Source organism: Rhinolophus hipposideros (genome assembly GCF_964194185.1).
Source record: "Rhinolophus hipposideros genome assembly, chromosome: 18".
In the NCBI taxonomy this organism is placed as follows: domain Eukaryota; kingdom Metazoa; phylum Chordata; class Mammalia; order Chiroptera; family Rhinolophidae; genus Rhinolophus; species Rhinolophus hipposideros.
In genome coordinates, this window is record NC_138064.1 from 8,483,058 (window position 1) to 8,555,146 (window position 72,089).

At 40.6% G+C, this 72,089-nt stretch overlaps 1 protein-coding gene across 2 annotated transcripts; it reads left to right on the plus strand.

The window, feature by feature from the left end:
- The first annotated feature begins 14,981 nt into the window (after positions 1-14,981).
- HERPUD2 (HERPUD family member 2) lies at positions 14,982-42,057 on the plus strand. 2 transcript variants are annotated; one of them, XM_081079657.1, is made up of 9 exons: positions 14,982-15,107; positions 15,300-15,701; positions 28,376-28,453; positions 31,439-31,552; positions 34,078-34,232; positions 36,071-36,193; positions 38,980-39,303; positions 39,992-40,106; positions 40,561-42,057. In XM_081079657.1, the coding sequence occupies exons 2-9, from the start codon at positions 15,555-15,557 to the stop codon at positions 40,720-40,722; spliced, it is 1,218 nt and encodes a 405-aa protein (XP_080935783.1). In that variant the 5' UTR covers positions 14,982-15,107; positions 15,300-15,554; the 3' UTR covers positions 40,723-42,057. The 2 variants fall into 2 exon arrangements, with proteins under 2 accessions (XP_080935783.1, XP_080935784.1); XM_081079658.1 differs by lacking the exon at positions 28,376-28,453 and having other exon boundaries at positions 40,561-41,423.
- Positions 42,058-72,089: the final 30,032 nt, after the last annotated feature.

The following is a 72,089-nucleotide window of genomic DNA, read 5'->3' on the forward strand; positions in this document are numbered from 1 at the left end:
TACCAGAACACAGTGACATCTTTTAGAGGTAAAGCTACCAGCAAGGTTGCTTTCTACCTTTCCAAATGGAGAACATTCTATATTCCTGTCCAATGGTAACTTTGTTTTTCTGGTTTTACTTGAATTACTGTAGGACTCTGAAGTTGACAGCTATGAAAATAGCCAAGATGTCACCAATGAAGAATTTTTGGTTTTGATTAAAACATTGAAATAGGAAATGAAGAGATGTTAAGGGAAAAGAGCTTTCCCCCTCCTCTCCTTGGCAAGTGCCCAGTTATCAAAGAACACAAGAAAATATTGCATTCATGAGCAGAATTGCTTCTAAATTCCAGAATATAAATGCTGCATTCTGTAAATAAAGCCTTGCTCCTCTTCTGTTTTCAATGGAAACTTCCATCATCATAGCGAGTAGAATGAAGCAGTGGAGACACCCGGTGGCTAAGATGTTTAACCACAGAAACAGTGCATTTCACGGTGTATTTGTTTCCTGTTTTGCTATGAAGTATGTTTCCTCTTGAAAATACGGCATTAAGTACCTCTAAGAAGAAATTTAATAATGCGATGGTAAATATGAGATCCATAACTTGAATACCACTCTGAAATTTGGTCTTCAGGTAAAAGACTGAAGAATTTGGGAGAAAGCCACTTTTAAAAATAAAAGATAACCATTCAATTCTTCCCGAATTCGTTTTTCTTTTTTAATTTTAGGTTTTTTTTTCTTTTTTAGACATGATAGTATGTTCCTTTTTGTCAGTATCAATTTTGACTTAAAAAAAGATTCTTTATAGAGATTAAAACTTAAAATATACAATTAACTTAAAGCCTGAAAATGTCTCCGACTTCACCCAAATTGGCAATAAACATAATACATTAATATTTCAAAATTCAAGGGCTCCTGAAGAGAACTGGTTTTCTTGTAAAATGTATATTTTATTTAAAAAATAAAAAAGGCCCAAACTGAAAATAATGCCAACAAGTCTTGCTGCTGAATCAAAGGACACACGAGCTTTTAAAAATTAAAAATAACGTTTTTCCTTATCAAAAATAGCAAAACAAATTCATGTAGAAAATGTTGAAAATATAGGCAGACAAAAAGAAGTAAAATCTTCACCACAATTCCACTATTAATACCTTGGTTTATATATTAATATTTTCAGAAATTGTTTTTATATATAGGTTATATAATTTTTAAGTGAAAAGGGATACTTTACTGAACATGGTTTTTGCAATTTGTTTTTCACTTTGTGTCATGAATGACTTCTACTTCCGTACATATTTATCTATGCATAACTCTTTAAAAGCTGCATAATATTACAATTATGGTTATGCTGTCCTTTGTTTAACCAAACCCTTTATTCTGGATTTTCAGTTTTCATTTGTTGCTCTTATAAACAATGACTTAAAATCATCCCTGCATCTTTTTTAAATTTAGGAAGACCTATGTAAAGTGAATAACAGAGTAAGTATGTGTTGTTATGTTTTACAACAGTTTCGTAATTGTGAAATACAACATAGAGAAAAGTACATTCAACTGTACATATATACTTTAGCAAACAGTTACAAAGTAAACAACAGTGTAGCCACCACACAACTCAGCTGTAGAATATCACTGGCCCCCCCAGAATATATGCCCGACCCTTCTGGATTCCAGTCCTCTTGTAAAATTTTGATGTGCATTATCAAATTGCCCCCCCCGGGCACCCCCAGTAATAAGGTATTCATTGATACTCCTGCAAGCAGTAATCAGTTGTCCATCTGAGAGAATGACCAGGAAGTCACTGCAATCTGTTGGTCTGTGGACTTAGTTAAAAATCAGATCGAATCACACAGAATGGCACATTGGCACATTGGCAGTGCTAACATTGTACCTTGGATTCCTATACAGTATTTGAAAATAAATTCAGTTTTGAATTTCAGTTTGCTGTGCCTGTGATATTTCAGTACTAGGCACCTGGGGAAACCCCACCTATCCAAGCAGGAGTTAACACAAGTGGGTTAAGCCTATTTGGGTCTCATTAGTACAGGAATGGGCTGTAGTTCATAAACGTTTTCTCAGTTTCTTGTCCTTTCCCTTGGTTTGAACACTTCTCAGTGTCAGACTGATCAGAGCTGGGCTTTGATGTGGGTTTAAGAGGAAAGGGGCCCATGAGCCAAAGGCAGCCCAGCTGACTTGTATTGGTATGGGGTTTGGGTCTCCAAACTAGATGTATGAATGTATAAGATATACGATATATGTGAATTGTGTAGATATAGATCTCAGACACTTAGAATTCATTTCCCTTCATCAGCCCATATATACCAATTAAAAAGGAAGTTAGTCTTTTTCCTATAGAAATAAATAGTCTGATATCTCTGATTGGCTTGACAATGAGGGTTGGCTTTGGTAATTAATTTGAAGGACAGATATATGTCATGAAATAAGTGAAATTTGTAGCTCTGAGATCTTTATGAAAATATGTTTGAGCCTTTGGTAGTGGCAAAGGTGTACTGAAATTAACAAATTTGCAGTTTCCCTTTTCTCAGTCTAGTGGGTAAACCAAGTTGCTTCCGAGAAGAGAAAGATGGCACAATGAATAATGACCTGATGTCTTGTTATAGGCTTTTATGACAATACCCTGGATGTTAAGAAAGTGAGTGACTCCACCAACCGGCTCGCCAAAAGTGATGTAGTAGTTTTATTTAAAAATGCCACTATTTGTAAAATGCCAGGAACAATATCCTTTTGTAACTCTTTAAACTCATGATGAAAAACTTTACATGTCAACTTAAAAATGCATGAAGGGGTTTCAGTTTTAAAAAATTATTTTGGAGGTATCAGGACAAAAATGTTTGAACAATACTATTTTAGTCACCAAGACCCATCTACAGCCAGTTGAGAAGGACGTTTCTATGAGATTTGGCCTTTCTTCTTCCTTCTCCTTACCCTGCTCCTCCTTTCTCTTCCCTTTCTTTTTTCCCTTTCTCCTCCCTTTGTTCTTCTCCTCCTCCTTCTCTTCTTTATCTTTCTCCTCTTTCATTATCCTCCTCATCAAACAACTCCCATTTATTGAGCACTTACTGTTAACATATGCCAGGCACTGTACTAAGCAGCCTGCATGCATCATCTCTTAATCCTCACCGTACTCCATGAGGTAGAAATTACTATCCCCATTTTATAGTCAAAGATATTAACACTCCCTGAGGTTAAGTCACTTGCCCAAGATTATATAGCTAATGAGCGATCGAGCCCTGTTTGTGCACAGGTTGGTCTGATTCCAGAGCCTACGCTCTTAGCCCCTGCTGTTCTGTTCACCAGTGGGATTTGGGCAAAAGCCTCATGGCAATAAAGAGCATGCATGGCTAGCCTTGACTTCTGCATGTGTACATTCTCTGGGGGTCTGAGTGAATGGACAGAATTCAAGTGTTCAATATCCTGGGTCCCAGCCATCTCTTACATTCTCTTCACCAAAGACAAGACGAGTAATCGAAAAGGGGGAAATGAATTCCTGTGGAAGGCAAGTATTTGAAGGTGCTCACGTGTCCCCCCTCCTCTGCAAATTCTTCTTTTCTCATTCTTTTATGGTTGTCCCCAATTAAAACCTAACCAACTCTAGGAAGGGTAGTGATTTGAATCCTGGAATTTTCGTATTCTTTCCATCTCCTGCTTAGTAGCTTTTGATAGGAAACAGGTTAGAAAGAACATGGACAGTGGTGGCTGTGTCTGCTAGAAAGGAGAAAGAAGGATACAGAAAAGGGGAGATAACCGAGCAAGAAAGTAAAACTTCTTCACAATCTTAAATCAGGTCAAGTCTACATTTACACTTATAAATGTGAAGAGGTCTAGAAACAATATAGTAAACTGCATATAATGTGTATATTTTGTTTGTCTACCAATAGCCCTTCTAAGGAAATCACCTCTCTTCAAGTCCATGGCTCCTAGCAGGGCTGTCAGTCACCTGCCTGGCTCTTCGCACTCAGGGTCAGCATGTGACCAAGATGAGCCAATCAGAGTATTGTAACTTCACGGACATAATAATTGCTCCAGGGCAGGCATCAGAGTTAGGCAAGGGTAATCAGAATCCTTGAATGAGATCTGACATAAAGAAGCCATAAGCCTTAAAGATGTAGGCTTGAGATCTCCAGTGGCCATTTTTCCTACTATAGAAAAAGCCCCCCAAGGAATGATACCAATATATCATTGGGAAATAAGCAAAGAATGGGAAAAGAACTGAATCTAGCCATGCCTTCTTGATAGCTTATTATCACATGCAACAAAATGAACTAAATGACATTTTTGGCAAATTTCAAAATGTTGGATGACCACACATTTTATATTAACAGCTGGAATAAAGCAAGTTAAAACAAATAATGCCAAATTCTTACTCTCATTTCAAACTTATTTTCCATTGATCTAAAAATATAATGGCCAATGTATATCAAGAGTGACAAACTATTCAAGTCCTTTGACTAGTAACCATTCTCCTGGGAATATGTTGCAAGAATATGGGCAAAGCCTACCAAGATGTTTATATAAGCATTATTTTTAATAATGAAAAACTGTGAACTCATATATCTAATACTTGAGAAATAAAATTATGGCATGTTGATATAGTATTATATTTTGAAACTCTAGCACTGATAAATATCAGTATGTAGAAATAAAAAAGTAGTCAAATAGAAATAAAAAGAATTGACAAAAACACTTTTAAGTGAAAAAGGAATTTCGAAAATTGTGTATGCATACTATTGTTATGTTATACAACTACATATACACATGAATTCATTACAAATATGCATACGTATATAATGAAAATTGGAAGACATCATAAAAAATAATAGTTGCTAACTTAGTATGGTGAGGTTATAAAAATTAGACTATAATGTCTTATAAAGTTAAAAAGTAAGTTTTAAATAAAAGAAAATCATAGCTGATAAAAAAAATCCTACGAAATAGCAATTTAAAAATTGTTTTTGTTGATAATACGTCAAAATGAAACCATGTGTCCAAAATGGAAGTTTCCATGGGGATTTTGAAAAAACTGGAGAGGACCAAAGATCATCTCACACATTTCACACATCTGAGAAAAAGTACCAGTTTATGCTGAGCTTTCTTTTCCTTCTTTGAGCTTATCTACTTTCGTAGGTTCCTTGGTATCCTCGCAAGTGTAGATGGTTTGTAATGAGAGTGCCTCAAAATTTTCCTTTCCTGAAATGTTACTATGTAAGCTGCAATTTGGAGCAAAAGTGAATTAAAAATGGTTCTGTTAATGAAAGAAAGACTTTCATAGACACAAAATAAAAAGCTATAAGTGTTAAAAAATAGCTATAAGCATATAGTAATTATAGCAGATTCCACTCATATGTGTAATAATAAATAATAGATTAAAATACTGAGTTTGGCTGAGGAGTTAGCAGGAAAATGCCTGTGGTATGGCCACTCATTAAATGACAGAGGAAAAAGTATAAAAGAGAAGAATCAAGTACTGTGCTGAAATTCCTGAGGTTGTTTTTCTGGATAAATAACAAGGAAATCTATAGTTAATTGGGGATTTTGCTTTTAGCTACATGAGATTCCTAGCAGATGTCTGAAGAGAGATGTCCCCTCATCACTTCTGAACTTTGTCCCTGTGATGATTCTGTAGTCTTTTTGCTAACCTTGTGGTATATCTGCTCAATATGGGCCAGATTTCTACCCTGAGGTTCTCCCAGACACTCTACCGTCTATTATTGAACACCTGAAAGAGTACATAGATGGTAACACAAAAACCCTATAGAAACGGAGCTAGACGTGGTGTTAAATAGAAACAAATAGGAACTAAAATTCGTGGGCTTTTGTATCAACAGCTCTATCACTTATTAATTGGGCGACCCTGGACACATTATTTAATTTCTCTTCTCTGCAAAATACGTATTATCATTTAGTAGATAATATTTTTTTTGTTTTTATACAGCAGGGATTGTGCTGGGCAATACTGATAAAAATATGGTTAAGGCATAATATTTAGCCTCAGGGAGTTCAGTAATGAGGAAGACAGACTTATCAAGAGGCAATCATCTCATGGTAAATGCAATAGATCTCACTTGGAACCATTGCAAAAACATCTAAGGAATGGGGCAGGGTGAGTCTGAAAGTGGGGGCTTAGGGTTTATCGTGAAGGGACACAGAGAGATCTCTACATAAAAGCACTTAGCATACTCCACATTTGTAATAGGCCCTCTGCTAATGTTAAGTTGCTTTGTCCTCATTCTGGAGTGATCTTAGTTACAAATTCTTGCAACAGAACTAAGCATTTTGCACTGGGCAACATCAAAGTTGTGAAACATAAACCCCTTCGGGGAGATAAAAATCCTGCATTCTTTAAGAATGAGTATGACAAAGACTACTCAAGAAGCTGTCCTGTGACTCTCGAAAGCCTGGAATTTAACTTTTCTTAGTCAAAGCTAACTTGCTATTTCAGACTCAACCTAGTTTATAAACCCTAGGGATTCATGAAGAGTAATACACAAAGAAAAAAAAAAAAACTAAGAAGGGGAAAATAATGTGAACTCAGCTAAGATATTTCTCAAGAACTTTGGCCTTTTCTCTTGTCCAGTTATGTAACTATTGTAAATTTTTTATATGTGTTTTAGGAAATATTTCTCAAGGTAAGATAAAAAGTACAAAATTTTTGGAGTGCAAAATGCTTTGGATGGATGGATGGATGGATGGATGGATGGATGGATGAACGAATGAAATGGGTTTCTAGTGTACAGTATTTGAAGTACTTGGCTTAACTGGCATTTCTTCATACCTTACCCTTGCCAGTCGGACCTATCAACTACGTATTTTGCTGATCCCAGATCTGGCCTCAGAATCTTAGCACAATTAGTTAGGAAGACACTACCAACATAAAGAAACTGCTGTAGTTCTAGAAGGGAAGGGGTGGGTTGGTAGAGAGTGTAATGAAGGATGAGCTGTCTTTAAGAATGGCAAAGTGAAAAACAGGCATTAACAAGGTCGACATGCATGCCCAGTAGTGTGAGGTCATCTTAGCTCCTTAGCACAGCTGGGGACTCTCTCTCATGGCAGAACTAAACGTGTCAGCTGGGCTTGAGGAAAGGCAGTGGATGGGGTTTTAATGAGCATATGATCTGGGGGAAATGTGAGGAAAACTTGGAAAAGGCTGAGGGAAGGAGGAATCCTGTCAAATTATTGTTTGCCTTTTGCGAATTGCCCCCAGCCCACTTTATCTCGGCAGATCACATAGTTTCCCTCCCCTTCCTGCTCTGCTTTGGCTGAGACATCAACTGGCTGGGTTACAGAGGGCCTGGGGGCAGGCACTTCCCTACACTCCAATTTGTCTCAGAGTCCTTTATGGGCTTGTCTTACTTTCTCCAGTTAAACTGCAAACTCCTTGAAGACAAGTACACCTTACCATTCTCTGCATCCTTTATGGTACTGAGTGGCACAAATATCGTTCATGTATATGCTGGACATTGTTTTTGCAGTTGAGCTAAGACTGCATGTGCCTCTGCATAGAATGGTCTCTGATTCAAAGCATACTCGTACATTGCATCCTATAAAACAGATCCCCATCTTTTCAGGGCGCTGTTTCCCAACTGGGGCATTTGTCTCAGTGGCAGCACCTCCTTCATCCACTCCTGGCCTACAAATGAGAGTGACCGCAGAGCTTTAGAGGCATGTGGGTGCTCCCCTCACTAACAGATTTCTCAATGCCTTAGGAAGTGACTGTCCTCCGGACCTTCTCATGGAATGTTGCAGGGGGTGGGTGGGTGTGTGGGTAACATACAACACAACTGAACCTTTCTATCTGCCCTTGGATTCCTTTACCTACATCACGCCAGGAAAGCTCTCGTATCTTAGCTGCATTAAATGCAGGGCACGTTGAAATCCAGGTTTCAGTCAATCACCCAATAAATGGTGAGAGCCACCATCGGCTTCATGAACCAACACATTAAATCCGGAATCTCTAGTAAGTGCACTCATATTGATTAATTTGGCCTCATCTAGTATCATATTTCATCCTCCTGCATCTGACACTCTCAGAATATACTCCCATGCATGTTCCCGATTTCTGCTGACACATAGTAAGAGTTTTGCAATTACTTTGGTATGTAAACTATTTCTTCCTGGGTCCTAGTGTGTACTTGTCCCTGTGAAAATGCTGAGATTTAACCCTAGTTCTAGGTCTAGTGGCAATAGGGGGTGCTTCTGGTGGGTCTTGAGAATAAAGATCCCCTTTTAAGGAATGTGCCCCCGGTGAGGTTATCACAGAATTTTTAAGCAAAGGAAGGCCTACTCTCCAGGCCAGCTACTTTCACTAATAGACAAGGCCTAGAGTGACTTGGAGTTTCAAGATTGTCAGCGTCATCTGGGTCCAACCAGATGCCCCTTTTCCAATTTTCAGGATGCCATTCAGTATCCTAACTTCCATAGGACAATTTGACGGGACTATGAATTCAATTATTGCTATAATTGAGCGACTCTTAACATTTTGCTCTTGATTTTCAATAATATTACCCTTGTGTCTGCAAGAACTAAATAATTCTTTTATAGCTGGCATGGAAGAGTTCTGGTCTTAGGCTGTGACACAAGTTAAGAGTTGAGAGTTAGGCTGTGACTCAAGACATGAGCTTGTCATTTTCTTTCTCCAAGTGCTAATGTGCACTCAGAAGAATCTATCTCCTTTGTCCTGCAGACATCTTAGCTGCCATAATTGTCAGGTGCAGCAACCACTCAGGCAATGCCCTACTTCGGTTGCATGTCATCCCAGCCAACCGCAGATGATAGTCTGATTAATTGTACTGCCCTCATCTCATTTCCCCTTGGGGAGGAGCTCAGCCAAAAGGCCCGGCCAAAGCAATTTTAAAATTCTTTGTGTGTCTATCTCCTGGCACCCCTACTGATACCAATTCTGTATCAGTCGGGATCCAATCAGGAGACAGAAATCAAACAATAAGGAGATGGCTAGTATAAGGAGCGAAGAGAATTTTAAAGAATATGGGAAAACCAGATATTCATCTATTGCCATTGGGCTGAGATCGACCCTCATTGAAGAAGCCCAGTGACTATGGCTCATTTGACATCAGAGACAGCTGCTGAGTGTGCAAAGCTGACTAAGGGCTGCGAGAGGAAGCTGGTCATGGAGGGTGTTTTACTGGCAGTCCTCCACTTGAGGGGCTCTCTGGAGAAGGTGTTCATGGAAGTTGCTACACACGACTGGCCACTGGCCACTGGCCGCTGGAAATGGGAGCTGCAGAGGCCACATGTGCTGTACCAGCATGCCTAAATAAAGGAGCACGCGACACGACTCAAAGAAATCCCTTCATCCTCCAGTGTCCTTCCAGTGCCTCCACTGACAAAGATTAAGTTTATGACAGCTGGGAAAGGAGAAATATTTACAGAATTGTTCTCTATTATCACAAAGCAGTCAATGAAGTGTTTTTGGACCCTTGAGGCAATAACTTGGCTCAATAACACATGTCCTTTAACTGGAAAAACCTTAGAGTGAGGACTGGATTTTATTGGGGCTCTGAAAGTTGTTACAAATGGCCCCTGCAAGGAGCTGATAAAAACCCTGGCCTCTCCCTCTAGGTAAATGCACATGTGTACATATGTACAGTCTTGTAGATGATTCAGAATAAGTCTCTGAACCCAGATTCAGAAACCCTGGATTGCGCCAATGACTATTCTCCAGAATCAATATAGTGATTATTCTTTATTCATTTGAATGTAGAGTAGCAAATTTAATATCCACAAACTCAACTAAACTGTATTTGCTTTTAGCAACAAAGATAAACATTTGAGAAATATAGCCAGTAGTGTTAGACAGTTCTATTTTGGGGGGGAGGAAATGGGTGAAAGATCTCTGGCAGAGAGAGGCTGAATTCCAGCGGGGGTCTCTCCTATCACCTGCTGTGCTTTGGCAAGGTACATTACGGTAGCTGGCTTCCAACGTGACATTGAGGGTCCTTACTGCCCGGTGTTCATGCTCATATGCTCTCTCCTCCCACATTGATTCAGGGCGGGGTTTTGTGACCAATAGAGCACGGTGTAGGTGACAGTGTATGATTTCCGAGACTAAGTCATGAATGGCATTACCGCTTTTGTGTTGGCCTCTTGGATTCCTCATTCTGGGGTAATCCGGCGGCCATGTTGTGAGAAACTCAAGCAGTCCTGTGGAGAGACCCATATAGGGAGGAACTGAGACTTCACATCAATCACCAGCTCAAACTGGCAGCCTTCTGGGTGAACCACCTTGGAAGTAGATCCTCCAGTCCCAATCAAGCCGTCAGATAACTGAATGCCATCTGAAACCCTGAATGCAATTTCATGAGAGACTCAAACCAGAACCACCAGCTAAGCTGCTTCCAATATTCTGATCCACAGTTTTGGGTAATTTGTTTTTCAGCAATAGATAAGACACACACTTAGGTCAAACTTCTTTAAACAGTGAAAAATATAAGGGATTTGCCCCCTTTCCCCCTTCTCTGGTCACTTAAAGAAGTCAGGGTAGTTATTTCACTACTTATATATATTAAGTGAAATATATATAGTGAAATATATATATATTAAGCATTATCATAAATAAGTTACTAAAATGAATCATCAGAGAAATAAGAAACTTCTGAGTTAGGCAAAAAATCACTCTAGGTATTGACAAGACATATAGTTTCTGCAAAGCAGGACATCCAGCTGCTAAACCAGCTTATGAAGATTTCTATTAATACAGAAATTAACAGAAATAACAGATGTGTCCTTATGAAGACTATTCTAGGAAATGACAACGTGTCTAAATGCTCATTATATTTACCATAATCGATGAAGGATATACAAAATAGCATGGGCAAAGGTGAATCAGTATTCTGAGTGATCTGGAAGCTATGCTTGAGGATGGCTGAAGGGTCTGGGGCTGTTTAGTCGGGAGAATATAGAGAGAGAGCATTTAATAGTTATACATTTAAAGGGCTAGCATGTGGAATAAGAGTTCTATTTTGGATTGATCACGAGGAAAAAACTGGCTTAATGAGAAATTATAGGAATGCAGATTATAATTCACTTATAACAACCATATCTGTTTAATAACAGGTCATGCTGTAGTGAACACTATGGCACTCCCTCTCCTTGGAAGGGTTTAAGCCGAAGTCCAGATGATCTCCTGAAAGCCTTTTCCTCCCAAGTGTGTCTTGTTATGCATGAATATCTTTAAATAGGAAAGTTGAGTGTAATGAGAAGAGTGTCCCTTATAGAGGAATTAGAACTCTATTTGGAAGTTAACTGTGTGACTTTGGGCAAGACACTTAGCATTTCCAGGCTTCACTACCTCTCAGGGCAGTTCTAAGAATTCATTAGATGACACATCATTCAAATCAACCATTTGCCATTTAATACATGTGTGGTTTTCTTCTTTCCATTTTCTTCTATATGCTGTATAATCAAACATCTGAAACCATTTAAGATTTTGAGAGTGCAATGTTGAAACGAGCTAATTTTCCTAAGCTTCGAGTGTAGGATTTCATTTTTTCTTAAACAGTAAATGTGATTAATATTTGATTAGATGCTTTGTGGCCCAGCATCTTAAAAAAAAAAAAAGGAAAAGACAAGTTTGCTGTAAGTAGAAATAGAAGGAATCCGAAGCCAGATGGCCACCACCATCTTTGAAATTTGCAACTGCAAGATCATCACCTGACGCGTCTTACCTCCCAAAAGTTATCAAAAATAAAAAGAAACAAAAAAACCAAAAGGCCCCAAACCATATTATTCAACATCAATAAAGTATTTGATCTTCTTGAAAGGTATTCCAAACTTCAGTAAGAAAATCTCAGTAATGAGCACTTTCTTTAAAATTTTAAGAGAAATTGGAATCTCACAGAATGAGTCAATACATGCTTTTCTACCTGTCTTTTCCACCCCAAAGATTAAAATAATTGGAAATAAATACACATCCCGCAAATACTGTAAATCAATTTTTATTATTTACAAATCATTTTCTTCAAATTTGTTTTATTTTGTTAACAAAGAATGCTACCCCATTGGCAGATCACCATGAATTACTGAACTAGCCCCTGAGATTACGTGTCCTGAATAGTTAATATTCTTAAAGTAGATCTCGTCGTAAGACTCACAAATCCTTTATTATCTATTAGCATCATACTCTTAAGCATTCTCATCACAGGCTGTCTTTAATCAACAAATGGTAACTGAGACATGCAATAGTTATGTCACATTTCCATTTCTTATCTGCAACATGTACAATGATTTAAACAGGCAGCACAAGGCTCATAGCCTCTGAGTAACTGCTATCTTGTATCTCCTCCATGTTATCTACTTTTCCAACCCCAGATTCCTAAACACTATCAGTGTTCTGGGGACCACTCTTTCATACATTGTTCTATACACATAGGTACATAATTTAATAAAAATGATATCATATTTACATACTGTGTTTTTATGGTGGCCAAGTTCAGCCGCATCAAAAGCATTTTCAGGTACTTAATTCAGGCGGCTGTAAAGTAAAACAAAACAAAAAAAGGCCATTTTTGTCAGATACTATATCATCTTTATACCCATGTTTCAATATTTTGAGTGTTCATTATGTTTTTAAAAGTTTTTGTCCATGTTAGTGAACCTTTGATGGACTCTGCTTTAAATAGTCCTTATCACAGTGAAGTGCACATTCTATCTTAATAATAATAATTATTAACGTTTATCTCATTAATAATGTACATTTCACAGTGCCAGGTGAGATAACCATAGTACTGTAAGGGATCCCTGGAAGTCTGAGTGACAAGCATAAGTGACAAGAGCTGCAGGTTTGGGTGGTGGTGACTGTGGAGATTTCCTGGCTGAAACAGGAATTAGACAAAAAAGAAGTCTGAGGCCTGACAGCTTAGAACTTACATGGTGGCACGATGACGCCATAAAGGACCCAGCCTCTTTGAACTGTCCTCTGCAATCCTTGGAATGAAGGTCTTTGTTCTCCTGTTTATTGCTTCATGACCGAACTGTGGCTGCTACACCTTCGGCATCACATTCCTCCAGGAAGAAAGACAGGTGTAGGGCAGGGATGAGCTTTGATCTGCAGAAAACGTCCATCAAAGAGCTTTCCTGGAAGCCCCAGTAGCAACTTCAACCTTCATCTTAATGGCTAGAACTATACCAAATGGCTGCCCCTCGACATAAGCGAGTCTAAAAAAGTATTTTCAGCTAGAATTAAGGTTCTGTTAGGATGACTAGATACCAGGCAGAAAAAGACCAGGAGACTTCTGCTACAGAAAACCTGAGCAAGCTGTCCTTATTCCATGACAAGAAATAAAGGGGACTTCACTCTTATTTCAGAAGAGCACCGAGAGGGCATGGCTAAGATATGGTAGGTGTTGTCATGCCGGGTCGCTAGTCCCGCTCCCCACATAAGAGCGCAGGACATGGTGAGGCCAAACAGGAACACCCACAGAGCCACAGGTAGGGCAGTCACACCACTACATTCTCGCTGGCGGCTGGGCTGGAGACACAGGGAGCAAACATCCGCCAGTACCCCAACAAGGGGTCTGCATCCCAGTCTCGCCGGTGGCCTGACGAGACACAGGAAACAGCATCAACACGATCCGCAATCCACCCTCCGCTTCTCTGCCTGCCAACCAACCAACTCCCTAGCTCAGCCGGGACAGTCAGTGGCTAATGGCCAGCTGGTTACAGCTGATGGCCATCTACTGCCCGAGCCAGCACCTTTCCCTGTGAGGCCGAGAGCCTGGAAACCACTCTCTGGGACTCTGTCCCCGCAGTGTCCTACCACAAAGAATGAGGTAACGGAAGAGAGGGTGGAAGGGATCCTGCTCTTGTCAGTTATGCTTGTCACTCAGACTTCCAGGAATCCCTTACAGTAATATGGTTATCTCACCTGGCACTGTGAAATGCACATCGTTGTTGAGAGGAGGAAGGTCCTCTTGTCGCTGACCCCGTGGTAGCTGACCTCCACTAACCCTTCTGCAGCCGAGAGAGAAAGAGACCAGCTCCCCCAACGCCCTGTGTAATCTGCTTGCGTTCTTCACGTGGAAGCCTGGAGCTGTCAAAATGCACATCTGACAAAGTAACTTGGTGAACTGACTCCTACACCAGGGCAGAAAATGGAGTGTCAGCTTTGGGCAGTGGACTTAACCTTTGTCTTACCACGTATCAGCCAAAAAAAAAAAAAGAAAAGAAAAAAAAAGAAAACCCAGAAAAATAACACTACCGTCCCGACTCATCTCCCGCTATACTGCACACAGTAGGTGCTCAGGAGACACTTGTCAACTTTTGTGAAGACTAAGGGTGAAGCAATGGAAAGTGACACTTATTAGGGAGATCGCCACAGGACAGAAGTACACCACGAGGCTTCCACGCGTGGCTCATTTCACTCGTCGGCACTGGGGTCGGCGTGACCCGCTCCTTTCGGAAAAGTTCGCGGAAGCTGCGAGGGGTCAGCCGGCATCGCAGGGGGAGGGAGACGTGGGGTGTGTGTGGGAGGCAGGTGCTGCCGAGCGACGTCCCGCCGAGCGACGTCCCGCCCGGGGTCTGCCCCGCCCCCGCTGCCGACCCCGCGCTCGCGGACGTGCACACAGGGCCTGCTGAGCGGCAGTGGGTTCAGACTCAGGCGGGAGGCTGAGCTCCGCACGGACAGCCGTCGGGAGGGAGGAGCGCGTCCCCGTCCTCGGGGCGTGGTGCGCACGGGAATCGCCGGGTCCGGCCGGCGGTGCGGCCTGAGGGCGGCCGGGGGCCGGGGGGCGGCGACGGCGACGGGCGGCCGAGCGCTGACGGGCACCGGGCGCCGCGGGCGGCGGCCGCCAGGCCACGCGTCAGGTCGGGCCGCGCGTGACGCACTTCCGCCCCGCCTTCCGCTCGCAGGGCCCGGACCTCGGGACGGCACCCCCCGCGCGCGGGCGGCCGGCGCCGCGGCTCCAGTGCCCGCCCTCCGCCACCTGCCGCCGCCGGGCGCCGCGCGGCCAGCCCTGCCCGTCCTGCCGGGGGCTCGGGCGGACAGCACGTGGCGCCCTCGGCCGACGTGCCCCGCGGCCGCCGCGCCGCCTCGCGAGAGCCGGGCGCGCCGTGGCCGCCGCGAGCAGCAGGAAGGAGCGGCCGCGGCCCGTGTCAGGTAGCTGGGCCCGGCGGCCCCCGGAGGCCCGGCCCCTCCCCGCGGGCGGCGCGGCCGTGGCGTCGGGCCTTGTTGCGTGGCCGCGAGCGGGGCGCGGCGCGGCGCGGCGGGGCGGGGGCTCGGGCCGGCGGCGTCTCCCCTCTCCCTGCCCTCTCAGCGCTTCCTTCCTCTCCCCGGGGCCTCCCTCCGCAGCCCGAGTCCGGCGGGGCCCGCGGGGCGGACGTGGCGGGGGAGGCTGCGCGCTCGGCCGGGACCCCAGGCGCCGCCCGCCCTCCTCGGCGCCGGCGATGGCCTTCGTAGCGTCCGCTGCTCGTGCGACCGCCTCGGACTCGGAGTGCTGAGCGCGCCCCGTCCGCGTCCGCGTCCCGGCAGCGCCCGGAGCGACCGCCTCTGCGCCTCGGGGCTCGCGTGCTGCCCTGCCTGCCTCGCGTCGGCTTCGGGGGCACCATGGACCGACGTGGCGTGGAGAGCCCCGTGACGCTCATCATCAAAGCGCCGAACCAGAAGTACAGCGACCAGACTGTCAGCTGCTTCCCGGACTGGACCGTGGGGAAACTGAAAACGCATCTGTCCGCCGTGTACCCCAGCCGACCGGTAAGCGTGGGAGCCGCCGCCCGCCCCGACCCCCCCCCCCGGGAATCGCGCGGGCCGCTCCCGGCCACTGCGGCCTGTTCTGAGTCGTCAGAGTCTGTGTCTCTCGAGCGTCCGAACCATCATTAACATCTTCCTGAGGAGGTTCAGTTAGTTACCAAGTTCATACAGAAACACCAAGGGACGTAAGAATTGGCAGGCATTTTAAAAAAAAGACCGTTTTCCTTGGACTGAAAGTCATCAACCTAACATGGGATGACAGATGCGTCCTTTAAAAAAAAAAAAAGGTGAAACACGTTAATTCCTAAGAAAGCTTTTATTGCTTCTTGTCCTGGAATTCCTTTTTATTTTCACACCCTGGCCCAGGAATTTGCTCACTGTTGGAGCGCAGTTTTTTTTCTTCTTGGAAATGAGTATGTGGCCCCATAAAAATGACACTTTCAAGACTACCGTATGTGTTTTAAGAAGCAAAGCGTTATACGTCTTAGACTCCCTTCTGCGTCTTCCTCATTTTTCTCCTGTAGAGGACACAGAAATTTCACTAATTTAGAAGAGAACAGTCCTTTCACTCCCTACCATTTGGTGCACCTTTTTAGTCCTTTCGTCTGGCCGTTTGTAAATTAATGTGGCAGTGTTTTCCATCCTGAATCATATCTGGATTTGCAAAGATAATAAGTAAAATACACACAGTCGAGCTCCCTCTGTTTCCAAAGTTAGATTGGAAAGGACATAGTTGATAATTAAGACGTCTTAGAATAATTTACAGAAGTGTAATGTCATATAGAATATATGAAAGTGAGGCTTTTACGGTCTCCATTGTGTATAACATTTTGATTCCTGAATAAGCAGTGTTCAGTGATAACTAAAACTGTTTAATTAATGAAGAGGCTTGGATTTTAGGGAGGGAAATATTTTTGGCATCAGGCAAATGTAAGTTGGCAACCAGGATGTGTTGGGAGTCAGCTCTGCTTTCTGGGCTTTACTTAACACCTGTTTTATGCAGATAGTAAACAAGGCATTCGATCTGTATTAAGATACCGATGAAGTAGGACTGTTTCAGTATTCCAGCATTAAGTTTAGTTAGTTTAGACTTCTAGAATAACTGCGGAAACACGGCAGTCATTGCAAAAACAGGTGTTTTAGGAAAACAGTTCTTACGTGGCATTAGCTGTGTTTGTTAGTACCTTATGATGCAAATATTTTTAGTAGGGGAAATAAAAACCCTGAGGTATTTAGGTACTTGAAACAAATTAACGGGAACTCTAATTTATTCAAGACTATTGTTTGAAAGTTAAAATTTACACAGGGGAGAACAATTTGTTTTAAAAATTTCTGCTTTACAAAAGATTTCTTATTGCATGTGATTCGTTTTGCACATTTTCCAAGTGGAAAAAAACTTTTCAGAACAGTCCGAATTTAAAGTGATAACCTTCCATAGTACTGTTCATCCCATAGCCTGAGTACCATTCCTAAGTTGTACTCGTACATATCTAAGTATTTATGCTCAAGTATGTACTTATGTGAGGATCTTTATATTATAGCCCTAAGCCAAAAGGCACTTGGTTTGCACTATGATAGACCAAGAGTTACTCTCTTTTTAAAAAAACTATCTAAGAGAGGAGTGTGAAAGGGCTTTGCCTAACTTGCACCCCTAGTGTAATAGCACCCATCTCCAGTGGAGCGCTGTCAGTGACCCCCAGGGATCAGCCAACTGTTGGAAACAGGAGTTGCAAACTTCTTTAAACCCCGCCCTCCTCACCTGCCTGCTTCTTGTACACACCGGAGATGCTTTTGGACGCTGTGCAAATAATATGCAGCCTATTAATTACCTAACCTTGTGGCAAACCTGACTTTTTTTCTCCTCCAGCAAGTCTTCTCCAAGTGAATTGTACTATCTGCAGTTCATTTCTATGTTAATGAGAGTGGGTGGGCCTGGGGGTGAGGCACGTGTTTATTTTCTTAGAACGTCACTGAAAACTTTGTAGGGTTGTTAGATTGGACAGGCTTACATTCTAACTTATTTATCACATGAGAATTGATTTGAAGTATCACAGTTGTTGAACAGACTGTTTAATGATATCCCAAAGCCATAGGTAGTCCACAATATAGGAATTGGAGTCCTAAAAGTTTTCTTTGTAAGGTTGTTATTTAGAACAGAGAATGTTTTGCAATTTAAACAATATGACATTACAAATATAACACACTGTAAAGAAAGTTTAGGTTCTTATGACCACCTGCAGTGACTATTTAACAATGATTCTGTGTTTAAGGGTCTAAAGTACTGCTTTGGTGTTTAAGAGATCGTTTTTTATGCTTGATTCCTTGTCCATCTGCCTGGTGAAGGTGGGTGGACTTGGAGGCAGAGTAAGTTACCATTGCCTTGTAGAAACACTTGTCCCCATCAAAGTTGGGGGCGGTGGTCAACCCTGCTCTTAACTGCATCTGACAGGTCAGGGGTAGGTCAAGGGACTTGGTTCCTGTGGGCAGTGGCTTCTAGGAAAATAGATGGGAGCTGCTGGACGGAGAAGGATGGAGATTTGAAGTTGTCCTTTTAGGATCTCTACAAGGATATGTCATGTGTCTCCATGCTGTTAATGGAATTCTGCAACAGTCTATAAAATCTTAAGATTCTAACTTGATGGTCAGATATTGGCTTAATCGCAGATAATCTCCACGTGGATATTTTAATTTAAACTTCCCCTCCCTCAATAAACCCACCACAAATACGCTCACTCCCCAAGCTCACTTCCTTGGGCTTCATTTATTTATTTAAGCAGGCATTTGGATGTCTGTTTGCTAAGCATGAAGGTGATGGTACGAGTCCTTTGCTCTTGTGAAGCTCGGGTCTACGTGGGGTATACAAACATGTAAGTAAAGAACTACTATTATGAGACTAGTGTTGTACAAGAGGGATGTCCTGAGTGCTGTAGGAGCTACGGGGACGTGCTACCGGGAGGACACAGGCAACCCTGGAATCCGGGGCTAAGGAAAGGTTCATGGAGACAGTTTCCCTAGAGTTGATAACAGTTTTAAGTATACACGATGAGAGGTGGTTTTTGTTATTTTTTTTTAACTATTCTCTCAGGGCTAATGTTGCATTGATGATTCTAAATGCTTTATAATATAGCGATTTAGTAATGTAGTGCGCAATGTAAAAAGATTATAGATCCATAGTGGGCTACAGAGGGGCCGGTGCTTTCAAGTTAGGAAGTAAGACCCTTGCCATATTTATGCAGAAGTTTACAAGTCATCAATTAAAAACCTCAGATGTGGAATTGATCTGTTTTGTAGTTTTGTTTAACTTTGAATGGTATTGATTATTGTTTTAGGATGTGGTTTAGGAGCTGGAAAGTGCACCAGTTCATATTGATAGTGTATATAGATAATTGTGAATCTTATTCTAATGTGATCTAATGTGACATTTGTCATAACTTCCTGGCTTTAGATATTCAGATCCTGAAGTTAGCCTGTGGTGTGAAATAGTAATTCTGAAATTGCGGTAATTGTTACCAGTGGGTGACGCTACTGCCTGTGAAGGCCACTTTTACTTGACACTTTTAGTGTAGACTTATTTACTGGAGATGTAAATATCAAAATGGTTGAACTTAATGTTATCCAGTAACATTATGGGCGATCCGAGAGAAAACTTAAGAAATGAGAATCTCTGAATTCAATCAGGCACTTTTCTCATGAGCTTTTTTTTCTTACTGTTCTCATACACAAACAGTAATTAAGATCGACCTGACTCACTTTGAATTCAGTTCTGAGTGCAAACCTTTCTGCGGCTTGTATGCCGTGGCTCCCATTTTTCCAGTGTTGAGGTCAAATGCCTGTTGAAAGTGTCTGTCAGTGCTGGGTAGATTTCCTCTGTCTCGGTGCTTCCTACTGTTAAGCTAAAGCAGTCAATTCAGTTTCATGGCTTAGGTCTTCTGGCTTTCCTGCTCAGCGAGGGAGTTTGAGCTACTTCTTCAAATTGTTCCTTTGCTCTGAGAGTCCGTGAGAATTAAAGAAACAGGAACAGAACCAGTTGTGGAAGTTCTATTCTGAAAACAACATTCTGTAACCAAATTGCCTACAGTTCAGATGGATGTCTTACTTTCATTATCAGTGGAAGTAGCTTGTGTAACATATTGAGGCTATGTCTGTGTCGTAGTAATTCTCTATTACCTTATTTAGGCAGGTCTTTTAAAAAAACCACCTCAGAGCTGTTGATTTAAAGGGGCTATAATACATACACATAAAAAAGTTTATTATGAATATTGACTTATAAAATTTTAGTTACATACGTATTACAGGGTTTCGTGTCACATTGCAGTATAGTTCAAATTTTTGAAATTTTTGAATAAAGCATATTATTAAATTGAGTTTTATTAAGGATATTGTTAAATTGAGTGTGAAGCTTGATGAAAAGTTAATGAATGCTGACTAAAATTTGTTTTAACTCTTTTGTAGCCTTTTCCTAATTTTTTTTTTGAAAATAACCACTTCGAAAGTAATGTTTTGTTTAATCATGCATGGATCGATGCTATTTATTGAATTATTTATTTATTTATTTACTTATTTTTATTAGTTTTATTTTTGGCATCAATGTTTTTTAAAGATAGGCTTTTTCCAGAACTTTAAGTTTCTCTCCTTTACATAATAAATCCTGATTTGATGGTCTCAAATGCTGTTGTTTAGCTATTATATTTATATAACTAATATTTAATGATTTATATTGACTGTTGATTTTTAAATTGCCATTTACTAAGTGGTTGCCATGTGTACTAGGCATTCTACTCAGTACGTTATATGTTTCATCACATTTATTCCTGATAGACACCTTATGATGTTAAGTTTTATTATCAGCTCTTATTGTTGCCCAAGTACATAGAACTCTGTAGTAGAATTGGAATTTAAACCCAGGTTTGTCAGACTTGCAAGCCTCAGCTCTTACCCATTATGATTCACATTCTATATCATGGTGACGTAGGAATGTCTCTGTGAGTCCCCAAATGATGTAGGGGACTTTGAGTGAGTGCTGGGATCATGTCTCATCAGACCAAAGAATGGAAACAGACCCAGGAGAGGCAAAGAGTTTTAAAAAGAGGATAGGTGATTGAAAGTAAAGGGTCAGAGCTCCGGAGCGGGAGGGGATCCTGAATGGGGGTTCCCAGTGACTATACCTTCCCTTGCATGCTTGGGGAAGGGGGCTGGAGCCTTCTAATGGAATTCATCTATTAGGTTTGTCCTGTTTGCCCATCATGAAGGGAGTAACAAAATTACACATTCCTATCTATTAGATCTGCTCCTTTGTCTGGCCAAAAGGGGTTTGAGATAATTTATTCACCTCAAGGTGTATTCTCATATCTCTGTCCTGGAGTGAAGGAGGCATTCCAGGACTTGGAGTTTCAGGATATGGCTGCTTGTTTTTTGTTTATTCCACCAGGGACCTCCCTGGTGTCTACCATGTCTACCTAGTAACATGCTAACCTGTCTCAGTGGTTCTGTGTCATAAGATGAAGAAAGGCCCTTAGGGACTTGGCCATCTCACTTGTATACTTGCTGATTAAAAAGATGGATGGAAAAAGGTGTATGTGTTTAAATAGTGTGTTATCTAAAAGCTACAGATGAATGGATAACATAGCCTTAATACTGTTCTAATGCATATCAACTTAGTGTGGTTATTTCTGCTCATTTTGTTAAGTTGTAGGGAAGCAATGGGAACGTAGACCTCAAAGCACATTGCCCTGCGCTATCTTTTCACATTCCTGCTTGTCTGTGAACCATAGCAGTCACGTATTTTGGCTTTCTCTTTTGTATGCACATCTGATTTGTGAATGGCCTGTGAGTAGAAACAGCTAAGCAGTGACCGTCCCTTTGAAGTTCTAGAGGAAATTCTTCTTTAAGCTCTGCATGCTGATTTTGCTGACTGTGGTTGCAGAGATAAGGGGTAGAGGCAGTTTGGGTAAACTAAACACTGTAAATGGAATAACAGTGTTTCTGAATTTCCTGGGGCTTGAGATTGGGTGAATTTAGTGGTAGTGTGAGATATGTCCCAGTACAAATTCACAGAATTTTTCCCACAGAAACTATTACTATATTTTGAGCCCCTCTTGGGAACCAACTCTTTAAAGCTGTTTGACACTTGTGATAACTGTATGTAAGTACTGAAATGTTAATAGTTACTACTTTCAAAGGACTTGGGTGGGTTGTCGTTCTTTGAACTCACATGAAGGTTGAAGATTGCTTTTGCTGAGCTGTTTGATTATGTTGAAGTTGGATATACTAAGAACATGAGTTTTAAGCCATACGTAATTATGAGAGACCCATTCAGTCCTTCACATAAAAAAAATTTAATCTTTTGATACCTCTAGGTGACTTCTGGAAATATAAAGTATTGTTGGCTTTGTAAAACTCAACTATCAGACAGCTGTGACTATTTTAAAAGCATTAGAATGCATAGTCTTTTATCTGTTTCTGATATCTGATTAAACATTGAAAAGTCGGACACTGTAGATAATAATATATGTAAACCCTTCTGAAAGAAAAAAATCCGCAGTTTAGGATTTTTATTTGCATACTATACTAGTAGGTGAGCTTTCCTTGCCTTGGTTTTTAGCAAGGTCTGTTCAGTGGGTGGCAGAGTTTTGGGAATCAGCTGGTTAAGCAGCGGTTTACTTGGACAGGTAGGTATACTAGTAGTTCTGTCTCTGGGCTACTCAGAGCACCATCCGGATGTTTCCAAGTTGGTAATTCAGCTGGCTCTCCTCTACCACAGATCATCAGGCTTCATCTAGGATGGAGCAGTGGAGGCTTGAAAGTAGTTGACCTGAAAGGATTTGCTGACCACTGGGTGGAGGGTATGAGCAACAGGAAGAATGACGGCGGTGGTGATAGACATGGTCACGTATATTTATTTGTATGTTGATCTGTGTAGCCAGTATTAACAGTAAAAACTTTTAATTGACAATTTAGTTAGTACTTTATTTCAGATTACCAATCCTGAGTCTTCTGAATTCTTATATTTAAAGGGTGCCATGTAATTTTTTTTTTATTGAGAGGAAAAAATGAGCTTTGATTGTGTTAAGCTGCTGAGATCTTGGAGTTTGTTATAGCAGCTATCATTACTTACCCTAACTAATACAGAAATGAATTTTCAATCAGGGTAAAAGATGCTGTTGTGAGCATAAATAAAATTGTGCCACTTTTACAAGTTAAATTTAATTTGAATTGATATCTCAATACATATACTTTTCTTATTACTTACAATCTAAAATAACTAGTTGAAAATTCAGTTGATCATAGTGTTGTTTGTTACCATATCTAGTTACTGGTTTTCCAGATATTTAAATGAAATTTATTCATATTTAAACTGAAGAGGCAAATTTTTTAGTAACATAGAAACATTTTCATTCTTCTTACCTGGTTTAGTCACATGAAAATTTCTTTTTCTCTGTTTTCACCCACGGTAAGATTAAAGAATTTGTTTTCCTTCTAAAATTCTGCTTATCTGAAGGCATTTGAATATTCAGTTTAAAGCAACAATATTTTTTATTGAGATATAATTCACATATTATAAAATATACCCTTTAACGTGTATAACTCAGTGGTTTTTAGTAGTTCACAGAGTTGTGCATCTTCTAATTCTAGAAGATTTTTACCACCGCAAAAAGAAACCCCGTACCCACTAGCAGTCACACCCATTCTGTGCCCCCAGTTGTTGGTCACCACACATCTACTTTCTGTCTCGATGGATTTGCCTATTCTGGAAATTTCATGTAAATGAAATCATGGTATAGATAGATGGCTTTTGTGTTTGGCTCCTTTCACTTAGTATAAAGTTTACTAAGTTCATCCATGTGGTGGTACCGTGTTTTCCCGAAAATAAGACCTACCCTGAAAATAAGCGCCAGTTAAGATCGTCAGCAAGACGGACACATTTTGTATGTTATGACGATGTTCCAGAAGACGATGACATGACTGTATTTGAATAAATGTAGATTGTTGTACGTGAAAAAAATAAGACATGCCCTGAAAATACGTCCTACTGTGTCTTTTGGAGCAAAAATTAATATAAGACCTGGTCTTATTTTCAGGGAAATACAGTATAAGACCCAGTCTTGTTTTTGGGGAAACACGGTATGTATCAGTAGTTCATCACTTTTCGTGGCTGAATAATATTCCGTGACATGCATTTATCACATTGCGTTTATCCATTTATCAGTAAAGAGACATTTAGGTTGTTTCCACTTTTTGGCATTATGGATAACGCTGCTATAAACATTCTTGTACAAGTTTTGTGTGGACGTAAGTTTTCAGTTCTCTTTGGTGTATACCTAGGAATGGAACTGGGTATATGCTGAGTCATATGGTAACTCTGTGTTTAACTGTCCGAGGAACTGTCAAACTTTTCCGCAAAGACTTCCATTTTACATTCCCACCAGCAGTGTATGAAGGTTCCAATTTCTCCACATCTTGGTCCGCATTTGTTTTTGCTTCACGTATTTTTTTTTGGGGGGGGGGTACCATGTAATTTTGTTATATTATTGTATTCTGCTTTTTTTGAAATTGATCTTCCCTTGCTGTGGAAAGATAAAAGTTTATTTGAAGTTGACTACTAATTTAGGGAAAAGTTACCACTAAGATACTAACAGATGATTTCTCCTTCATAGTAATCTGCTAATACCAGTACCATTTGTAGAAATGAACCAGATGAATTTAGCACCAGCAAGTGTTTTAAGTTAATATTGTGATTCATAAACTAAATATTTTATTTTCATGCTTAATGTTTACATGTAAAATAACTGATACAAAGAACAAGATGGGCTGTGTGTTCCAAATCTTTGTAAACATTTTTGGACTCATAACACTTCGTTTAACAAATTGGCATTTACCATCTACTCTGTCAGGCACAGGGTTAGGCTCTGGGAACAAAGTGATGAACTAGACAGACATAGACCCTTTGTTCTTGGCACTTGTGTTCCACTTTGGGAAACAAGCATGTGAACATAATTACAGACTGTGGTTTGTGTGATGAACGAGACAAACAGGATATGTGAAAGGGAATCCTCTATGTTTGTAAATCAGGGAAGAGCTCTCTGAGGAGCACGTTTTAAAGCTAAGACCTAAAAGATGATTAAGAGCTGGCCAAGCAAGCGCTGGGAGAGAATTGCAGGGAGGGTGTCTGAGTTGGGAGAGAGCCTGGCATATTTGGAGATCTAGGTGAATGCCCTTTTGGATAGTGAGTGAGGAGGAAAAAATACCATCAGAGGAGGTTGCAGAGAGACAGAAACCAGATCTATTGGGACCGTCTGGCTATGGTAAGGAATTAGAATTAAATCCAGTGTGATGGGAATCCATCAGAGGGTAACAGGATTGATTTACTTTTTCAAACGAGCACTCTGGCTGTAGACTACAGAATGGAAATGGAAGCGTGAAGACCAGTTCAGAAGCTATTGCAGGAGCTCAGGCAAGAGGTGATGGTTTAGATAAGGGTAAGGACAGTGAGGATGGAAAGGAATGGACCAATCTGGGAGAGACTTTGGAAGTAGAGTCCGTAGGATTTGCTGATGGTTAGCTCTCGGAGGCAAATGGACTTCTTTTTACCAACATTAGAATGTTTTTCTCTCCGTGTAGAGAAGATAAAATTAATTAAAAGCGTTCCTTTTGTTATTTATAAATGTCATTTTAAACTAAGACTTGAAAGTCCTTCCAATGTGGATTAGGGTTTTCTTTCTTAGTCATTAAAAGTGATAGCCATCACAGCTTTAATGAAACCTCTTTAGCAATGTCATAATCATGTTCTGATGCATAATGAACATACATAGTCTGCTGTCAGACATACGACTTTCACATGATCCCTCGCTAGGTCCTCATGGAATTGCATGATGTCAGAGTAGCAGATATTAGAAATTAGCATCAAAGGCTTATGGAATGTTTACTAGGTATTGTGCTCTAAGAGGTTTATGTGCATTTTCATTGTTATGTGCGTTTTTATTTTTATGAAATAGATACTATTATTATGCTCATTTTACAGATGAGAGAACTGAGGCACAGAGTGGTGGTTCTGGGATCTTGTATGAGTTTCTTCATGTTCTTCACCTGTCTGCCTTCACCTGTTGTCCGTAGGTCCAACCCCTCCACACAGGCGTCCACCCCTTGTTAGCGCTCAGGACATTGCTCTTGAAATTCTCTGTTTTTCTCTCCTGCATCATCAGTTTTTTTCCTTTCTACTGGATTAATTAATCCTGTTGGCAAACATGTTATGTCTGTACTCTTAATAAGAGAAAACAAAACAGTAAAACAAACAAACAAACAAGATACGCTTATAATTCCACTTCCCTTCTAGCCAGTGCTCTATTTCTTTCCTTGTCGTTAGTGCAAAACTCCTCATAAGTTATATATATTCACTGTCTCCAACTGTACTCCTCTCCTTTTCTCTAATATCCATTCCAACTAAGTTTTTACCCTATTGCTCTGCCAAGATTGCTTTTATCAAGCTCACTAGGCGTCTCCATGTTGCAGGATATTCTAGGAGAATTCAGAAATAAATCGAATTGAGTAGTATGAAAGAGGGACACTATGAATAATAATAAAAGCCTGAAGATGCTCAAATACCCATTAATAAGCTGTAGTATTTCTATATATTGGAGCATTACGCACTTGTTAAACAGAAGGCGGAAGACGGCACTGCTAAGGTGTAATCTCCAGGGTATGAGGAGAGAACAAGGTACAGAAGAGGAAGTATAGTAAACTACCTTTTGTGTGAGAAAAGAAGGGAAATACTTGTGTTTTTATATTCAGATTTGTTATGTTGATAGAAAGAAATGAGGGAAGGGTAATTCAAACTTATAGAGGGAGGGAACAGGGACAGAAACTAAACCTCTTTGAATGTACTTGTACTATAACCTTTTCTCTATTTCCATATAATTTAAAAAATTAAATAGAAAAAAGTAATCCCTAAATGGTAACACATTAATTTAATAATATAATGTTAGGATGGTGACATAATACAAGAGAAATTATCCCAGGGAATTTCGAAACACAGTGTTTTAGCTATACATTTCTAGGGGGATATCTGTAAAGACAGAAGAAACCTATTAGAAATCTTAATCCTCACCTAATGTTATGTTTATGTTGAGATTATATGTGGTAGGATAAAACGTCTAAGTAAGTTTGCTGATGGCATATGTTTGTTAATGTCCTCAGCAAGCAAGACTTCCAGGATGAGAGAAGATACAACTAAAATAAGTAAAAACCATATATGGCTCTATTAATGTAAATCGCAAATATCAGCATGACCTCAGAATTTAAGATTTTCTTTCCAAAAAATACATGTTTTTCTAGCTGTTGTTAATGAAGAATCTTAGACATAAAGATGAGTACAGCACTCTCAGATCCCAGATTTTGGTCTTCAGATATGATTTCCCATGAAAAGGAACCCAGCCTCCTGGAGCAATGGCTGAGGTCAGGTGTGGGGCAGGAAATGTGTTGGCAGGTGCACCAGGGCATTTTGTGCCTGACAGCAAGGCAGCTATTTGAGACTACAGAGGTCATGTCACAATGACACAGGAGCCAACCTCAAGGGACACCTACTGACCAAAAATGGTACAATTTGAGGACTTAAAAAGAATGGCAGTACATTGAAAAACATAAAATTCCACAAGCTTATAGAGATACTTAAACTAAACCCCTTGATCTTTGGTACCTAAGGACCCCTCAACTACAGAGCTTACTCAGTATGATGTTTTCTATTACCATTTTTAATACAAGACCCTTTTTTAAGTAGTCATGCTGAATATATAGTCTATTTAAAAATTGTTAACGGTTTTGCTTGGGCTTGGCATATTTAACAGTTGTTGATATAGCTATTATTTTAATAGAGTTCAAGGAACATTTGCCCGTTTCTCAGTTATGAAGTAGGAGATCTTATGCAGGCTATACGTAAATGCTTTAATTTTAAATAATGCTAGCAATGGGCGCGCTTAGCAGATTCATCACCAGTGCAAAATAGAGCAGAGATAATTAGAACATATTTCCTATTTTGGGCTGCATATAGAGATGGCGACTGAATCTCCATGCACTCGAATTGATTTTTATTTAGTCCCATCTCACGTTTTTTGAAAAATGTTCAGAGGTATTCATGAGAGTGGCAGGAATAATAAAAACTAGAATAGTTACCGAAAGCTGTAATTAAATCCAAATGGCTCTTGAATTAAAACCAATAAATTGTTCTGCATGATGTTAGTAAAGAAGAAAATAAATCTTACATATACTTTTAGAGTAAAAATACTGACAAAACAATTCCAAATAACTCTGGTGAGTTTAAAATTTTATCCCATTGTTGACTTTTAATAGAAGGCCAGCCGCCTTCTCATTTATAGTCTGATGGTTTTTAACGATAGTCACACAGCATTGTGACTAAAAAGACAAACCTCCAATTTACCTTTTTTCTGTTTTTTTTTTTTAAATTGGTAATTATATGTATTTTATATCTACAATAAGTATTCTACCATTTACTGAGCTCTTAGTACGTTAAATGGAATTTGGGAAAACAAAATTCTTACATTGTGTCAGTTTTCTGCTTATTTGTGCCTAAAGGGAGTTTACTTTACTCATACTTAGGCGTGTTATTCCCCGCCTTCATTTTGTGTAATTAGAAAAAGTTGAATTCTTTTCTTTGTCCCATTTCTTAGTTGACGAAGGATCAGAGATTGGTGTATTCGGGCAGACTGCTTCCCGATCATCTGCAGCTGAAAGACATTCTCAGAAAAGTAAGCAGATTTCTACCACTACTTGATACCAGACACATTCAGAGTATGAGAGGAGAGACATTCTGAAATTTTATCGATACCCAACCAGTTCAGGTTTTAGATACTTAAACTCAACGCTGTTCGGTGGCATAACAGGTGAACATGAACTGGGAAGGAGAGAACATCATGACAGACTCCGATGAGTGCAGGTAGCAGTTGTGTGTAGCTAAATCTGAACTAGGACTATATATGTGTGTTCAGGTATGTGCCATCTAGTGTAAGAAACACTCTGACTTGTCAGAAGTGCAGGGGTAGAGTGTGTCCAGGGAGTGGTGAAGGATTTCCGTGGGTAACAGTCTCCTCTCTCATGTCCCTTCTGACCAAACTGCATGACGTTTCAATACAAGTTGCCTGGGATAGGAGCTTCATTTCAGGAAAGAAATATTATAGAAGGAAGCCCAAGTGGTCTATCAATTAGCAAACTTGGAATGCTGGTGCTTAGAGCTAAAATATATTCCATTATAGTTTTTTGACAATAACTAGCATGTAGGCTGGTTATTTTAATGGCAGCTTTTAGCTCATGTTCATTTGTGGAATTTATACTTTTAGAACTTTTCTGCATTTGAGATGCTGCTTTTGTTTATGAACGTAGCAGAATTGAATCTGTGGCTTTCACATTTTGCGTTAGATCTTTGACTGAACTCTTCATGTTGTTCCTGACGTCCCTGCTCTGATTTAGATCTGTACCCTCTCCTGTATGTTTATGATCGCCTGTCGGAAACGTTAAAAAAATCTTACACTGGTGTATCCCTTCTGTGTACTTGACATTGTAGCTTTGCTGGTGAGACTTCTTGTTGTTATTTGCATTTTATTTTATCTTATGTATTTATTTTTAATTCAAGTGTATTGGGGTGACAATGGTTAGTAAAGTTACACGGGTTTCAGGTGTACAATTCTGTAATACATCATCTATATAGCACATTGTGTGTTCACCACCCAGACTTACTGTTCTCATTGTGTAGTTTCAGGTTGCCAAAGTGGTTTAACAACCTCTCTCTCTCAGACAGAGTGGAATTTGCAGCAGATTCCAGTCCCCACCCTTCTTTATTAATAGACTTTATTTTTTAGGGCATTTTAGGTTCATGGCAAAATTGAGTGGAAGGTACGGAGATTTCACATATGACTCCCGCTTCCACACACACAGCCTCCCCCAGTGACAACATTCCATGTGAGAGTGGTGTGTGGATTACAGCTGCTGACCCTGCACATCATCCCCCAAGCACAGTGTACACTAGGACTCACGCTTGTACATGCTGTGGGTTTGGACAAATGTAATGATGTGTACCCCTTTATAGCATCATACAGAGTAGTTTCACTGCCCGAAATGCCCTCTGTGCTCCACCTGTTCATTTCCCCCCTTTTATGCTTAAAAACCCTCTGCTCTATGCTCTTTGAAATGTTTATTGTATTATTTTAACACAAGGATAGCACATGCATACTTTCCAAAAGGTTTTTGTTGCCAGAAACGGGTTCAGACCAGAAGAATTAAACTAAAAATGTTTCAATCAAAGGACTCTTGTGCCCCTTACTAAGACATTTTGAATAATATGTTTACATTTTGAACAGATCTTTGAACTGTTTTTGTTCAAGTCAGTGTACTCCTGTCTTCAACTACGTGCTGCTATTAGCTTTATCTGTTTAGTTATGAATGTTTTACAGAAACATTTGCCAAAGGTGAATGAATACTGTGAGTTCATTGTGATGAATATGACCTTTGAAACTAGGTTTGTAAAGGTAAACAAACACCTTATACTTAGTGTTCTGTGTTCTCAAGCTAAGGGGACATTGTCAATCAGGGGTGGCTGCTGCCCACCTTGCTAGGCCCGGCTCCTGTACTCTCTCTGGGAATGCCTGCTCTTAGCATCCTCATTCCCATTAACTTCTTTGTCTAAACTCCTAAAGCAATTATAGTTTGTGCTTCTCAGTTTTGTGCAAAAGACTGTTTTACGTATATCTCTAATTGTGCTCCAATGTGCTAGTCTGATCTTTTCACAATTTCATCAGCCTCTTTAGTGGAGGGGCTGACTCTTACCCTTTCTGGGATCAACCTCAGAATTCTAGCTTTATTTTAGGCACTTGATAAATTCTGAGTCTAATAGTTTTGTTTTGCTTCCTCACAACTGGGCATCTTTCTTCCTGCCCCCTTTTCTTTTTTACACTCTGTTTTTTTCTTTTCTTTCTTTGTTTTTAAGTTGCTGAGCTATTCTATGTTCCTTTCTGCCCTCATTTATTCTCTTTCCCCTCTCTATTTTATTTACTTGTTTCTTATGTATATGTATATATACTCATGAAATCACTAAACTAAAATGCCAATCCTAATGATTATTAGAATATTTTCCTTCAGTCATAGCTGTAGATTTATGGAAACACATGGGATATTTAAAGAATATAGTTTGAATATATGCATTATATAAATATAAGTGTGGTAGATAAAACCAGTTTTGACTTTAAATAAGAATACTGTACATCACCTTGCTAAAATGAAGGCAAATGAGATTATGGTGAAGTTGAATTTGTTGTAGCTCCCAAGTCTTAAGTAATAGAAATACTTTCACTACTTAAAGTTTGTAGGTCCACACTTCAGTGTGACTATTACAGCTCTGAGGTTAAGGCACTAGATGTTTTTATATTGAAATAATAGATGGCATTGACATAACTTCATAGCACTGTTTGCTTCAAGTCTCCTCAGTAAACAACGTAATCGTCTTTTACATAGCACTTACTAAGTCTTTGGACTATTTTCCAAGCAAGGAAAATATGTCAAAAAGGCCTCAAATTCTAAATGGTAAATTTACCTTCAAATGACAACAATTTCTTACTAATAAAATGGCTGTGCTAGAAAAAGGAACTTAAGTTTGGAGTTAAGTATTTCACCTTAGCTACTAACTTTTCTGAACTGTACAGTTTCCAGTCCTGCCCTTTCAATGTCCTCTTCTTTCATTTTAGCAAGATGAGTATCATATGGTTCACCTGGTGTGCACTTCTCGGACTCCTCCAAGCTCTCCAGAATCCAGTACCGGTAGAGGAAGTCGTGAAGCACTGGCAGCCAGCAGCAATTCTGTGAGTTCTTTCGGGAGGAGGAACATGGAAGTTTTCTGCTAAGCCTTTTTGGCCTAAAACTACGTGAAAAACAGAACAATTGGAGCTTGTGGGTTGTGAGACTGTGTTTTGAGCAGCTTGAGTTAGGCATTTCAGCTCTGTGTTTAGAGATCCAGGGTATAGTGTTCTCCCTGAAGCCTGTTCCCCATGGGTTTTACTTTGCTGTATGGCAGGTCAGTAATAGACCCAGCTTTCAGGGGTTTAATTACTGAAATACTTAGAAAATAGGGTTATGATATGGTTGTATAACATAAACTCTTAGGGCCAGTAAAGTTAGTAAAGTTTCAGAAATATTTGGGCTGTTTAATATAGTATATTTATTCAAGGTGGATTCAATTCTTTAAATGTTCAGTACACTAACTCTTCTTGAAGTCGATTGCTTGGGTCAAGATTTTTTTTTTTTTTTTTTTTTTTTTTTTTATGACTGGATTTGGGCATACACCCCACCTTCAGGAAGAAAAATTACTTAACCTACTCAGGTCTTCCAGACTTGGGTGTTCATTTATCCCTCCTTATTTTTTCATCTACCTAAAATTGTTTTGGAAATTTTTCTTGATAGTTGAACTTTTCAACTTCGACATACCTAACAAGTTTTAAAGACACTGCCCCCAAACCCTCTTACGTTAAATTATTTTTGGTTTCCCTTAAAGCCTTTATATGACACCTTTGGAGTTGAGAGGAAAGGATTGGATGAGTGGAAGCTTACTTTAAACTTGTTGGGCAGGGAACTTTTATACTGCTAAATATACTTTCCTTCTTGTTGAGAATCTAACCAAAACTTTATGGAGGGGATGTGTTGCAGAGGGGATAACTAGTCAAAAGATCTTCTAGCACATACTAATTAACTACTTATTTAAGAACTAGACCCTCTAGTTGCTATATTTAATTAGTGTGGCCTCAGTGGTAAGTATTCTTTAGTTCCAGTCATGGGAATTTAGCTTATATTAAACTGAAATATATTTTGTCAGCAAACCCAAGAGTCTTGATATATTTCCTACCTTGCGTTAGAAGGGATGAAGCATTGCCATCAAGTTCTATATCTAGTCTTTGGACACAGTTATGCTGTTCCAGTTTTTGTTGAGAAAGAATCCTCTGACTTGTCTAATGGTTCCTCAGCCACGATTTCATGTCATTAGTATATATTTTCAGTTTTTTCAAGGTGTGTTAATGAAAATCTAAAAAGTATCAAAGGAAAATTAAGTTGAATGCCCCTTAATTTTTTATGGCTGAGAAATTTCAGTGGGATTTGAAATGTCTTAAAATTGAGTCATTAAAGAGTTATCTAATAAGGTTGGAAATCATTAGTTCCAGAGAAATTAGGCTGTGCTGCCAAATGGCTAGCTAGACCTTTCTTTTAACCACCTTTTTATGGTCCATTTAATGAGAAGTCTTTCCAAAAAAGAAACCTTTTCCAGTTTATGTCCCTAAGAATCAGACTCCCTAGAAAGATATTTGGTATTTATTTTGTGTGGAATTACATCTTAAAGAGAACTTTTGTCAGTTTTGCAAAAGACCAGTGTCCTTGGGACCTTTTACATGGCAGGACTTAGGAACATAGACAGGCTAAAACACAGCCTGTTAATAGGGAGGCATTAGAGATAAAATACAATTTTAACAAGCCTGGAAGGATGTTCAAATTATATTGTACCCAGCTTTTTAAAGTGGGGAAACTATATTGTATATAAAATGTAATTGTTTTAAATTTACGTAACACACTTGACAAACTATTTTCAAATAGCAACAAATTAGGGTGGTCTTCAAGGGCTTATATTATTTAAGGTTGTTGAATCTGTGAGTTCCCAACGTCATTGGAGCATAGAATTTTAAAATCCTGATTGGTATCTCATTCATTTTTTAAAAAAAATTTGTTGGTAGTGTCTATAAACAAACAGTTGTTTTGGACTTAAAGTAATCTTGACTATCTAGTTCAATCTTATTTTTGTAGGAAATCTGAGACTTAGACGTTAAATGAAATTTTAAGGTTATGTTCCTTGTTAATGTCAGAGATAACATCGGATTCTAGATCTTCTGATTCCTAACATGTTCCTCATTATTTTAAACCAATGTGTTACTAATAATATGTTATGCAGTACCTGGCACATAGTAACTGTTTAAGTGACACAGTATTTAGTACCAATATTGAGCACTTTCTGTGTTTCAGGCATTTTGAAAAGAGTTGTACATGGGTTAATTTAGTCCACAATTTTGTATGCTATTTTTTTGTATACAATTACTCTAGTACTTAGCCTTTTCTAGTTGAGTAATGAATTGTTGTTGTATAGTTAAGTGGTTTTGATTTTTTATAGAATTAAACTAGAATTAAAATATCTACTACTTAGGCTGGTTATAAGATTCAAATTAGTAAATTTCTAAAATTCACTTTTTGCAGAGGGATTTTATAAATACATTTTTAGCAACTTGTCTATAACCTCATGATTGTCATGAATTAAATCTCCTTGAAGAAGTAATTACATTTCTGTTTGTAGAGTTCAGATCAGTCAGGATCAACAACTCCATCATCCAGTCAGGAAACCTTGCCATTAGCTGCCAGTTCTTCCTCAGAAGGCTTGAGGCAGCGTGCCCTTCCACAAGCACAGACCGACCCAGCACAGAGTCATCAGTTCCCGTATGTGATGCAAGGGTGAGTGACACTGTCGTAGCTGTGGGCCTCTTAACAGCCTGTTACTCCTGACTTCCATGGTAGCCCTCTGCAGTAATCCAGTACATGTGACATTTGTTCAGATGAGGTATGATAAAAAAAATACAGTGAATGTTTAAATTAAAAAAAAATTTATTACAGTAAAAGACATATTGCCTTTAGTCCCCCTCAAAATACTCTCCCTCACTTCTAACACACTTATTGCATCGTTTTTGCCACTTTCTGACGCAGTTCTGGAAGTCCTCTTTTGTGAGTGTCTTTAGTTGCACTGTTGTGGCTGCCTCGATGTCCTGAAACATTTTGACTTTGGGGAAGAGCCAGAAGTCGCCTGGTGCCAGACCCGGTGAATAAGGTATATGAGGACACATGGAGCATTGTCACGATGGAGGATGAGTCACAGCACACTTTAAAACACACCTTCTCTCAACCATAGCTCACTGAAACCATAGTTTCAGTGTGTGAAACTTGTCACACACTGTTACTAAGGTTCTTCCCATATTGAAGATCCCTGCCTTTCCGTTGGATGGCACTCGGCAGCAACATTCACGTATTTGTTGATCACAGTGGAAAGGCTTCGTGTCACACATCGCTTCTGGTATAGCAGTTTCTGTCAAATAAAAACATTACAGTGTGTCTCCACCCACCTTATTCACCAGGTCTGACACTGTTTGACCTTGACTCTTCCCCAAAGTCAAAATGACCATGAAAGGTAAATGTTTTGAATAAATTCAGGACATCGAGGCAGCCATGACAGTGCAGCTAAAGGCACTCACAAAAGAGGCCTTCCAGAACTGCTTTAGAAAGTGGCAAGAACGATGAGAAAAGTATGTTTGAAGTCAGGGGGAGTATTTTGAGGGGGTTTAATGGCAATGTGTTTTTTACGGTAATAATTTTTTTTTCTTTATTTAAACATTCACTGTATTGTTTGATCACATCTTGTATGCCTAGTTATATATTTTGAAAATCAGAGGGTTAAGTAGAGCTGTGCTTTTGAAAGTTGGTCATAAGTCAGAATCTAGGGCAGTAGTTTTTAGTTTTTAATGTTTGTGCCAATCACCTGGGGATTGAGATGCAGGCTCTGATGCAGTAGGTGTGATGGGGCCTGAGGTTCTGTGTTTCCTACAAGCTTCCAGGAGAAGCTGATGCTCTGACGTTAGGACCACACTGAATAGCAAGAATCGAGGTAATTAAAATCACTTTTTTTAACTCAGTCTTGCTGTAGATCTATTGAAGTTGTGTGTGCATACATCGTTTCACATTTTTGCCAATTTTATATAGGAGTGATGCCTAGATACCAAATGTACTTGAAAAAGAACGCATGTATAAATATGTTCTGCTAATCTTGGTTCTTTAACTAAAAAATACTTTACATATTTCTTTATAATGTTCATTTTTTTTTACAGCTGATAGCTACTATGTTTTTAACAATATTTTATTACTAATGTAAGATACCGTCTGGTTAGTTTTCCCAGTCCTCAGAATATTTTGCCACAAAGTTTATTTCAGGGCTTTTGTTCTTAGGAAGAATGTACCTTTTGCGCTGAAAGGCAAACGTAGCAAATGTTCAGGCTTGCCACACATTTTGTGGGTGATTTTAGTCTTTTCCCATTAAAACTGGGCTGATATATTAGTCCTGTGTACTTGGGGTCAAGGTCATCGTCTAAGAACTTTGAAGAATGTTGAAAATCAGTATTTTTTCTTTTCAGTAAGATTTGATACATTTGTCAGTGGATGACTTGTAGTGCCGGAATGAACATTTAGAGAAATGGTTTCTTAACTTCCAGAACGTTAAAAGACATTTCCTTCTCTATCTCTGGCAGGAATGTGGACAACCAGCTTCCTGGGCAAGCCGTTCCGGCCGGGTTCCCAGTGTACCCCGCGTTCAGCCCACTGCACATGCTGTGGTGGCAGCAGCTGTACGCTCAGCAGTACTACATGCAATAGTCAGTTGATTTGAGTTCACTTTCTTACTGTGTTATTTGCTTTATTTTTTATCCTAAGCAAGTTGATTTGGGGATTTCATTTCCTGATGTATTTCATTAGCTTTTAAAAATTAGTATGAGAAGAAATTTGCAGACATCTCAGCAGATGCCTTTATTTTAAATTATTGGGCCAAAGGAAAAGGGTTCACACCAACGGAATGCACTTTCCACTTCTCGCTCTCTCCCCCAATTACATCTAGCAGTTATTATTCAGATGCTTTCTTTACTGTAACATTTTATCTATGTAAGAGAACACTTAGGAAAGTTTCACTGGAACTTTCATGCAGTACATCTACATGAAGAGACTGGAAGTTGAATGAACAAGGGAACAGAAGGAATCGTCTGTCAGGAGGCTTGTATTGATCTAGGGCCCAGTTGTGGCTAACATGCTTTTTGGACTGTCAGTATTTTAGTAAGTATTGCTTCCGGTCAGCAGGGAACAATCTTAGCACTGAGTGGGATTTCTCAGCCTTCATTCTTCTGGACTTCCTATGCATTCATTAAACATTTCTAGCTTCTCTTTAACGTTCTGCTTTCCTTGTTTCTATGATGCTGTTTATCCTCTTTACTCATTTTATCTTTCTGGTTGCTCGTTTTGTGTCCTTTGAATACACATGTTCCTTTGCTCTGAATGGTAACATTCCTTGTTTCCTTAGACATGTTTGTGTACTTACCATGTGCCTTATGGTGCTCAGTCTGGTAGGGACAGCAGGAGTCAGTCCTGGGCCGGTCCTTGTGGATGTCCTCTTCCGTGGCCTTAGTGGCCAGCTGTCTGGGATGACTCCCAATCGTTCATGTTCCGTTCTTCATCTTGTATCTTAATTGTTGGAAGGTTTCCACAGGGAAATAAGCCTTTCTCCCCAGTTCAGTATATATGTCTAAAATTGGATTCCACTATCCTCATAAAGTGTTTTCCTTCCTGACTTCCTGTCAATGAACTGCCTCTTCCTAATCGTTCTCCAAGCTCTTAACCTTAATCAGCTTTGATTGTGGCTTCTGTTATCCCTGAACCCAACAAATTTCCAAGATGAGTCAATAGGTTGTTTCTAGCTTCTATCCTTCTCCTGTATTTTACTGCCAATATTTTCCCCAGATCGTTTCTCGTTTTAGACCCACTTTGCTGCAATTGATCTTTCTCCTTGTATGCTCTTTACTATATTTCATTGTGCTGTTGCCAGGTTAACTTGCCTGACACATAACTGAGTCAGTCATTCCCCACTCCACCCCAACCCCGATATATTTGATGGCTCTCTCGACTTCAGAGTGAAGTCTGTATTCTTATCCTTCCTCCAGACCTTACCCATAAAGCCAACCTGCTCTATGAACCTTATATCCTAATGTTCTCTTGCACAACCCCAGGCAGGCTGTTTGTACCTTACCTGTTGCCATGGTCATTGTTACCATTTGAGGAACTGCTTTGTGCTTAGTACCGACGAGGTGCTTTATCCCTCTTGTCTCTTTTATAACCCAACAAGAACTGAGTAGGGTAAATGGAGTTGTTGTGGTTTGCTGCTAAATTGTATAATTGTATGTATATCATTTAACTTCTGAGTCTCAAGGTCTTAAGTTATTTAATGAAATAACTTAACCTATGAGTCAGAATAACAATGAAGTGGGAAGTGTTTTGGAAACTAAAAAGCCCTATACAGATATAAGGTATTAACACATTAAAAGCTTAAACAGGCTTTTGGAGCCTGGTAAACTTCTATTTTATTTTATTTTGCTATCTTGGTTTTTAAACTTTTTATTGTAGAATTTCAACATATAAAAAGATAGAAGAGTAAAATGAATGCTGTGCACTTATCACCCAGTTTCAACATTTATAATTCATGACAATCTCGTTCTACAACTTTCCTGCCTGTGTTGGATAATTTAAAACAAATTCCAGATACAGTATCATTTTACTGGGAGCATTTTATAGGAAAATTTATTCTGATTTTCAATTAATATAATTACAAGCAAACTTCAGGACCACAATTCTTCATAAGTTGACAAGGACCGTACCAGTGGTCCCCAGATAGAGTTCCCAAATGTCAGGATTGGGGCTGAGGATTTGTTACCGTGTTGCCCCCAAAATAAGACTTAACTGGAAAATAAGCCCTAGCATGATTTTTCAGGATGACATCCCTGAGCAGAAGCCCTAATGCGTTTTTTTGGAGCAAAAATAATTAATAGAAGACCTGGTCTTATTTTTGGGGAAACACGGTACCTGGAATCCAGTTAATATTTTAAAATACTAATACAAATCATTTATCACTGAGAGTGGTCACATAGGGTAAAGATTAATGTACATTTTTAGACAAATCTTTCAAAACCTGGATCTGAGGGAGAGGTGGTAGGTATGGGGGTATTCATTTCATGTAGAATGACAAAAGGGGCCACCAGGAAAAAGGTTTGAAAGGAGATTTGGTCATTACCGTAGAAAGTAATTTAGGGAAAGAGGAAAGAGTGATTAACATGGCTGTTCTTATCTCTTCCCCTCTCCCCTCCCACCTTGCACTACCAGGCTAAGAGAGCATCCTTTCCTAAGCTATTCCTACCGTAATCTGGGCTGCACTTTTCACTAGGATTTGTGCTTACCTAAGAAATGTGGTGCCCGAATCGTGATATTCCATATTAGGTTTATGAAAAATACATACGACTTACCCAGGAAGCTTTGAAAAATACAGTATTATTGTCTGATGAAGGTTTTTTTTTCTTCTTTTTCCCCCCCTTCTTTTTAACATTTATTTTGGTGAATATTTCAGTCAGGCTGTAGTTTCAGCTCAGGCCACACCAAATGCCAACCCAGCCCAGCCTGCTCCCTCACAGCCTCTACATTTGGCACATGCTCCTGGAGAAGAACCCCCACCAGCTCCAAACCTGGTGGCCCAAGAAAATCGACCTATGAACGAGAATGTTCAAATGAATGCACAGGGAGGTCCAGTGCTAAATGAAGAAGACTTCAATCGAGACTGGCTCGACTGGATGTACACGTTCTCACGAGCTGCGATTCTGCTCAGCATCGTCTACTTCTATTCTTCTTTTAGTCGGTTTATCATGGTGATGGGAGCCATGCTACTGGTTTATTTGTGAGTGATGCTCATTAACTTTTTGTGGTTTCTTTTCATGACTTGGTAAAACTGCTCAGCACAGAATCTGGCACATGGTAGTGTGTGGTGAATGTTGGTGAGGAAATGTGCATGTTGGGCTTCGTGGGTCTGGCACCAGAAGCAAAGCAGGTTGTGTTGAATAAGAATGTGTATCAGAATTGTCTAGAAACAAATTTTTCCTTTACTGTCATTTAAAAAAATTGTTAATTCAGCTAGACATGCCCTATCAGTTATTTAGAACTTGAGGACGTGTATGATGCACTGCTGCATAAGGACGTTCTTTTTAATTATAGCTATCAATAGTAAGTCCTATAGGTACAGATCAGATTTTTTTCTTCATGAGCAGACTAACTTTGCCTTGCCTCCTGTTTCCCCAAGAGGCAAACATATATCTAATTGAATTCACTTTGAAAGGTTTCAAAAATGGTTTTGTGACTCCTGATATGTCCTAATATCTCTAGCATAGTTAAGCTTATGATAGACTTTTAGACTTAAATTGAGTTGTTTTGCTATCATTGCTTTGAGAGGGATAGTTCTCGGCCTAAAGTAGGAAATTTAGTCTTTTCATTTGTTATAGTTCTAATCATTTTTCTCTTGTAATGTTTTATAGTTTTACAAATAAAAACAGTTGTGACATATCTTCTTTTCTCTTTATTTTACCAAACAGACACCAAGCTGGATGGTTTCCTTTTAGGCAAGAAGGCGGTCAGCAGCAGGCCCCCAACAATAATGCCGAAGTTAATGATGGGCAACATGCAAACAACCTAGAACTGGAAGAAATGGTACGTTACAGATGTGCCCTCAGCACTGCATGAGACCAACATGATAAAAAAATCTTAGGGTGTTCCATAAGAATTTGTGGAATGACACATGAAGTAAAGTTAACATATAAATTGTGTGGTTTCATCTTGAGGAACTTATAATACTGAATCAGTCATACATTAGAATTAAGTGGGAAGAACTAACATTATTCTTTCTTAAAATAGCCTAGGAAGAAAATTATGCACATGGTAAGAATTTATTGTATTAAATTGGCAGTTATCCCTTTGAGCTCGAACACCGAGGAATTTATCAGTTTTGGACCTAACAGATTTGTAACGATCGTCTGTGTACCACTTCCCGATTACATTCCCATATTCCTTCTTTCTATTGGGAGTTACCTAACTCTCCTTTTCTGTCATGAGTTCCTGCTAGGTCTTTAATCACTTAGAGTATGTTTCTTGTTTTGTTTGAAAGGAGCGTCTTATGGATGATGGTCTTGAAGATGAGAGTGGAGAAGATGTAGGCGAAGACGCTGGCGCGATGCAAAGGCCGGGATTAATGGCGTCAGCTTGGTCTTTTATCACCACTTTCTTTACTTCACTAATACCAGAGGGGCCTCCCCAGGTTGCCAATTAGACCTGAAAAAATTGTGCCAGCTGCACGGAGGGGCTGGCTTTAGGAAAGTGTTTTAAATAACAGTGCAATTTAAAAAAAAATTATTACTTTCTTTCATCATCATGTACAGAGGTATTTTTTTCTTTAAGCTTCTCATGCATATGAATATTTTAAGCACAAAGGGACTACTAAATGTGTTCTTTTTTTGAGATCCTAACAGAATATAGTGTAACAATACTGGTCTTTCAGGTTTTATTAATTTCAATTATGTATATTATATCAGACCTATTTGTATGTTTTATTTCTTTAAAGAGCTGCTTCACATATAAGTATCTATAACTAATAGCCCAGCCCTTCAATGTGTAATTTGAATAAATATATCTATTTTCTGTGAATTATCCTGAAAGTTTTAAACAGAATGACCTCATAGTTTTTAATAAAGATTATTTACCTAAAAGTAGCATCTTGCCCAACCATAAAGCAATAAACTTCTCAATAATCTTGGTTTTGACGTTTGAATAAATAATGGAAACTTTCTATTTTAAGGGCATATATCCCATCAATTGGAATTAGTACCTTAAAAAAAAAAAAAAGGCAGCTCTTCAATGGAATTAATAGTGATATAAAATGTTTGATATAGGCAGTACTTTTATAAAATAAGATATGCTGGAACTCGATCCCTGTAATTTTTTAAAATAAAAGGTCAATTATGGTAAACTGTCTTATGGGATATTTGTTTAAACTCTTTAATAATGAACCCGTTATCTGTATAAATTTCAGAGTAGTTGTTGGAAAAGGTTGCTGAAGTCTTCAAGGTCATTTTCACCTCTTTCCACTTCAGGTGGATATCTCCTAATTGACCGGTAGTCTGAAACCTCAGAAGTTTTTAAAAAAATTCCCTGTGAAAGCCAATTCAGTATTTCATAAAGAAAGGCGTAAATTTCTTATAGGGTAGCTAATTAAAATTGAATAAATGAGGATGGGAGAACTTAACCATGGAAGACCTTTATCTCACATGAAATATATTACACAGTTGTGTGGTACTGGTGTGGTAATACACGGTTGTATAGTAGAACAAAATGGAAAATTAAGAAAACATCCATGAATTATTCTCTAACTTGTTTACTTATAATGATAAAGGTGATATTTCAAGGGAGCACTGGTTTACCCTTTGAAGCGTAAAATTAGGTTTCTGTTTATAGATGTCAGTCAAGACATCATGATTGAATATGAACAGTTGAACCATGGAAATACTAATAGAAAATATGGGTGAATACTTAGAAAATTGGGTGAGAAAACATCTTTATGACAGAATCCCTAAAAGAAAAGGTTGCTGTGTGTATAATGTTCTGACATAATTAAAGGAAAAATAAGTAGGAAAAAGATTTTTTAAAGACTTTTTAAAAGGTAATAAGTCTTAAATTCAATTAAAAAAAATAAAAAGAGACAACACCCTAGTAGGAGATGGACAAGTATACTCTTAGTCAGCTTGGGCTGCTGTAACCAAGTACCACAGACGGGGTGGCTTATACAGCAACCATTTATTTCTCACAGTTCTGGAGGCTGGAAAGTCCAACATCAAGGTGCTGGCAGCTTCGCTGTCTGGTGAGGGCCCACTTCCTGGTTTGCGGATGGCCATCTTGTATCCTCAAAAAGCAGAGAGCTGAGGCAAGGTCTCTCCTGTCTCTTCTTACAAGAGCACTAATCCTGTTCGTGAGGGCTCTGCCTTCATGCCCTAATTACCCCCACAGACCCTGCGTCCTAATACCATCACATGGAGGGTTAGGGTTTTAACATGCATTTGAGAGGGGTCACACATTAAGTTCATAACAGATACAAGCATGGGCATTAAACATGAAAAAAATGTAGTGTGTACAAGTTAAAATTATCAGATTGGTAAGATAATAGTGTTGGTGAAGCTATAGGGGAACGTAAAATATTATGTAGCCCTTATGCACGGAATCATTCAGTGTCATCCTGTAGTTCCTAGAATAAAGATCAGACTCTTGAACGTGGCTTACAAAGTTCTGGAGGGTTGGGCCCTTGTACCCTTTCTACCTGTGCTCCCCTCAGTACTTCCTTTTTAGCTAGGCTAGTCTTCCAATTCCAGCACTCTCCTTCCAGGCCCAGGACTTTAAATTGTTCCTTTTGCTTGGAACACAGTGGCTTCCTTCTTTCCTCACTAACACTTACTACTCTGATCAGATCTCAGCAAATGGCCAGTTCCTTAGGGAAGCGTTTCGCTGGTAGCACTACTCTTTGCACTTAACACTGTTGTAGTTTATGTTTATTGCCTTATTTGTCTCACCCACAAGATACGAGGGCTGTCAGTTTGGGGTCTGTATTTATGCTCATTATTATATCCTCAGGCCTAGAAGAGGGCCCAGTAGTTAGTTCAGTACTGAATAAGTGATTGAAAATGTGCACTCTGAATCAGCACAAGTTTGAAAGGGTACCATGCCTATGCGAGATTCAGCATTTAAGACATCCACCATATTGTGTATAATAGCAAAATATTAGAACTGACTGATAGTCAACAGGGTGAGAGCTATGTACAAACCTTTGTACCCTGTTTGGGTCCATGATTAGGGATGGCTTTCCTTGGGCTGATGGCAATCATTGCATCCAGAGCTGGGTCGGTCTGGATTTTAACCTGGGGGCTAAATAAATCAACGGTCAAAGCTAGGAGAAGTACTCCATAGGTCAGATCCTAAAACAGAGCAGATGGGGAGAGTAAGAATGCAGAGCTAATTATGAGAGTAGTCTCTTTGGTCCGGGGTTGGAGAGGGTAGAATTGGAACCGCAGAATTCATAGCCCTGGGGCCGCCAACCTGGATGAAACGAGCGGGTCTCTGCGTCCTGACAGTGGTTGGGGCCTAAGGAGGAAGGTGCCAGTCCTCATCCCCGTCAGGGTGTGGCTAAGGGCTCTAACAACACTCGCACGTGTGTCTGATTTTAATTATTTTCCCTACGTTGTTAATTCCCACATGAGTCTCATTTTTGGTTAAGTCTTTGTCAGAAACTACAGCCCAGTGTCAGTTCGATTAAAGGAGCTGTGGTCAGTGGGGCCAGATGGTGCCGAGGGTGCTGGTGGTTTCCACTTTAGAGATGGTTTCCAGATGGCAAAGGGCAGCACAGAAGCCCAGGCCCTCACTAGTCTCTAGGCTAAATAGTGATCAGCAACAACCAGGATGGATTCATGGGATAAAAACACTTCCCAGGTCTGCTCCCAGTACGTACTGTCGAGCGAGGCGGCCTGTGGGGTCTCCAGTCCTGCTCCCTACATAAGAACACAGGATATGGTTAGGCCAAAAAGGAACACCCACGGAGCCATAGGTAGGGGAGTCATACCACTATAATCTCACTGGAGGCTGGAGTCACATGACCCACAACCTGCTGTCCACTGCTCTGCCTGCCAACCTACCGACAAACCAACCAGCACAGCCAGGGCAGTTCTATCAGTGGCTAATTGCTAGCTGGTTCCAGCTGACGGCCAACCAGCCACAGCTGATGGCCATCTACTACCCGAGCCGGCACCTTTCCACGTGAGGCCGAGAGCCTGGAAACTGCTCTCTGGGACTGTCCCCACATTTATACATCACGATAAACGACGAGCCTTTGTACAGCCAAGGAGTACAGGTGAGAGGGTAGGATTGTTAGGTGGGTGAAAGGAAAGGGTGATCTGGAGCGCTGGAGAATTGGAGACATTTCCCCATAGTTTGGTGGCACGGTCTGAGGCATCACCCATCATTCTTCTAACTAGTTTCTCTGGCTCTGACTCCTGCATTGCTATTAAAATTGGGCATTTCAGATTAGGGAAGAACAGGCCATGTTTGGAGCCTCCTTTGTACAGGCCAGTGGTAGCTTTCGCTTCGCTGTGAAAAGACTAAGGTGTGCTATTTCTACATCAGCTTTCGGTGAGTCTGGTGGAAATCAGACCGTATGGCATGTTGTATCTGGGATTGTGTCTCTGCGTCTGCAAAGCCGCACCAGGTCCCAAGACTTTCCTGGGAGTCCCAAGGTGGCTGGCTGACTCACGCTCTAACTGCACCCTGGGAAAGCGAGAGGAACTGGCTGCATGGTGGGTACAAAGCATGTTTATTGTATTTTATATCTGCCACATAAGTAGTTTGGAGGTTTCAATATTTAAACATTTAGAAATATTCATTTTTTGGATTTTTTTTTATTGTAGTAAGAATGTTTAACATGAGATCCACCCTTAACAGATTACGTGTACAATACAGGAGCATTTAAAAACATTTAAACAAAACCTTTCAAGATAAATGATGATGCTTCTTGAACTTCAGTGTTGTGGAGCAGTGCAAGCCTTTTATTAAAACACCATTTAATCTTTGAAATAAAGGGATTTCTTACAAAGAGAGCCCAGAATAATTAGGGTTCCTGTTTAAAAGCACCAGAGCATCTACTGTCCAGGCGTCTTAGTAAGTGGAAATCTTTTCCCAGCACAGTGAGGCCTCAGCCCGAATGTGGGGAGGACAGCAAAAGCTCTGTCTCCCTTTTCCCGAGCAAACCTTGGTGGTTACTATCTGGCGTTACTTTTGGGGGATAAAGCCTTTAAGCCCTAATCTAAGGGACCAGTTTCTGAATCTTCTTGCCAAAGCTTACTTCCTTGATCCTGCTGCTAAATTCTAACTCTCTACTCCAGTTGGTCTTGCCAAAATGGACGTGCCAACGCCTGCGTAAATGGTCCATGTGGTGCAGGAAGCCGTTCATCCAGGTATCCCAAAGCCAGAGGAGAGCTGGGAAAATTTAGACAGTTGGGAAAATTGGGACCTGTATAGGGTCTTTACCAGTTACCACCCCTCACAGAGGGTACCTAGGAGAGAGAGACTGCCATTATGTATTATGTAATAATAAACATCATAATACTTACAGAATGACCATTACTAACACTCAAACATTTGCTATGTTCCTGGGTCTGTCTGTGCAAAGTGCTATACCTGCATTTAAAAAGAATCCTACAACCACCCAAGGGAGGTGCTGCTGTTACTTCCGTTTTCCTGATGAGGACACGAAGACTCCAAATGGTCAAATAGCTCCCTAAAGTCACGTAGCTACTGACAGCAACACGATTTAAACTTGTCTGTTTCACTTCAGAACTTGGACTCTAAAATTAATTATTCAAATAATGCACGTGGAGCGTTCCCCTTGGGTGATTAGTTTGTTTTGCACAAATCTTTCTGCTGGGAAAACTAGAGGAGTCAGAGAGCTATTGAGAAAGCAAGGGTCCGTGTTCCAGACCGATTAGACCTACATTTGGTGCCACTTTCCCCCCTCAACATACTTGCTAATTCAAGGGCAGTGGTTGTGAAGCTAAGCGGGATTTTTGGAAGACTCAGGAAACAAAAATTAAGTTCAGCATGCACCAAGTAGACGTGACCCTTAAATACCACAGCCTTCCTATTGGGACCCAGAAGGGTTACCTCTTGAGTAAAGGTGAACTGGAAATGGGCCTATCTTCACAAGGACTGAGGCTCCACCTCAAATTGGTCATCTCAGTCCCTAACTGAATGAGGCAATTTGCCCAAAGCTAGTGGATAGCCAGAAGCAGAAAGAAATCTCAAAAGAAAGATAACAGCATGTAATTTCTTGAATTTTACCTATAAGTTTTCAAAATCTGTTAATAAAATAAGTAGGAATACAAAAACAAGTTTTGACTAAAAATGAGAAAGTAAGCACAGACTTTCAGAAAATTCAGATATTTAGCATTATCTGACAGATCTTAAAATAACTGAGATTAAAATGTTCAAGGAATTAAATGACAAAATGGAGAAATTTCAGCAGAGAACTAGAAACTATAAAAAATATTGAAATATATTGAATTATATTGAAAAATAATATAGCTAAAATTAAGAAATCAGTAGATGACCTTGATAGTCACAGTTTAAAAGAGAATTAGTGAATTGAAAGATCAGATAATGTCCAGACTGATTCTGGGAGAGAAGAGGGGAGATAATATTTGAAGAGATAATGGCTAAGAATTTTTCAAAGTCGATGAAAGACATTGAGCCACAGATCTAAGAGATGCTATTGATCTCCCAGCAGGATAAATACAATGAAAATTACACCTAATTACTTTATAGGAAAACTGCTGAAAAACAAAGACAAATTTTAAAAGTACCCAGAGGAAAATATCGATCACTTTCAAAGGTCTAATAAGTGATATTTTCAAAGAGCTTAAAAAAGTAACAGCCCACCTGGAAAGACTGAATGTAGTAAAATTCTCTTTGAAAAAGACATTTTCAGGCAAATGAAATTTGTCACCACTGGAAAGTACCAAAAGGTACCAAAGGAAAATACTCATGGTGTTTGAACAGAAGGGAACAGATCACAACTTGGAGGTATAAAAAGTAATTGAAAGGCAATGGAAAGGGTAAATATGTGTATAAATCTAAAAGAATATTGACATAAAACAATTTTATGCTTTGTGGGGTTTTATGTACAAAGAACTAAATATGTGACAAAAGTAGTGTAAAACTTGGACAGGAGGTAAATGGAATTGATTATTCTGAGATCCTTGAATTGTCTTGGAAGGGGAAGTGGTGAAGGCTCTAATATATGTTAGAAATTAATAAAACGGTGCATGTTTTCAATTTCTATGAGACTTTCTAAAAGAATAACGAAAGAATGGAAAACTAACAAGATAAAAGAAAGGGAATATGAAACTTTAAAAAATAATTCAGAAAAGAGCTAAAGGAGCATAGAACATATGGGAACAAATCGAAAGCAAACAATACAAAGGTAGATTTAAACCCAAGTGTATCAATGTGTACACCAAGCATAAATGGAGTAAATATTACAATTTAAAGACAATATTGTCAGTCTGGATTAAAACAAAACCTAATTCAATAAGCCTTAAAAACTGTTAACATACTTTAAGTACAGCTGTCCCTCCTTATCTGCAGGGGATTGGATCCAACACCCTCTCACTTCCCTACCCCGCCCCCACACTAAAATCCATGGACACTCAAGCCCCTTATATAAAACTACATAGTATGTGCGCATAACCTAAGCACGTCCTCCTGTGCTTTAAATCATCTCTGGATTACTTATAATACCTAATACAACGTAAATGCTATGTAAATAATTGTGATACTACATCGTTTAGGGAATAATGCCAAGAATAAAAGCCTGCACTCAGTATAGACAACAGTGCCACAGAGTACTCATCAGCAACAATGTAACTCCCCCCACCCACCCACCCCCAAATATTTTCTATTTGGGGTCTGTTGAATCTGCAGATGTGGAACGAGCGATAGGAGGCCCATCTGTAGAATGATTCAGAAAGGTTGAAAGTAAAAGGGATGGAAAACGACTTCTGCAAGTATTCACCAACAGGAAGCTTGTGTACTTAGTATCCAAAGCGGACTTGAAGGAAAGAAGCATTACTAAAGTACAAGGGATATTTCATAATGATAAAGGAGTCAACTGTACCAGGAATATGCAGCTCCCTGATGCTTTTGAGCTGTGTCTGAAGCTCAGGTAGGCCGCCCAGGCCCCACCTCTTCCTGGTGGTGGTCCAGGAAGTTAACGCAGTCAAGAGGCACCAGTCTGGAAATAAGTATTTGAAGATAGTGTGTGTGTGTGTGTGTGAGAGAGAGACAGAGAGAGAGAGAGAGAGAGAGAGAAAACAATGGATGGAGTAGTACCTTTCAAAAAGACAAGAAATGTAACATTTTCTTTCTATAAATCAAATAAATGCTGGCTCTGAGCCTTACCACCCCCCTGCTTTTTGGGGTCAACATCATTAAAAAATGTTATTAATAATGGATGACACTTCGCAAATGCTTACTGTTCTAAGTGCTTTGCAGGTAATCATTTATTTAGTCCTCAGGACAACACTTTGAGGTAGATACCTTTATTTCTGTTTCTATTTTACAGACGCAAAACCCAGCAACTGGCAAAGCTGGTAATCAAAACAAAGCAGTCCCCTGCCATCAGAATCCCTGCTCTAAACACCACACATGCAGTATGACCTCTGGGTTTTACAGCCTGCCTGACTTTGGGGGTGAATATTATCATAACTCTCATAAACTATGCCTTCTATTGTGATGACTCTAGGTTGTCATGGAAATACTCTGTGCACAGGGATTGGAGATGAGCATGAGAGGGAATATGTGTTTATTGTGGGCTTAATGTGAGTCCAGTAGGTACATTATAACAACCTTAATTGTAGGTATTATTAGTCTCATTTTAATATGTGGAGAATAAAGTTCAGGGACATTCAGAGACTGAAAAAGTCACATTGAATAAGAACAGAGAATGGATTCTCTCTTGGTTCATCTGACTCCAATGCTTCTTCCCAATAAACCACATTGGCTTGTCACAATGCGAAATTAGAGTAAACTGATCAGAACGCGTCATGTTGCTTCTTCAATGCTGCCAAGTTCTGCTAAATCATTTGTAGTATCCCCAACAGCTGTGATTGGAGAGACACAGTTGTTGCACTTTATTATTTTAGCACTAGATGGCAGTATGACACCATGTATATCTCTTGCCCTGGACCCTGGAGGGCAGGATGCTGGCCCTGGGATTCTGCTCCTTGAGGCTGAATGGAGACTGTGGCCCCCAGTCAGCTCCTGGACATGTAGTCCTGACAGCCTGGGCTTCTCTCAGACAGTCCGAGGTTCAACTCCTGGCTCCATCGTGCCCAGTTACCCCCAGTAGGGCTCCCCTACTTCAGAAGTTCCTGTGAATTAAGTGAGGTTTCTGGACATCTAGAAGCATGGCTCTGTGGTTAGATGTTCAGGAAACCTCAGATTTAAACAGTGGGTTTGTCTATAAACCTGGTGTGGTCCAGTCCTGGTCCTGCAAAAGCACTTTCTATCCTGGTGCCCCTTCTGGGGACTTGCTCGAGGTAACGGAGTTGTCTGGGATTAGAACCCAAATTAGGGTTCTCCCTGATGGGCTGGCAACTCTCTGAAGAGCTGCATTTAATAAAACTCTTTTGGGGAGGTTGTCATAAACTCAATGGGTTTAACTGTTTTACTTTGACTCTTCAAAAGTGTTAAAGGGCATGAAAGACAAAGACAGAGGACCTGCCCCAGCTTGGAGACATGGCAACTAAATGCAGTGTGGATCCTTCACAGAGAACCTGGACAGAAAAAGGGGACAATTAGTGGGACAATTGGTGACACTGGAATGCAGTCTGTAGATTAGTTAACCGTATTGCTCAAGGTTAATTTCTTCTTTTTGATCGCTGTACAGTGTTAACATTTAGGGAAGCTGGGTGAAGGATGTACAGGATTTCTTTGTACTATTTTTGAAACTTTTTTTTTGTCATGTGAAATGATTTCAGAATTGAAAGTTCATTAGGAAAAAGGTTTTTAAATGTTAGCATTATTCTGGAATGTTTCAACCATACAGAAAAATGTAGAGAATAAGAATAACCATTTGTAGAGTCATTCCAGAGAGCTGTGCGAGACCCCAGAGATGCGAGTTGTTCCTGAAGGAGTTAAGTGTTGTTGTTATACTATCTTTCTGTGCTCAGACTTGGCTCCTGATGGTTGAATCAGACCATTATTTGTTAGGCAAAGGCCATTTTAATTGTTTTTCTTTCTTTCTTTCTTTCTTTCTTTCTTTCTTTCTTTCTTTCTTTCTTTCTTTCTTTCTTTCTTTCTTTCTTTCTTTCAGATTATTATTAAAAACATAGCTAACATACACTATTGTATTAGTTTCAGGGGTCCACCATATTTAACATTTATATACCTAAAGAAGTATCACCATAAGTCCAGCAACTGTTTGACACATGGATGTTATTGACTATATTCCCTATGCTGTACTTTACATCCCCATGACTTACTTGTTGTATACATGGACATTTAGACCTCTTATTCCCCTTTACATTTCCCCCCCTTTTTTATTTTTCAATTACGCTTGCCATTAATATTATTTTATATTAATTTCAGGTGTACAGCATAGTGGTTAGACATTTATATAATTTAGGAAGTGATCCCCCTGACTAGTCTAACCCACCTGGCACTATAAATAGTTATTACCATATCATTAACTAGATTTCTTATGCTTTACTTTACATCCCCATGACTGTTTTGTAACTACCAATCTGTGTTTCTTAATCCCTTCACATTTTTCATCCTGTCCCCAACCCCCTCCAGTCTATCAACCCAGTAAATCTAGTACCCATCTGATACAATATTGTTGACTATATTCCTTATGTTATACTCTATATCTCCATAACTACTTTTTAACAACCAATTTGTATTTCTTGATCCCTTCCCTTTTTTTTCACCCGCACCCCCAAACCACCCCTCCCAATCTGGCAACCATCAAGATGTTTTCTATGAGTTTTTACTTTGTTCTTTAGATTCCAAATATAAGTGAAATCACACTGCACCTGTCTTTCTCTGTCTGACACAACTCAGCACAGTACCCTCCAGGTCCATCCATGCCGCTGCAGATGGCAAGAAGCCATTCTCTTCTATGGCCGAGCAATATTCCATTGTATATATGTACCCCCTCCTCTTTATCCATTTATCCCTCGACAGACACCCAGCTGCCTCCACATCTTTGCAATTGTAAACAATGCTGCAGTGAACATATGGGTGCACACGTCCTTTCGAAGTAGCATTTGGGTTTCTTTGGATAAATACACAGAATAGGATGGCTGGGTCCATCTTTGTCTCTCGTTATAGGAATCTGGTGATTCCTTCTAGTGCATTCTTCATTTCAGTTATTACATTCTTCACTTCTGACTGGTTCTTTTTTTATGGTTCCTATGTCCTTTTTATGCTTGCTGTCTCTTTGTTGAAGTTCTCACTAAGTTCCCTGAGCATCCTTATAACCGTTGTTTTGAACTCTGTCTCTGGCAGGTTGCTTGCCTCCATTTCATTTAATTATTTTTCTGGAGTTTTTTTCTGTCCTTTCATTTGAGACGTTTCTTTCTTTCATCATTTTGGCTGCCTCTCTGTGTTTGTTTCTATGTATTAGGTAGAGCTTCTATGTCTCCCAGTCTTGGCCAAGTGGCCTTATGTAGTAGGTGCCCAGTGGAGCCCTGGCACAGTCTCCCTGGTCACCTGCTCTGGGTGCTCCAGGAGTGTCCCCGTATGGGTTGTGTGTGCCCTCCTGTTGTAGTTGACTCTTGATTGGGACATTAATGTCCCAAGCCAACATATGAATTGGCTGCCCTGGGTTAGTGCCACCCTGGTTCTGCCTTCCGTTGTCTGGGTGTGAGGGAGGGTCGATCCCAGGGCTCGCTGCCCTGCCCCTTCAGCACAGGTTACATCATCCATCTTACTTAGGAGAGGCTATGGGTGTGGGAGGCTGTCCTTCTGCTTCATTTATTTATTCGGCTTGGTGGAGAGAAGCAGGGAAGCCACAGCAGCAAGGGTTGGAGTGGTCTGAATAAAATCAGGAGTGCTCCGTACTCTGGTAATAAGAAAACCAATATTTGTACAGCACTCGAAAAGTTTGCTACACAGTATGTGAGCATGATCACATTTTGTACGTGTCTCCGTAACACTTATTATACTGCAATGCGATTGCCTTTCTTCTTCTTTTTCAGCCACACCACAGGCAACCCGAAGGCAGGGACTATGTCCAGTTGTTGTGATATCCTTACTATTGACGCTGTAGCTAATATTCTAGAAATATTTATTAAATGTAAGAATTAATGGTTAATGAGGCTCTGACAGATGGTATTATCATTTCACAACTGAGAAAACTGAGGCTCAGTGAAGTGACAGGAAGTAATCGTATTAAACGACTGGTTCCTTATGGCCCAGTCCTTTTACAAAGTTGCATTCAGAGAAAACCCAGTTTGAATCTTTCTTCCTTACCATCCTTCCATGCTTCCCTCCATTCTTTATTCCCATTCCAGGAATAATCAGTCAGAAGTCACTGCTGGGTCGATCCTCTGGGTGTTCTGAGACTCTCTTTTTTTTTAAAATTATTATTTTTTTTTTTTATTGGGGAAGGGGAACAGGACTTTATTGGGGAACAGTGTGTACTTCCAGGACTTTTTTCCAAGTCAAGTTGTTGTCCTTTCAGTCTTAGTTGTGGAGGGCGCAGCTCAGCTCCAGGTCCAGTTGCTGTTGCTGGTTGCAGGAGGCACAGCCCACCATCTCTTGCAGGAATCAAACCGGCAACCTTGTGGTTGAGAGGACGCGCTCCAACCAACTGAGCCATCCAGGAGCTCAGCGACAGCTCAGCTCAAGGTGACGTGTTCAATCTTAGTTGCAGGGGGTGCTGCCCACCATCCCTTGCGGGACTTGAGGAGTTGAACCAGCAACCTTGTGGCTGAGAGCCCACTGGCCCATGTGGGAATCGAACCGGCAGCCTTCAGAGTTAGGAGCACGGAGCTGTAACTGCCTGAGCCACTGGGCCAGCTCCTGAGCCTCTCTTGAATGACCTCTCAGAGGGCAGTGGACGGAAGCCCTTCAGAGTGTAGTATTTTAGTCATCTTCACGGATTTTCTTGTGAGAAAGCTCCAGTAAATTAAAGTCATTGCCTCCTTAAGTCAGTTGGTACCTGGAAGATTTGTGATGGGAATATTATCTCCTGCCTGCTGGCTGGGCTGAGGGCGAGGTGCAGGTTTGAGGTGGAATGTGAATGACAAATTCGGGTCTAGATGTGCCGAGTTTGAGGTGTAGGGAGGAAGAACAGAAGACAGACTTACAGGTGGTAGGGTCCAGCAGACAGGCTGGACGCACGAATGGAATTCAAGAGGTGGATTGTGAGATGTGGACGTGAAGGCATTCTCAGAGAGGTGGTGGCTGAAATTGGTGCCACGGATGAGATCATTTACCGATGTCATCTAAGAGATTATTCTTTAATGTCAAAATCATCATAGATAATTATTTGTTAAAATGCAAAAATGTGTGTAATTGAGTTAGAATAAAGACTTCAGAGAAAGGCCATTTGGTTCTCCAGACTCAGAGAAACACAAAACTTGTTTCTCTGCCAAGCACTTACATCCCCCTCGCTTCCCTTTGCTGCCCGCCGCTGGTTTTGTGGCCACTAGACTGCATCTGAGTCCGCAGTGCCCACCAGAGGACGTGGCCCACAGTGGGCACCAGATGCAGACGCTCATTGCAGCATTCTTAATAGTAGTGAAGAGTGGAAAACAATATCAATGTCTAAGAAAAAGGGCATGGCTTGGTGTACAAGGGTGTACCCACTCAGTGGACTGTTACACAACCTTTCTAAAGGGTGGTTGTAAAGACTAGGGTGTAACCTCAAAAATGCATATGGGATTTCTCAAAAAATGGGCCTCTCATACATCCTTTCTTAAGAAGCTGCTGGGGTATGTGTTTCCTGCAGAAAAACAAAACAAAACTAAGCTAAACAAAACACCAGGCAATAGAAAAACCTCAGGATTCCAGGCATTGGAGTTAAGAGTTACAGACTTTAAAATAAGTATACTTACTTTATTTGAGGAATAACAAAAGATAAAGAGTAAACAAAACCATTTGTAAGAAGACGGCACTCTGGGATACGAGAGTCGGGAGATTCAGTAGTGGAGAGATGAAGGGAGTCCCCAGGGAGGTGATGAGGAAAGAGTTTGGGATGGCAGCCATCTGCAGAGATAGAAGGCAGCCACTGTCTGTGGAGAATTGGGAATTCCAAGATCCCTGAGACTTTAGTTCCATCCTTGTGACCTTGGGACTAAATGTCCAGCCGAGACTGGCCCAGATTCTTCTCAGCACTTGGCTTGTGTAGACTACGTACTGTGAAAGTTCCTGGGTTTTCTTGGCTTGATGTTTGGATTGGCTTTACACTGCTCCTGACGGCTGAGAGAAGATCGTGGTGAATTTAGAAGGAAAACTGCAGAGCAGCTACCTCCTTCTGAAGCTATTTTTGATGGACATCATCAGTGCGTCGTCCAAACTGTAGTTCTGTCACATGCTCCAAAATCGTTGACCTTGTGATTCCCAAGACTCACGCATGACCTGCCCATTCACATCCCTAGAAAGGGCTCTAGCAACTTCTCAGGGAAGCTGAAGCCAGACTGTAACTCAGACTCTTTATTCTCCTCTTTCAGGAACCTTTATATAATAGTGTCAATATTATTCTTCTCTCACACAGTTAGGTGTGTGCTTCTTAGTCATTTTTTTTAACCTGTAAAAAAAAGCAAGGGAGTGATTAACACAAAAGTCAGGAAGGGGTTATCTCTTGGACAAGAGTACTGTGACAGAGGCTACATACTATGGGCAGCTCTGTTTGGGTGTAAAGGAAGGCCACATCTGCCAACCTCTTTGTATGCCAACCACCTTGGTAGTAAAGTTGAGGCCATGTGGCACTTCTCACCAAAGAAAGCAGAGATGTGTCACTTCTTGAGAAAGATACTTAAAAGCAGTTATGAGTTCTCCATGCCCTCTCTCTTACTTGTCATACTTGACTAGTAGCAAAAAAACTCCAAGATGGTAGAATTAAAAGAGGGAAGCAACCTAAAGTCTTAAATTACTGTTAGAGGTGTCATGGAGAGTCCCTTAGCTTGCATGGAATGTGATGTGAAAGAGAGGTGTGTGTGTGTGTGTGTGTGTGTGTGTGTGTGTGTGTGTGTGTGTGTGTTTTAAGCTAACTAGATTATGAAATCTGTAATGAGATCATGACATATACTAAAGGGGGCTTCTAAGATATTTGTAATATTCTACTTCTTAAACTGGGGTTAATTTTATTGTTCTTCAAACTGCATATCTTTTATATATTTTTTCTATGTGTATGACACATTTCATGATAAACATTTAAAGTCACCCCCTTCTGTACATTAGGACCACTTGAAACTGGGGGTTAATCGAGCCTGTTGAATAGGATATGTTGGTGTGTAAGTCAGAGCAGTGTTTTGGGAAAGTTTTTCACAACCTAAATATTATGCTGTGATTCAGTAGTTCCACTTCTAAGAGTTGAACCTATAGAAACAAGACTAAATATTGGAAAAGTTTTATGCAGAAAGTTGCTCCTTGCAGTATTATTAATAGTAGTGAAAACGGAAAGAAAAGAGCATGGTTTATTCAAGTAGAGTCTGTCCATTCAATGGAATTCATGCAGCTTTTCTAAATGATGGTTGTAAAGACTAGGCTGTAACCTCAAAAATGCATATGATAGGCTGGATGAAAAAGGCTAGAATGTGAAATTTGGTTTTCTGGGAGAGTATAACTATGGAAAAAAAATTGTGAAACTCAAAGCTCTGTGCCTAGCATCTACCAAGCCCATCCTATTTCTAAGTGTTCTTTAGACCACTACTTTGAAAAACAACAATAATTTAGGCATAATCCAACCTTCTGTTTAGGAGGAAAATAGCAAACATGTTTGAAGTTATAGATGAGATCCTTTTCTTCTTCTAGGTTAGTTTTAAAAATTCAAATACAGATTTAATAAATCTGACTTAATTAATTCATTAATACAATTAGAAGAATTGAACATATTTGTGTGTGAGGCTGGAGGAGGGGAGAATGAAAATGCAGAGTTGTGAAAGGATTAGGAGCAAGGCTCTTTATCGTCCAGTGGCAAACACTGTAACAGATAGCTATGTTCAGCTCTTTGTCAAAGAAATGGGAGATGACCCCTAAAGTTTCTCCCATGGTGTCTATGACCTTGCACTTCATCCTCTGAAAAGAAATTACAAGATGTTCTATTGTTATAATGTTCCTTTCTTCCCAAGGTTTTCTGGTCATCAAGATTTTCTCATGAAGACGGAGACTTATGAATGAGAAAGTCAGTTTCTAAAAAGGTGGTGAAGCATGCATACCTTCCCCACTCTCCTCTTTTCCTACTGAGAGACCAAACACCACTTCCTTACCATGGTAAGTTCAATTCTTCTCTATTGGTTGTTTATTGTCTCAGTGAAGCCGCCATGTTTAAAAACAGTAAGACATTTTACCACTTCTCAAAGGTCTTTAATTGCCTTACAACTATTTCTCTTTGGAAGGCAGCCAGGGTGATGGAATCTCAGATCACAGGCACACATAAAATGGACAAAGAAAGAAAGATACAAGAAGGACCTAAAAATGTCCATAATGAACTCACATATCTCGAGGAAACCTCTAATCTAATGAGAATGGATTTTGTTGAGAAGACTGTACATGAACAATTAATTATTCATGGCAGAGACATCATTAGGATTTCATTTTGTTTAAAGGCCTCTAAGTGACTTAGGCAATTGGGTTAAGCTTAAGAAGAATTTCAAGAAAGAGACAAGGGAAAGCTTTCCATTATATTGACTTTTTCTAATATTTTTCAGATAGTTATTTTGACTTGGCACATAAATTACACTCCAACTGAAAACCTCCAATGGTTTGCTTGAGCAAGAGTCTACACATGGGTGGATTGTGGACCTGTGTGGTCAGAAGGAAGCAGAGTGACAGAGATTTCTGAAGGGATTAGGAAATTCATTCCAGAATTCTATAATTCAATGTGGCTTTTAGGTTACTTTGGGAGTGTGAGGAGTCTCCTTGAAATGACAAAGGGATTTGTGCCACCGGTGACATTTGCACTCAGTGATTCTTTCCCCAGAGCCCCCTGGGAGGTGAGTACCTGTTCATTTATAGTAAGTGTAAAGTAAGATACTTTACTAAAAACCCTAGAGATGTAGAGTATTATACTAGGTCCTGTTGCCAGCTCATCTTAAAGGCAGACATCAGAAATTGATGTCAAGTTGAGATTTCAATGTGGGATTGAGACTAAACATAGAGTTAGAGATACAGCGTAAAATCACAGAGATGCTTTGCCTACAGGATCAACTTCAATGGGCACTGAAGAAATGTTAGTTGAGTTCATTAAGGAATTTTGTTTTTTGGTCTATTTTGTCTGTGTTTGTATCCGAAGGAACCAGGACAGTGCCTGACACATAGTAGGTGTTCAATAAGTATTAGTTGTTGAGAAATTTCAAGATTGAAATCGTAAATCAGGGCATGTGGGTGGGGGGAACCTCATGCCAACCAGCGATCGCATTTGGGCAGGAGTGGTGGTAAAAGGGGTTACCATGTTTGGGGACTAAATAGCCCTGTGACCCCTTTAGGATAAAAAGTTTTGGGTTAGGCCTGCAGAGTGGAGGGGTAGAGAAGACAGAGCTGCAGGTGTGGAGGGTGGAGGGTGGAGGTTTGAGCTGGATCCTCGGCCAATAATCATAGCGGCCGCAGCAGTAGCTGCCACCAGGTGCAAAGAGTCAACCAACAGTAAATGCAACAAATAAGTAAATTTTGCACCACGGTGGAAGGTGATAAATACCACAGACAAAAAATTGTTTAAATGGTGGTACACCCAATATGATTTCATTTACAAAAATCTACCCATGTTCAGAAACCGGTCTCATGGAAAACAAGATATTCCCTTATCTTTATACCTTTCCAGCAACAGGATTTTATAACCAATGATGACCTCAAGCTCAAATTCATACGGCTGTTATACAATGGTAGCTCCAAGTTTTCAGCGGCAGAAGGAGGTTCCCAGTGAGCGGCTCCCTTATTTTAATGTCACAACTAACAACACATGCTTGTGTGTGTATGGAGCTCAGCCTCTCAGTGCCTCTGTGTTACATACAGTGGGGAGATGGCATGGTGTTTTCTTAGCTTGACACACAGCACAGTCAGCATTCCCTGACACTGTTTGTACTGTTTACAGCTAAATGTTTAGGCCTTGACAACAGGCCTTCCTCTGTTGAAATCAAATACTTGGCTTTCAACACTGCAGCCTGGCCCTGAGGTTGGCTCCAGGGCTCTGACCCCAAGACACAAACAATGGGATGGAGTCGAAGCTGGGTAGAAGGAAATGTTTCTTCTGTGAGCTCAGCTTGCAGCCAAACTGAGAATTTGTTTTCATATTAACTGGACACTTTCGTGGGTGCGGGAAGGGAGACAAGTGTTTGTGATTGAATCTCAAGATAGTTCCTTCCTGATTTGGTTTCTTTTAACTCATGGGTAACTTGTAGTTCTTGCCTCAGCAGTCCTCCAAATTTTAGGACTCTGGCACTCAGTAATAGTTCACAATAAAGATTTTGTTTTATTGATGCTCTTTTGGGAAAAATAGACTAGCTGAGGTGCCTCTCTTCCTAACTCCATCTCATGCAGTCCTTCGCATCTTCCACGCTGTGTAGTATGAAGTTAGCTATAGTACTTTTTTCTCCTTTACTCATTCAAATCTAGGATCACGTTAGTCCTGTGGGCCACAGCAGAATAAACTAAAGGCTCTGTGCATCACTGTGATGGCATTCTGTTTCCTTCACCAGTGTAATAATTCCATTATTGCACAAAAGAAGATGCATGATGGTATCTGGATGGAGGGGGAATCAGTGCAATACCAGTCCTTTGGAAATGTGTGAGTGGTGTGCCTAGCGTGCCTGGTTTCCATCTCCCGTACCTTCAGTTTCTATGCACTCAGAGGAAGTAACCTGCAAGACGCTGGGGGGAGGAGACCCCAATCAGAAGCTCCAAATGTTGCTTCCACATTGGGATTACTACTAGGCAGGGGGCCAAACTTTCATCTTCTAACTACCGAGATTCTTCAATTTGTGGGAGAAAATGAAAATAGTGGTGTAATTTTAATTTCTCCTCTCTGAGAAATATGATGTCAGCCAAACGTGTACCTTTAAGCCAGGCTGACCCCCCAAAACACCGTGAGAGCGATTGTCAAGGAGGAATGCTGTGGGTGCTCGAGCTCAATGGGCTCAGTTTCTTTGGATGCTCAGTTCCAGCTCCATCCCAGTTATACTCGGCTTCTGCTATTGGCTTCGTCTCACAGCATCAGCCCAACATTTGCTACATAGAGTTTGTGTTTGAACTTAGTTTCCCCACCTTTGACTTTCAGATTGCTTAAGAACTCAAGTTCTGGCCTTCCCCCCACCCCCATGGCCTCAAGTAGACTCAGCCTAGGGACCCAGGATCCATCTGGGCTCTGGTCAGGCCACCTTACTTGCCTGAATATTTAGATTTCAAATAACAAGAGCAATGCTGATTCCTAACCACTATGACTGTGGTCATCCTGCAGCTGCTCTGAATGTGCTGAGTAGTCTTGTTCCTTACCTGCAGCCCAAGGCCATAGTCTCAAGCCTTTTTTTGAAGATTGAAGACCCACCTGCCACCTCTGGTAGGCAGAATAGTGGTCCTCTCAAAATGTCCTCATCCGAACCCCAGAACCTCTGACCATGTTATGTTACAGGGCAAGGTGGAATTAAGGTTGCAGAAAGAATGAAGTTGTTGATCAGATGGCCTTAAACATGGGAAATTATCCTGGATTATTGAGGTGAGCCTAATGCCATTATGAAGGGTCCTTCACAATGGAAGGTACCTACCAATAAATGTAGGTATCATCTGTGTAAGAGGCCTCTAGAAGCTGGAAAAGGCAGGGAACAGATTCTCTCCTTGAGTCTCCAGAAGGAAAACAACCCTCTGACACCTTGATCGTAGCCCAATAAGACCCATTTCTGACTTCCGGACTCTAGAACTATAAGGTAATAATACATGTGTATTGTTTTAAGCCACTAATTTGTGGTAAATTGTTACAGCAGCCATAGGAGATATATCTACCCCTCAACAACAAAAAAAGCCCTTTCTATTCCATGCTGAACTTTTATAACCTAAAAAAAGAAATCCATTCTTAAATATATAAGGTTAAATCACTGCTTAAAATGTCTAGACTACTAGCTATAAATACAACATTGTGCACATCCCTAATTAAATCATTAAAGCACACGTTTAAATATGAAAGTGCATGCTCAAAGGATACGGCCATTTCAGAGACTTTTGAGACCAATTTTCTGATAAAATGTATAATCTCTCCAGAAGTGTATGGAGTGCCGTTTCCATGAACCCTTGCCAAGACCGTGAATTTGTATTTTAACATCTTTGCCATTGTCAGATGAACAATTGTTTTTCACGTATTCGATAAATATTCAGTGAGTCGCCCCTTTGTGCCAAGAGCTACACGGAGCAATGTGTTTTTTTAATTTGAAAACGTTTCTTGTTGAGATTGAACGTCTTTTCATATACTCAGTACTCCATATACATATGTATTTCCCATTTATAAAGCTCACTCTGGCTGTAATGAGACAAATGGACCATGGAAGGGGAATAGCAGCCAGAGCTGATTTCAAGAGATCCTTCCAGAAGCTATGGCAACCATGTAGGTGGCGGCTGAGGGTGGCTGGGCTCAGTGTGCACCATGGAGATGATGAGAAGAGGTCAAGTTAGAGACGGTCTGTGAAGACAGAGCTGAGGGGCCTTGCTGAGGGATCGCATGGGGCAGTGTGGAAAAGAGGGAACTCAGTGTTGATGTGTGAGGTAAAGGTAACCACGTGAAAATACCTTCCGGAGCATGTTGAGTGTGTGACCACTGTGATTTCTATCTCTCACTTCTATTCTTCCCGACTTTCAATCATTTTTGCATCAATGACTCAGTGTAGCTGTTAGTGTTAACATTCCCCTCAGCCAAATGTCCCCAACAACACATCTGTAGTGGAACGAATTTGCCCACGTTACTTGTTACCACGAAAGAGACCACAGCAGGAAGCAGCTGAGGATTTAAGCTCGTGGCAGGGGATTTTGTGGAGTGTTTAAAGAAGCAGAGTACTCTACGGGATTGGGTACTATCAGGAAGTGAGGTGAGGTGTGTGCTTGGTTAACGTCATCATTTTTATCTAGGAGGCGGACAGATGGAGTGGAACTACAGATGTGCTTGGCAAAAAGGCACTAGCCACTCGTGTTCTCTGGAAGAGGGAGCGATTTGATCATTTTCATGGCTGTCCCAATAGCCTTGCTTTTGAGTGTACTCAGACATAAGCTCAGAAGCGTCTCACTTTGATCTCACCCTATCGTGATCCCAGAGTGACCCCATATGATGGTGGGGTTCTGTGAAACTGTCTATCTTCAGTGGAACATCATGGTCTTGCTCTTAGTGTCAGCTGACGCTTTCAGAGATCTTTTTCTTTCTAATTCTCACTTTGGGTCAACGGCAGATAAAGTTAGTGCACAGGATAGTAACCCTGATATTGAGATGCTCACCATTACAAGTGAGATTCTCCTTGTCAGCAGGTTGTCCAGAGGACAGGTTGTCCATTTGTACTTGGACGAGGTAGGACCTCTTGTTCCTTGTGTTGCACGATGTGTGTTGGATGATCTGACATGACAGTCGTGTTTCCCCTCTGTACAGGATGCAGCAGTGAAGTGGGGTAGAGGCAATTACGAAAGACAAAAATCAGTCTTCGTAATAAGCTGTAAAGTCAGGGGCCAGATGATTAAACCTAGGCCATGGGAACATGTCCCAAAGTCCAGGTGGGTCTGCTGTAGAGATACAGGTCCTGGTCCCTTCTTTTAATCTAATCACAGACTGTAACATCTCTCTAATTGTACTCATATTGGCAAAGCAAGGAGTTTTTCCTGTAGCATAAATACCCCCCCTTGGCTAGTGAACTTACTAGTGTTTTGATGGGCTTTCAGAGTAGAGCTGATATGCACATAAAAGTAATACTGTAAGGGGAACAGACCTTATTGAACAACAATCATTTGTGCAGGAAAAAAACCCTACTTCTAGTTTTACTCATGTTATTATATTGCAGTGAAGAATTTATTAATAACCCTTCATGACAATATTTAGACATGTACAGATATATAAATATAAAAACAAATGATAAATTTAAATACAGAGGGTGCCAAAAAATGTATACACATTTTAAGAAAGGATAAAACTATTAGAATTGTAATAATATCTACTGATAACTAAAGATGAATACAAGTCACGTTTGACTTCTGCAAATACAAGAGGTGCTCAAAGTGGTTCCCAACAGCATCCAGATACTTCTGATTATATCAAACTACTGCTTGAGCAACATTGACCAAAGTGTCCACTTGTATACATTTTTTTGGCACCCCCCGGTATTTTAGCCATAGTTTAAAAATATAATTAACCTATTGATATATTTTAAAACAATTTATATATTATATTGGCTTTATCATTTAAAATTTTTTTACCATTATTCATTTATGTTTAAATTATTGTTTCATCAATGAGTGAAATGGTGTGAAAAAACTTGATCCTTAAATAATATATCTGCTTTTGATACTTTATCAAATTAGAAAACATATGTTTTGCATGGTTGAAAGTAAACTAGAAGTCATCATAATTTTGGAGTTATTTTCTGAACACACTGATTTTAATGAGCGAACAATCAAATCACAGCCACCGAGGAAACACCACAGGCCTGAAGTGAGGTAGTCAAGGACCCTAAACTAGTGACGTGGTGACACAGGTGGGTGTAGAAGCCTAATGTGAGCCTGAAAGGTTAGCATTGTGGAGAACCCAGCTCGCCCACCACCTGAGAGGGGCTCTTATTGGAAACGTGTAGAGTCAGAAGAAAGAATAAACAAAGGGAAGGTGTTTGCTTTGGTAAAAGTATGTAAATCCAAGTGTATTATGGAGGGTGCTTCTGGGTTCCCACAATGCATTATGTCTCCTGCTGATGCTGCTCAGGTCACTGTAGGTGGAAAATCACGTAGGCCTAATTCTGTCATTCCTCCATCACTGCCTGGAGGAGACCGTGAACTGTCAGAAACAGACTCTCCAATGCCTTAGGCGATCTGACTTTGGACAGCTGTCACACTGAGGTCAGATAATTCTCAGCTTGGTTGTAGGTCTTATTGTGATCTTGATGTTTCATAGGAGAAATCTGAAGGTTCGAGATGTATCTTGCCCACGTTCACAGACCTCGTGAGTGAGCTAGCCAGCAGGGGAGCCAGGTGGTATGACTCTGGAGCCCACATTCATAACCCCCGCGCCATCATGTCCTCGCCTGTTCTGCGTCCCTCCACAAATCACAGTCCCTTTGCAAATGTCCCATGTTACAGGGGAATCAAGGCTGACTCCAAGGTTTTCAAGACAAACAGTTGAGTGGATGGTGGTGTCACTTCCCAAGGTGGGAAGAAAGACAGGCGTGGAGCAGGTCTGAGGTAGGGATTGGTGACTCAAGATTTCTGTTCCCTTTGAGATGCAATTAGACAGCTAAGTAGAGAGCTGAGCAGCAGATGGAGTTATAAGACTGGAAAGACTAAGGATAGAGCCTTGCAAAATTTAGTATTCGCCAAAAAAGCTCTTTTCTACTTCATCTTGAATGTAGAGGAGAAAGGGAGAGAGAGAGAATGGCAAAATGGCAAAACATGAACACGAGTGAATATAAAAGATTGGTACATGGGTGTTCCCTGGATTCTTTTTACTTTTGGTAACGTTTGAAATTTTTTTGTAGCAAAACATTGCATGTGAATTCTTTATCGAACCTCTCCCCGTCCCGATGCCCACTGTTCTGCCCTGGTCCCAGGCTCTGGTTTGGGTGCTGGGTGGCACACTTGGGGAAGCTCTGTGGTGTATTGTGGGGTGTAGCCTGGTGGAGCCATGGGGGAGTTCATGGGACTGGGCTTCAGGGCCGTGTTGGGCTGTGGCCCTCTGTGAAGCTATTGTTGGAGGCCATCCTCTAGGACAGCAGGGAGGTGACTGTGACATCCCGTGGCCAGAAGCAAGGCTCTGACTTCCTCCATCTCTCCGGGAGTCAGTGGCATGTGCAGCCATGGTCAGATTTTTCATAGATATCTTTATTTGGAAACTATTCAGACATTTTTATTCAGCTAAAAGTTGGCTTGATGTTAAACAGGAGACACAATTTTGTTGGCACACAACTTGCCCCATTGATTCAGGAAAAATATAAATCCACTGACATCCTCAGCTCCGACAAAAAGGAATGTGGGAAGCTGGAGTCCCCTCTAAGCAGCACTGGGCTCCCGAATCAGCCATCAGGAGCGACATGCAGGAAAGGCGTACTGAACCGAAGAGCATGCGCTGACTGGTGTAGACCAGGGCCTCTGGCCATCTCTCCAAAGCAAATGAACCGCCGCACGGCTCACAGTTCTGCGCACTGGGAAGATGTCCCTTCACCACTGTCTCTCTGTTTCCCAGAGATTTAGGTGGTGCCTAGATCTCATGCAGAACCACCTGGAAAACAAGCCTGAGTTTCTTCTATGTCCATCAGCTGGTCATAGGGAACTCCCATGAGGCCACAGAGGTGAGTCGAGAGAGAGAAGGCAATGCAGCAGGAGTGGGGGCCGTGCTTCCTCATGGAACGTACTAGTGCCCTCAGGACATGCTGGAGCTTGACCTCAAGGTCCCACTTCTTTGGATGATGGAGTGCTACAGTGCGTTCTTAACTCCATGGCCTGATGGGTCAGACAGTACCTAGTACACGATCGATAGCTCAGGGCACGTGGGGATTTGGTGGCCCCCAATCTGCTGTTGTTCTACAAAGGCCCAGTCGAAATCTAAATGCTGTTTCTCCAAAGGAGATGAGTTATCTGCAGAGAATCTGTGGCTCTGCTCCAAAAGCTTCAGAGTCTGCACTGGGAGTGACCTGTGGAGGTCTGCCGGACACTCCACACAGAAGCCCTAGTTCCCATTGACACTTCATGCCGATGTGTGCAGCATGCATGGCAGTGAGGGCCAACTGTAGTACCTCCTCTTGTTCTGGACCCCACTCAAAACTGGAAGCTTTTTGGATCATTGGGTAGATGGGTGGGAGTCACATGCCCAAATGAGGTATATACTTGCCTGCAAAATCTGTAGAGGCTCCCTAGGGGTTGTTTCTTTTCTTAGTGGTAGGAGGGGTCAGATGTATTAACGTGCGCTTCACCTTGGAAGGGATACATTGACCTGCCCCACACCATTGGACCTTCGATTTCTCACTGAGGTAGAAAGCCCTGAATTTTAGTGGCATTTATTGCCTGTTTCCGGCATGCAAGTTTCTTCTCAGTGGGTTTGGAGCAGTCACTACTTCCTCTCATCGGATCCAGTCAACATAAAAACATGAATGCAATGGGCCAGAATTGCATTCTGCAGAATGGAAAGATACTCAAGATCCCTACCGGCGAGGGCAGGAATGCTGATCTGCCCCTGAAATAGGACAGTGAAGGAAAATTATTGGCCTGAGTGGAAAGCAAATGACTATTCATGGTCTTTGTTAACACGTAATGAGATGAAAGCATTTGCCAGACCCATAACAGCATAGCAGGCGCTAAGGGAATTATTGATTTGCTCCAGCAAGGACACTGTATTTGGAATAGCAGGTGCAGTTGGAGTCACCCCCTGGTTAAGTTTATGATGATCCTCTGTCTACTGCACAGGCCCAGTCGGTGAGTTGAATGGGGGTGTGGCAGGAACCACCATCTCCGCATGTTTCAAGAGCTCTCTGGTAGGTGGCACTGGTCTCTGCAACCCCTCCAGGGATGACATGTTGCTTTTGGTTTCCTGTTGTCATGGGTTGAAGCAGGTCTATTCGCTTTTACTTGGATTTTCCTGTCATAACAGTCTGAGCAGAAAAACAAAAATGGCTGCAACTTCATTTTCGCCCTCCAAATCTCACATAAAAATGTCTTTTGAGGTGCACCTTAACCAGAAACATTTCTGGGAATTCTGGGAGACATGGTTCTGTCTAGCCAAGGTGAAATGCTTTAAAACATTTCAGAACAAACTATAGGTATCTGCACACTTCAGCATGCTTTTGCAAATGATGACATTCTATTCTCTAACTATAGGCCACCGTGGCACTTTGTCATTTCCATTTTACAGAAGAGGGAAGTGAAACAGAGAGATAAAGGAACTTGTCCAAGTCACACAGTAGGTGTTGGGGCTGGAGTTTATATCCAGCTCTGTCTAGCTCCAAAACCTGTGCTCTTTCTACGATACTCATACCTGTCAAGCTGTAGGATGGGTACATCAGATGGCATTTAAAAGGATTTTATATGACATATGGATACAACATTGAATCACATTTTTAATTATCTTTATTATTATGTCAATGAAAAAGTTGCAGGTCAGTACCAGTGTGTTTCTAATACTGCTTGACTCCCTAAAAAAGAAATATCAGCGCTTAGGCTTAGAGCCTTACAGATTACAGCATATATATATATATATATATATATATATATATATATATATATATATATATATATATATACACTGAGAGACCAAAGCTGGGAGAAGAAGCTTTTGAAGGATGTATGTATCACAGATTTAAGTAAACGTGTGTGTATGCATTTATTCAAATTCGTGTTAGGGGGTTTGCAGTTCCTTTTAAAATAAATTTACTTAAGTAAGAAAAGAATAAATTTCCAAGAGAAAACCAACCAGTTTATTAATTGTATGATAGTATAAGCAAAATTGCAGCCCCAATTGTGAATTTGGTATGTGAATTACTGAAGTTTCAGAATGTTCCTCTCAACCATGCAGCTTTACACCAGGAAAATCACTTCCCTTGAGAAAACATGTTTTATCCGTAGCCCCAGTGAATGAGGGCCACTGAAATATTAATTATCTGAGCATTCTTAAGCATAACTGAATCAGCTTCAATTTGCCTAGATAGATAGACATTTTAGTGGTTCATCGCAAAATGTAATAAGCTGAATAACTGTAGGCTTTAATGTAATCTCACACAATCCTATTACATCCCAATTACTTTTTTGACCTTTTTAGGATAGTTCTTGCCTTAAAACACACACACAATCTGCAGTTCTGAATGTCTTCTTCCTGTGCTATGCCAAGGAGATCAATAGATCAGAAGGAATTAATAACTTGCCATGTCTTCCATTTGTAACAAATCCTGCCCCAAGAAGGACATACGGCCTGCATCCCAGGCATAATAAATGTTCACCGAGCGTTGTTTGTAAAGAGCTCCTGGTTTTCATTCCCATGAGTTTCAGGATCTTAATAACGCCTTTTCTTTCCCTTAAATTAATATACAAATTCAGGATCAATCTTACTGCTGCGTCAGAAAAAGTGGGAGAGTGGCTGAGTTAGGCATAGATTTGACACTGGAAAGAAACTCCTTTTGAAAGTAAGTTTATAAGTGTGTTTAGCGTTTAGCGGTAAATGGCGGTGACCATGACACAGTCCAGACAGAACTGTTCCAAATTATACAGTCTCTGTGTAGAACAATGAACATGAAGTCCACTCCCACAGAGTGCTGATTTTGCCAGGAGATTATGACATGAATAAATGAATGCACTCATTCAAGATTAAATGGCTCCACTACCTTTTATTGACCATCTGGTAGGTGCCAGGTTCAAACCCATACATGGGATAAACAAAGTTGCAGAAGACATGCTGAGTGTCGTCTGGAGACTCCCGTTTCGTGAGGACGACAGCGAGACGAAATAAATCCCAGTACAACGAGACAGAAACAAAGGTAGAGGTAGAGGAGCGCACCAGGCACAGAGGTGGCCCAGAGGAGGCTGGACGTGAAAGAGTTAGGGAGCACTTCATAGGGGCGGAGCAGGGCCCTGATTGCTGACGAGGAGTCACGGAGCCTCCAAATAAAGGCAAAGGAAGGTCCTCTCAGAGTGGAAACCGATTCCTGGGAGGATTAAAGCTGAAGTCGGCTGAAGTATGTTCTGACATCAGTACTATTTGGGAAAGATCATTTTAAAAGTTTATTATCGCTGCGTTCATTTTCAGCTCAGCGAAAGCCCAATTAACAGTGCTTTAGACAGGTAAGGATTTCTTTGTTTCAAGCCAGAAGAGTGTGGTGTAGGCCACCTTGGTCTGGGCTGATAGTTGAGGGCTGCGTTTGTAAATCAGCCTCGTTTCATCTTTTTCCTCCACTAACATGAACATGTAGCCTCAGCCACCTCCAAGCAGAAAGATAGAAGCGAGAAAGGAAGGGTGAAGGGACATTATAGCTGAGTATTATGTTCTTACGTTCATTATGTTCTTTCAAAAAGCTTTTCTGGAAGTTTCTCCTAGATACTTCAACTAACATCGTTGGCCAGAATTTGCCTGCATGGCCATCCCCCTAAATGCAGGGGAGTCTGAGAATCAAGAAAGTGACTTTCCAGCCTGAGGCTGAGGAGGGCAAGGGGCTGTGGGTATTTTGTGAATAACCAATGACAAAGGCTACACAAAGGTCGAGCAGGTGAGCGTTCTAAGCCAAAATCGTATAATTTTATCACTAAAGGGTGTCTAAACATCTAAAGATGTCTCTTCTAAGCTCTTCATTGTATAGATGAGGCATCTCAGGTCCAAAGGTGCTAAAGGACTCAGGATCACACAGGTGATAGAGCCGAAAGTCAGGTCACTTGGTTTCCGATCCTGGGTCTAGTCTCAGGCACACTGAACGGATGTGCTGAGCTTTAATTATAGTTTCCATTGATCTTGAATCGAACTGTAATTACAAAATATTATTGAAAATTTCTATAATTGTTAGAACAGAAAATAACAGCTGTAAGAAATAAAAACTAGAAGAAACTGAAAACTTAACATCCATGATCAAATATCATAAAATAGCTCAAAGCGTACTTGGTATCTTATTTCTTCTGGGAAGGGAGATAAAGATGAAAGACTGTGATTATATTGGGCAAGAATAAAGCCGCCCATGTTTTGAGGAACAAAGATCTAAAACAAAGTTGGTTCTTCGAAGCAGAATTCAACTAGCCTAGAAAGAGATCATCAAATCTTTCTCCTAACCCTTCTTCAGATCTTTGAAAGCAAGATGATATCCCTCCACAAGAAAGCTAGTTTTTAGTCCCATGGACCTACTTCTGACAACAGCACTCCTGCTTATCACGGAATGTCTAAGAGTTTGTCAAATGGTCACTTGCAGAGGGAAGTAAAACGGATGCGAAAAACATTCCACAAAGACATTTTTTTCTCTCCCTGCAGTGAGAAAAGCCTGTTGTCAAATTATTGCCTCATACTTAAAGGAAGGCCACTGAATATCCACACTACCATTTAAACCATGGAAAACACAGGCTATTTTATTAAAATGCATGACAATATGCATTGATTTGGAAAGAAAATGATATGAAAATATTGTGATGACTTACTTCATAAAGACACAAGTATGCCAAATGTTACCTTCCACTTCTAAACATTTTGAGAGTGAAACATAATAGATATAGACACACAATTGTACGTTTCTATGAATTCTATCCATCAATAGAGTCATGCAGTGGTTACCTAGATAACCTCTGTCTAAAGTCTGTCACCTTGAAGAGTCAAGTATGTTGGTGGCTTCTTCCGAAATTTGTCTGCAATGGTTTTTCACGTTGTGTTTTCAAGGAATATTTTAAAATTTGTTCATCTATAAAATGGAGACAACAGACATCTCAAAATGTTGTTTTTCAGCTAAAATCAGTTAATAGTGAAGTCTCTCATGTATTGAGGACGTTTGAGTACTGTTCCGACCTTGCACTGGACTAACCCGTGCATTATTTCAGGGTTTGGAATGCAGGCTGACCCATAGGAGCAATCCGTAAGCATTGTGAAAGGAAGCCGTGTTCAGTGATTTTCGTTCTCTTCTCGCATGGTATCAAGTCTGATTTCACTACATTGTTATTTTTAATATCTTAAGTGGAGAGAAGTCAGGCCAAGGCATTAGATTTGGATGTTACCTCCCACATGCACAGGAGGCCCCGCATTGTGAGAGTTCCGAGGATGGGGTCATGGAGCAGCGGGGGCAGGCTGATTTCCCATCGTTCTGAGAAGAAGGAAACACTGCCAGGGGACGGGATCTGGGAAGCAGCCTTGTCTGTGGCTTTGTGGTTTTGCTGTCAGGAAGACCCAGTTTCAAACACCAGCGTTCCTCTCACGGTCTCTGCTGTTTTGGTCAAATTGCTCACCTTCTCTGTGCTTCTGGTATTTCATCTGTGAAATGTGAATAGTGATGTCTACTTTATAAGATGATTGTGGGATGCATTGAATTTAAGTATGGAAAAGTACTTCGTACAATCTTGATACTTAATTGGGATAATTAATAGATGGAATTAATTTTTCTCTTGGTCGTCTAGTCCACACAGTGTTCCTACGAGGTAGGTACTATTATCATTCCTGTTTTATAAGCAAGGAAACTGAGGCCACAGACATCAACCCAAGGTCACACAGCTGATTAATGGGGTGGACCAAATATAAACCGAGGTGATGGTCTTGCTCCTAAATAAGACACGTTATTTTTTCTCATTATTCCTTTCATGGAATGAATATGCACGTATACGTGTCTTAAGTTTCTCTATCGGAAGAAGGTAAAAATCAAAATACATAGGCAAAGAGTAGTTTAAAACATATATAAAGAATATTTTTCTAATATTTGTAGTTTCTGGGTAGTTTTGGTTCCTGACCATGATTCTGATTTACTTGTGTAGGATTTTTCTCTTTCCTCAAGTCTCTGTCTCTTTGTTTTGGCTACTAGAAATTCCTGAGGGAATCTGCTTTGAACTTGTGCCAGTGCAGAAGCCTTGGGAACCAGTTCACAGCAGTGAGAGGGAATTAGGTGTAAAAGGGTATGCATATCTGGGCTGAATTCCATAGGCCTCTCTTTACCCAGGGTGAGCTGTCTGGTTGACGAGCTCGGTGAGGTTACAGCTTGGCCACATGCTTTTGTGAAATAGATTTTCTTCCTAGACTTTTCCCTCTGAGGATAAAGGACAAGCCCACAGGCGTCTTTGGTCCAGATTTCCAGCTCTGCTGAGAGATGAGTGCGGAAATGGCTTCCTGGTTAAGGGAAAGCTGTGTTGTTCAAACCGGGGGTCTAGGTGGTTAACAAAGAGGCAGAGGTATGACCTTGGAATGCCAGCTGGCCACTTAGGAGGGCCTTCTCTCAGGTGGGGTCAAGGTTTATAAATCTAGAAACTTCAATCTCTGGGTACACTGAAAAAAATGTTGTTCAATCACGTACTTCAACCAATATTTATTGAGAACCTACCATGTACCAGGCATAGCACTAAGAACTGGGTAGAAATTAGAATGGTAAGTTAGTAATGTCTGATGAAAAACACGGTCTTCAATGGGGTGGCAATGGGCTACTGTGTGTAATTCTTGTCTACCTACTCCCTGTGCACTTGGATAGATCAAGTCCACTTCTCAAGGATACGGACTTGTTCTCCATCTCTGAATCTGAGGCTACCTGTAGCCAGCTCTTCGTTTTCCCAGTTCCTTAGCTTGCTTTCCCCCTTTGGGCTATAGACCTTAGTTCCTGAGGTTCTCTGACCCAGAGGATGGACTCACACCTCCTCCAGGAAGCATTTTAACATTCATTGTTCAAACCATGCAACCCTAGTTAAGGACAGGTTGGCCTTGGGGATCGGCTGCAGCTCCCGTCGATAGTATATGATCTGAATTTGTTATATTTCAATAAAAAGTACAAAAATGTGACTATAGTTGGTTCTACAGCTTTGGTTGTAACCGTCCCATGTGGCACGGGAATCAAAACACAGGACTGTCTATATAGAACATGAATATAGAGTTCATAATGAAGGCAAGTATCCCGATAATCTAACAAAACTCTAATTTGTGCCATAGTGACATAATTGTTTTAGGAGCAAAGAAATTGTATCCCCCTCTTTGCCTTAGCAGAATTCTTTTTGTCCCATTCATCAAATGAGCCCTGAATCAAA

What these genes read in the sequence shown, in the direction of transcription:
- HERPUD2 (XM_081079657.1), top strand. Translation starts at nt 15,555, where the DNA reads ATGGACCGACGTGGCGTGGAGAGCCCCGTGACGCTCATCATCAAAGCG. An exon ending in TGAAAGACATTCTCAGAAAA is followed by an intron (nt 28,454 to 31,438) that starts GTAAGCAGATTT and finishes CTTTCATTTTAG; the next exon opens with CAAGATGAGTATCATATGGT. An exon ending in ACCTAGAACTGGAAGAAATG is followed by an intron (nt 40,107 to 40,560) that starts GTACGTTACAGA and finishes TTTGTTTGAAAG; the next exon opens with GAGCGTCTTATGGATGATGG.